Genomic DNA, 72,089 nt, shown 5'->3' with positions numbered 1-72,089 from the left:
GGATTAGGTAACACTAACGTGGGGTCTGCTCATGGTGCTCAAATTATTTATCATAAGCTGAGAGTTATTTTCCATGGAACAATAAATTTTGAGCCTTTCTGTCTTGATAATTTTGAATCCATTGTTTTCAGTATGACATCATAGCCAAGAAACTCATCCTTTGTTTTTTGGTTAAAGAGATGAGAATGGATTGTTTGCTTATTAGCTATGGTCACATGACCTAAATAAGTTACTTTAGGTAAATTAGGGCAAATTATAATGTAAACAGATTGATTTTATGTCAGTTTTCTGCTAAATGTTTGAGTAGGTTCACCTTATCTGACATGCACGGTTTCTCAAACAGGCTGCACATCATAAAATCATCAATGTAGTGGAGCAGAGCTGATCCTGCTGGTAAATACAATGTCTTGAGATTTCAGCTGATGGAAAACACCCGGACTTCCTAAAAACTCAATTAATAAAACAAATCTCATCCAGGTAATTCTCCTTATTTTATTTTTATTTTTTTAAAGAAGAAAACAAACAAGTAACGGCTGTCCGCATATATAAGGAATGAGGAAAATACATTATCCAATTCAGAAAACAAGAAGTTATTTGGTTGTGGAATTAATACTTCCAGAGCTCTCGGATGGATTGGCATTTCTTTAGCAATTCAAAAACTGATGTAATTCCATCAGTGGATTTTTGTCTTAGAGCTTTTTGTTTTTCATTTACAGGTTATCACAGGTTACATTGAGCTCACTGTGGCATCAGGATGTATTATTATGTGACCTACTCTATAACAAGTACAGTTTTATGCCCTTTTACTGGGAAATATTAAAATCTTAGTTGATTGACACAGGAAAGAATCACTAGCTCATCTGATCTTAACCCTCTCCTCTCTGCTTGCACCTTTTTGTTTCCACTATTGCAAAACAGAATTAAAAGACTTCCTGTAGGCAGGCAGACACTGAAAATATCACAGTTGATTCAACCTCAAGCTGCTACTAATCATGCACAGAAGAACACTTCTGACAAAATAGCCTAAATGTTCTTACCTATCTTATTCTGATTTAGCTAATGAAAATATTGGGAACAGCATTTGGAACGTCATAAAAACCGATTTGTTTCTCATTCACAGAGACCACACATAAGTGATCAGACCAATAAAACACTGTAGTCAATATCTCAAACTTCACTGAATCTAGTCTTTGTTCATAAGGTACATCAGGGCCATGTGAAACATGTGCTGTACAATGTAAATCACTTTCTGACTTGAACAAGACAAGAAAGACTGCTGCAGCTTCCATTCATACACATATAAAAGAGAATCAAGACTACAGTATAATTCATCCTGATGGGTTTGTAAATTTTTTAATTATTGAACACTTGTATTACTTCTGATGTAGTTATCAGATAGATCCACAACTTAATCATTAGATATGAAAATTTATGGGGCATAATTTTGACAACATGAATTCATGTTTAAAAGATCGATTTTGAGAATTAGCACAAGGCTGAACCAAGTACTCTTTTGTGGTTTTCCAGAAACACCAACATGAACTCTGCTCATTTTGCAACTTCAATTGCTTTTAATACTGACCTAATTTCTCCACTGCCTACCAAAAAAAAAATCACCTCTTGACCATTTACTTTTAGAGTGCATTCAGGAAATTGACTCTCTCTCCCTCAGCATTTAAACCTCAGGTGGTTTAAATTTAGCTCTGATATTGAACACATTGCTCAATCAAATCCACATTTATTCCAGCATGTGTGAGCTTTATCAAGCAGTTTTCATTGCAGATTGCAAATCAGTGTATGTGTGTGTAAGCATGTCTTCATTGCAGTGTGTGTCAGTGTGAAGTACCTCCCTCCTTTTGATCAGTCAGCAACTGTCCCCGGGACACCAGCTTTTCTCCTATCGTCAGTTTGCCACTAGCGATGACTTCTCAGGACAATCTCTGGGTCTGTCCTCCACCTTGAGGGATGGTTCTTTGCACAATGTCCCCTTTGCCCACATGTGTGGCATCCATCTGCAGCTACTGAATATCAGCCACATCCAACTTCTCTTCCTCTGCCTCTCCATCATCCAAATTATCTTTTTCCTCCACGACCTCTGTCATATGAAGACATCTTCATCCTGAATTATAGACTGTCTAGGCCACTTACTAACATGTTTTTTCCTTCTATCTTATCCCTCCTGAGGTGCTCACAAATGAGGCAGATGATGAGAATGCAGAAAGGAAGGAAGATGAGAATGAGAATGGAGATGTGGTGAAGTCAGGTGGTGGTTGTTGTTGTGGGACTGGTTGTCGTTGCACTTGTTGTTCATGGTGTCCTTGCGGTGGTGGTTGTTGGGGCACTGACGAGTAGGAGTCCAAGCCAGCGTTCAGTTTCAGTAGAGACTGAACAGTCTACTGAACCGTCATCTGTTCTGTGTGGTGCAGTTGTCATGAGTTTTCTTTCTTTTTTTTCTTCAGTCGTCTTCTTTCCCTAAACACTACTTCATTTTTTTTCACATATTTAAAATCTGTATGTCTTTTTGTGACACTCTTTTTGGCCTTCAGTTTCTTTTCTTGATTTAACTTTTTTTCCTCTAATTTTGTTAGCTTATTTTATAAAGCAAACTCCTCGAGGAAAACCAAAATACTCAATCAAAAGTTTCAAACATTTAAGACTTTTGTCACCATACTTTTTAGAATCTTAACATCTGGAGTATTCTACTGTTTTCTCTCAAGAAACTCAAGAAACTCTATTGTGAAGTTTGCTGACCAAACAACAGTTGTCAGGCTTATGACAGGGGGAGGTGAGTGTGAGAACAAGGATGGGGTTGTCAAGCTGGTCATCAACACCACAAAAACAAATGATAGTTGACTTCAGTAGGAACAGATCTGACCCTCAACCCATTTACATCAACAGGGACTGTGTGGAGAGGGTCTCTGACTTCAAATTTCTGGGATGCACCTGGATGATGACCTAACCTGGATGACCTAAAACCACCACGCTGATCAAGAAGGCACAGTATGCCAACTGCTAGTGTCCTGTTGAAAGTGTACTGGCATACTGCATCCCAGTGTGGTTTGCCAGCTGAACTTTCCAGAAAAAGACAATGCTTCATCAACATCAACAGCTGTCATCAATACAGGACATGTGTGGAGAGGAGAACACATAGGCTGTGCTCTCCTCTCCTTAGAGGAGCATTTTATGAATTATAAGTAAATCTCTTGATATGGTTGTTATATTGCTTCCTTTTCAATTAATAGAATTGCACACAATTTCGTTGTTCTTGTATAACAATAAGTATTCTGATTCTGATTACACACAACCAAACAAAGCACACTGACACAAGCATTCACCTTCACAAGTCAACATGTGATAATAAAAGTGCAAAATATTATCACACGTACGGCTGCAATGAGTGAGAGTGAGGGGAAAAGATCAACGACCAGCTTTTATTGCTCTCTCTCACATACACACACACACACCACAGACACACACACACAGGAATCAAATCATGAGTTACACCATATATGTATGTCACTGCTCAACCTAGAACATATTCCTGAACAAAGCACCACCACACGAGTGATACAATTTTTAGTGTCAAAACCAGACAATTACCAGTTTTGTAGAGTGTTGACTGTCATCCAAACTCCAGAAAAGAGCAGCTCAGCAAAAACTGGGTTTTGTGCATTGTTTATTTCCTTTGTTTTCAGGCAAGAACAATCCTTACCAGTTTGCAACACTGTTTTTTAAATTCTGACTCTAATTATTAACTTTTAGATGAGTGCCAGTGCACATCCCTGTTTAGCATTGCTACTTGAAGTGTCTGGATAACACCTACTCCCAGATCATTTGAATGAGAAGCATCACAAACCAATCTTTCAGATTTATTTTACTTTACAGTTGATTATAGTGTGCCATTTGTCATTAGTCAAGTCTGTAATTTCGAAAAACTCACTCAGATCTCTGGGCCACAACATGTCTGCATCTTCAAAGTTAGCAAAATTCAGTAGTTTTTGATGATATGATAATTTTGTTCAGTTTAGCACTTATGGGGTACTATTTTTTTCTGCAGCCACAACAGCAAATGTGACTTTGTTCCTTCACAGGGTTATCTCAGCAAATGTAAGCCGTAATTTTGGAATGAAAATTCTAGGACTAATTGAAAAAAAAAAACTTTTGGTGAGAGCATGGTTACCGAGTGTTGACTAATCTTTCTCACTGAGTTGGGTATTAGATTCCAAAGAGATTAAAAATGCAAAACTCCATTATCCCTGTAATGAGGAGTTAACGGCCCAGCAAGGGGGGATACATTTGCCAGTTCACCCATCTCCTTGAAAGGGCCAAAGGATAAGGAGTCATTAAAGCAGTGCTATCTGGTCCAGATAGCATGTCTGTAAAGATCATTATTTCTGCCCCTGAAGCTGTTTGGCAGGGCTAACTGCACACCTAGCACTCCAGGGTCAGCTGTGGCACAGGGATTAAGATGCTAACGATACGCTAGCTGGGAACTAATGTTTTTTCTAAATGCTCTTAATGACTGCATATCCTAATGTGGGAGAACATGGGCTCTTTTTTTGTGTGTGTGCTTCGTCAGCTCACTGTAGCTGATAATGACATGGAAGAGTTGTTGTCTTTTAATTCAACTTTTCTCAGGGTTCCTTATGTTGACTTTTTTCGTTGTTTTTGGCTGGTTTTGTTTTGCCTTCCTAAGCCATAACCAGTGATCATTGGATCAGTCAGCTCTAAAGAATTTTCATTAGTTATTTGATTACTTCTCTCCTTCTCTAGTTGTAACCACAGGCCTACAGCTCACCTGTGAGGTCTGCGCTGCCAGCAGTGACCTCAACAGACTACTTGTCCACTAAAGTGCAGCAACTGATCTGGGTCTGTTTCTAGCCCAGAAGAACAGCCATTCAGTGATGATAGTAAAGACTCTGACTGAGGCTCAAATGCTGTTATTTAAGGCTGTAATTTCCATCTTAAGACTGCTGCTTTTTAAAGTTTATGTATGTTGTATGTATGTATACTAAAAAGTCCCCTTTTAGATTTAGAAGATGCAGTCAATTTGTCCAGATTTATAAATTGATCGAGATCCCACAATGTGGATCTCTCTGCTCTGCCTGACACAGAGTGACTGATGTTCACCTTCATTCCTGAGGAGGCAAACATCCTTATTTCAGCAGTTAGGGACGGGGGATTTGTTGGGTTCTCGTTATATAATAAAGTCAAGACTATACACATATGTAAAGTGCCTTGAGATGACTGTTGTGAATTGCTGCTACATAATAAAAATGAATTGAATTGAAAGTTCACCACTGCTTGTATCATAAAATTTTAAAATATTGTAATACATTTTTGTATATAAAAGCTAAAGTGAGAAATGAAAATGCTGCAGTTGGGTATACTACCCCAACCAACTCCCATTGGTCTCAATGAGCTTATCATTATCAGACCAGAACACACGATCCACCTGTGTATGGGCTGAATGATGTTATCACTGTCTGTAGAATTATTAGATCAGTTGTTAGAAATTGTTTTTTGTAAGAGCGCAGAGATGCAGAATGAAAATGCCATAATTACAATTAAGTGATGCCTTAATAAGAATCCAACACCTACGGGGATCCAATAGCAAGAGCCAACATGGCTCCAAGGGAGCCAACGCTTCCTAGGAGGTAAAATAAGTACTTTAGAAAAACTAAAAATGCTCACTACAAAAGGTAGGAAAAATAGCTATAAACAGTTTAGAAACAAAAACTCTTACTGCAAAAGGTAGGAGGTAAATGAACACACAGGGCAATATACACGCAGAAAAGACACTAATGTAAAGTCACTTTAACGAGGCTAAAAACACCACAAGGCACATGAAAAAAAAAACTTACTATCCCAAACTCTGTAACTAAACCAACACTCTAATAACAATCTTGCTTACTAAACTTCACAGCTAAACTAACACACTAAGGTAGCAATAAGGTTGGTGTTCAGGAAACAAATGAGAATAGGGAAAACAGGATACATGGGGAGACACACTAGCAACAAAATCCTTAGCCCTTAGAAATCCTTATAAACAAGAATGATGTGAATCCGGTGTGATGACCGTTTCCAGCTCAGGAGCAGAAATCCAAGACGGGCTGGTGACAGACTAATGTGGAACAGAGTAGTGGGCAGCCTCAGCTGGCGAGAAAGAGAACTGCGGGGACACAAACAAACACAAGATGAAAGAACAAAAAGACAAGAAAAAAATGAAAAAATCTGACCGAAGGAACAAAAAAACTAGAATCTGACAGCCTCCTTGTTTAAAAGAGCAAAGTTCACCCATATCTGAATAAAACTGAAATTAACACAAAGTGGACTGTAAGAGTCTAAGTTTTAAAAATTCCCACATTTCACACTGTGTGTGTCTCTTTTCTCACTACCATGTTTCCTTGTCAGCTGGGATTAACTTCTTATTACCATTTCTACATAGGCTACTGTGAGTCAAGGATGTAGTTCAGTGTTGTTTAATAGGATTTATTATAAATAATCTGAAGTTGTTTATAAAGAAAGATCGCTGGTTAATAAACTACTAGCCCAATCTGCTGCCTGTGATGAACTGTTTATTGATCATGTGTTAGTAACTAACCAGACATAGGAGAGGTTGGCAAGTCCCCACCTGTCAACATCCAGAGCATTTTCCAAGTGAGATGGTTTGAAACAGAATAAAACATCAAATGCAGAAGAAACTGAGAGTCGACAAAGTATAGCCAAAACAAGAGGTCGAAGGGAGGAATTTAAAGTGATTGTCAGACTCACTTAAGATGGTGCATTGTTTGCTGAGTGGAAATCAACTATACTTAGTCAAGCTTATGTGTATGTACAGTAGTGACATGAAATTCCAACAAGATCCTAGAGACTGCCTTTCAGCATTATATCAGCCTGAACACTGTTCCATTGGGCTACTGACAAAATGCTTAGTGGATTGCCAGGTTAGCAGTGCTGTTTGGATGATTTCAATTCAATTCAATTCAACTTTATTTATATAGCGCCAATTCACAACAAAGTCATCTCAGGGCACTTTACAGAATAAAGTCAAGATTATAAAGATAAATAAAGAGAACCCAACAATTCCCCCTGGAGCAAGCCATAGGCAACAGTGGAGAGGAAAAACTCCCTTTAACGGAAGAACCCTCCAGCAGAACCAGGCTCAGGGTGGACGGCCATCTGCCTCGACCGGTTGGGGTGAGTGGAAAGGGGAGAGAGAAAAGAACAGAGCAACAAAAAGCAATAACAAAACATCGGGCAGATTGGTAGGACCAGTAGCTGCACGCTGGAAGACACACAGCTTCAAAGCCGGGGGACACCTGCAGAAAGGGACAGAGAGAGGGGGACAGAGGAGGACAAAGACAACTACGGGAGAGAACACACAGAGTTAATGACATACAGTGGTGAGAATTGCGGGGTGAGAGGAGAGGAGAGATGGTCAAGAGGAGGAAAGGAGCTCAGTGCATTGGGGGGTGGGTCCCCCAGCAGTCTAAGCCTATGGCAGCATAACTATAACTAACTATATGCTTTATTAAAGAGGAAGGTTTTAAGCTTAGACTTAAAAGTAGAGAGGGTGTCTGCTTCCCGAATCTGAACTGGGAGCTGGTTCCACAAGAGAGGAGCTTGATAGCTAAAGGCTCTACCTCCCATTCTACTTGATGCCAACCAATAAAGAGCACTGAGTGCTGATGATGATGGTCCGCAGGATCGGCTGCTCGTGCGGTAAGCGTATTGCGTCACTTCCTGTTTCTGCACACTTTTGGGTTTCTACCGAAGGACTGTTTACTGATTAATTGTAGCTGTTATTTTTACTTAAATAAGTGATTTCTTCACACAAGAATTAATACTTAGTCGTAACATACGCTTGTATTACACAAGCACCTGCTTTTGCAAAACATAACCAGCTAAAGTTTACAAATTCCACATTTCACTTATATTAGCTTCGTTAGCTTAGCAGTTATCCATTAGCAATGGCTTCTCTGTCTCCCTCTGTTTCTCCTTCTCTCACTTGCTCGGTGTGTCTCATGTTCAGTTTTTCCTCTGCCTCCTTTAGTGATAATGGTATATGTAATAAGTGTAAGGTTTTTGCAGCTTTGGAGGCGAGGCTCACGGAATTGGAAGCACGGCTCCGCACCATGGAAAACAACTCAGCTAGTCAGGCCCCGGTAGCTGGTGCAGGCCGACCTAGCGTAGCCCCTGCTAGCTGTCCCCCGGCAGTTCCCGAGCAGCCGGGAAGCCAGTCCGGCTGGTTGATGGTTCGTAAGAGATCTAATGCTAAACAGACGCTCGAGGTTCACCACCAGTCGGTTCACGTTTCTAATCGATTTTCCCCACTCAGCGACACACCCGCTGAGAAACCAACTCTGGTAATTGGCAGCTCCATAGTCAGAAACGTGAAGTTAGAGACTCCAGCGGCCGTAGTCAAATGTCTTCCTGGGGCCAGAGCGGGCGACGTTGAATCATATTTGAAACTCCTGGCTAAGGATAAACGTAAATACAGTAATATTATTATTCACGTGGGAGTTAATGATGCCCGATTACGCAAATCGGAGGTCACTAAAATGAATGTTGAATCGGTGTGTAACTTTGCCAAAACAATGTCGGACTCCGTAATTTTCTCTGGTCCCCTGCCAAATCTGACCAGTGACGACATGTACACCCCCGCATGTCATCATTCAACCGCTGGCTATCTAGGTGGTGTCCAGCAAACGATGTGGGCTACATAGACAATTGGAAACGTTTTTGGGGAAAGCCTAGGCTGATTAGGAGAGATGGCATCCATCCTACTTTAGATGGTGCAGCTTTCTTATCCAGAAATATGGCAGGTTTTATTAAACAACCAAAAGTATGACAATCCAGAGTTGAGCCTAGGATGCAGAGATCCAGTCCTACACGCCTCTCTGCAGTGTCCTTACAACCGTCACCCCCCCACAACTCCCACATACCTATAGAGACTGTGTCTGTTCCCCGACCTAAATTACATAAAGTAAATATGACAACAAGAGGAGTTAATCATAATAACCTAATAAAAGTTAAGACTACTCCTCTTACAGAACAAAACCCCAAAACTATTAAATGTGGATTATTAAATATCAGATCTCTCTCTTCTAAATCTCTGTTAGTAAATGACTTAATAAGTGATCATCAATTCGATTTATTTTGTCTCACTGAAACTTGGTTGCAGCAGGAAGAATATGTCAGTCTAAATGAGTCAACCCCCCCAAGTCATATTAATTATCATGTTCCTAGAAGCACAGGCCGAGGTGGAGGAGTTGCAGCAATCTTCCATTGTAGCTTATCAATAAACCCTAGACCTAAACATAGTTATAACTCATTTGAGAGCCTTACTCTTAGCCTTTCACACCCAAACTGGAAAACTCAAAAACCACTATTATTTGTTATCGTGTACCGTCCTCCAGTCCCTTATTCAGAGTTTTTGATTGAATTTTCTGATTTTCTAGCTGATTTAGTGCTTAGTACAGATAAAGTCATTATAGTGGGTGACTTTAACATTCATGTAGATGCTGACAGTAACTGCCTGAGCACTGCGTTTAATTCATTATTAGATTCAATTGGTTTTTCCCAAAATGTAAATAAACCCACTCACTGTTTTAGTCACACGTTAGACCTTGTCCTTACGTATGGAATTGAAACGGATAATTTAACAATATGTCCTCACAACTCTCTTCTGTCTGACCATTTTTTAATAACATTTGAATTTACAATAACGGACTATATAGCAGTTAGGGAAAAATTCCACTATAGCAGATGCTTAAGTGAAAAAGCTGTCAACAAATTTAAAGAAATTATTTCTTCATCATTTGCTTCACCATATGTTAATACAATGGGAAGTAGTCTCCTTAATGTTACTCCTGCACAAGTAGATTATCTTGTTGACAATTCTGCAGCCTCACTACGTACAATACTCGATAGTGTTGCCCCTCTAAAAAAGAAGGCAGTAAATCAGCAGAGGCGATCTCCATGGTATAGTTCACAAACACGCAACTTAAAACAGGAAACACGAAAGTTAGAAAGGAAGTGGCGTTCCAGAAAGTTAGAAGAATCTCATTTAGCCTGGAAAAATAGTTTAAAAACGTACAAAAAAGCTCTCAGTGATGCCAGAACAGCATATTATTCATCATTAATAGAAGAAAACAAGAACAACCCCCGGTTTCTGTTCAGCACTGTAGCCAGGCTGACTAAGAGCCATAGTTCTGTTGAGCCTACTATTCCCTTAACTTTGAGCAGCAATGACTTCATGACCTTCTTTATGAATAAAATTGTAGCTATTAGAGAAAGTATTCACCAGATCCTCCCCCCAAAAATTACAGATAGATCTTCATGTACAGCAGTGCTAGAATCATGGATAAGGCCCCACTCCCTGTTAGACTGCTTTTTACCCATAGATCTCTCTGAGCTAACTTCAATTATTACCTCATCTAAACCAACAACCTGTCTGCTAGACCCTATTCCAACTAAGCTGCTCAAGGAAGCTTTACCCTTAATAGATACGTTCATATTAGATATCATCAATCTATCTTTAGAAACAGGCTATGTACCACAGGCCTATAAGGTAGCTGTAATTAAACCATTACTTAAAAAACCCTGTCTTGACCCAGGTGTTTTAGCCAATTACAGACCAATATCTAATCTCCCCTTTATTTCTAAAATAATTGAAAAAGTAGTCGCAAAACAATTATGTGATCACCTCCATAGGAATAATTTGTATGAAGAGTTTCAGTCAGGATTTAGAGTTCATCATAGTACAGAAACAGCACTGGTAAAAGTCACCAACGATCTTCTCATGGCCTCAGATAATGGACTCATCTCTATACTTGTTCTGTTAGATCTTAGTGCCGCATTTGATACCATTGATCATAACATTTTATTACAGAGACTGGAACATGAAATTGGAATTACAGGAACTGCACTAGGTTGGTTTAAATCCTATCTGTCTGATAGATTTCAATTTGTTCATGTTAATGATGAATCCTCCATGCACACAAAGGTTAGCTATGGAGTTCCACAAGGCTCTGTGTTAGGACCAATACTTTTTACTTTATATATGTCTCCTTTAGGCAACATTATTAGAAAACACTCCATAAATTTCCACTGTTATGCTGATGATACCCAGCTATATTTATCTATGGAACCAGATGAAAATAATCAGTTAATAAAGCTTCAAGCATGCCTACAAGAATATAAAGGCCTGGATGTCCCACAATTTTTTACTTTTAAACTCAGACAAAACTGAAGTCATAGTATTTGGGCCCAAAAATATCAGAGATATGATGTCCAACCATATTGTTACCCTAGATGGCATAAGTCTGGCCTCCAGTACTACTGCAAGGAACCTTGGAGTTATTTTTGATCAGGATCTGTCCTTTAAGTCACATATAAAACAAATCTCTAGAACAGCCTTCTTCCACCTACGGAACATTGCCAAAATTAGGAGCATACTGTCTCAAAGTGATGCCGAAAAACTGGTCCATGCATTTGTTACTTCTAGGTTGGACTACTGTAATTCCCTACTTTCAGGATGCCCCAGTAACTCCCTAAAGAGCCTGCAATTAATCCAAAATGCTGCAGCAAGAGTGCTGACTGGAACTAGCAAGAGAGATCATATTTCACCTTCACTAGCTTCTCTCCATTGGCTTCCCATTAAATTTAGAATAGAATTTAAAACCCTGCTTCTTACATATAAAGCTCTGAATGGTCAGGCTCCATCATATATAGAAGACCTCATAGCACCATATCATCCCAGTAGACCACTTCGCTCTCAGAATGCAGGCCTACTTGTGGTTCCCAGAATTTCCAAAAGTAGAATGGGAGGTAGAGCCTTTAGCTATCAAGCTCCTCTCTTGTGGAACCAGCTCCCAGTTCAGATTCGGGAAGCAGACACCCTCTCTACTTTTAAGTCTAAGCTTAAAACCTTCCTCTTTAATAAAGCATATAGTTAGTTATAGTTATGCTGCCATAGGCTTAGACTGCTGGGGGACCCACCCCCCAATGCACTGAGCTCCTTTCCTCCTCTTGACCATCTCTCCTCTCCTCTCACCCCGCAATTCTCACCACTGTATGTCATTAACTCTGTGTGTTCTCTCCCGTAGTTGTCTTTGTCCTCCTCTGTCCCCCTCTCTCTGTCCCTTTCTGCAGGTGTCCCCCGGCTTTGAAGCTGTGTGTCTTCCAGCGTGCAGCTACTGGTCCTACCAATCTGCCCGATGTTTTGTTATTGCTTTTTGTTGCTTTGTTCTTTTCTCTCTCCCCTTTCCACTCACCCCAACCGGTCGAGGCAGATGGCCGTCCACCCTGAGCCTGGTTCTGCTGGAGGTTTCTTCCGTTAAAGGGAGTTTTTCCTCTCCACTGTTGCCTATGGCTTGCTCCAGGGGGAACTGTTGGGTTCTCTTTATATATCTTTATAATCTTGACTTTATTCTGTAAAGTGCCCTGAGATGACTTTGTTGTGAATTGGCGCTATATAAATAAAGTTGAATTGAATTGAATTGAATAGGTTGGACTACTGTAATTCCCTACTTTCAGGATGCCCCAGCAGTGTAAAGCGCTTTGAGTGCCAATAGGTAGAAAAGCGCTATATAAGTGCAGACCATTTACCAGACCATTTCCCAGTAACTCCCTAAAGAGCCTGCAATTAATCCAAAATGCTGCAGCAAGAGTGCTGACTGGAACTAGCAAGAGAGATCATATTTCACTTTCACTAGCTTCTCTCCATTGGCTTCCCATTAAATCTAGAATAGAATTTAAAACCCTCCTTCTTACATATAAAGCTCTGAATGGTCAGGCTCCATCATATATAGAAGATATCATAGCACCATATCATCCCAGTAGACCACTTCGCTCTCAGAATGCAGGCCTACTTGTGGTTCCCAGAATTTCCAAAAGTAGAATGGGAGGTAGAGCCTTTGGCTATCAAGCTCCTCTCTTGTGGAACCAGCTCTCAGTTCAGATTCGGGAAGCAGACACCCTCTCTACTTTTAAGTCTAGGCTTAAAACCTTCCTTTTTAATAAAGCATATAGTTAATTATAGTTATGCTGCCATAGGCTTAGACTGCTGGGGGACCCACCCCCCAATGCACTTAGCTCCTGTCCTCCTCTTGACCATCTCTCCTCTCCTCTCATCCCGCAATTGTCACCACTGTATGTCATTAACTCTGTGTGTTCTCTCCCGTAGTTGTCTTTGTCCTCCTCTGTCCCCCTCTCTCTGTCCCTTTCTGCAGGTGTCCCCCGGCTTTGAAGCTGTGTGTCTTCCAGCGTGAAGCTACTGTTCCTACCAATCTGCCCGATGTTTTGTTGTTGCTTTTTGTTGCTCTGTTCTTTTCTCTCTCCCCTTTCCACTCACCCCAACCGGTCAAGGCAGATGGCCGTCCAACCTGAGCCTGGTTCTGCTGGAGGTTTCTTCCGTTAAAGGGAGTTTTTCCTCTCCACTGTTGCCTATGGCTTGCTCCAGGGGGAATTGTTGGGTTCTCTTTATATATCTTTATAATCTTGACTTTATTCTGTAAAGTGCCCTGAGATGACTTTGTTGTGAATTGGCACTATATAAATAAAGTTGAATTGAATTGAATTGAATTGCCCAAGTGCAACTGTGACGCAGGAAGGAAGAGCGGCCATCCACCACTCTCGCAGTTGTTGGTTTGATCCCCGGCTTCTCCGGTCACATGTCAAAGTGAACTTGAGTAAGACACTGAACCCCTTAGTTACTCTTGGTGAGTGTTGGCCAGCTGCATAGCAGCTCCCTCATCAGTGTGGAGGTGTGAGTGACTGTAATAGTGAATGGAAGTAGAAGTAATTTAAAGGGCTTTGAGTGCCAATAGATAGTGTATGAGCCAACCAGGGTGTCCTCAGTTTTTGTATTATGTATTGTGTATTGTAAACTGTACTGTATTGTGTGTTGTTTTATGTTTATGTGTACTGATGATGTCATTAATGACATCATATAGCTTTGATAGTTGCCCTTGTAGTAACCATTGTAACAATGGTTTGTTACAGTTCAGCTCCACAAATGTACCCATTTGCACTCCCAATCACACAGACACACACACCAAAGTGGGAGCTGCTATGCAGCTGGCCAACACTTGCTGGGAGCAATTAAGCTGGGGTTCAGTGTCTTGTTCAAGGATACTTTGAGCCGGGATTTGAACCGACAACTGAGGGATTTGGTGGTTGACAGCTCTACCTCATGCACCACAGTCACCTCCTATCATTCATGTTGCTGTTCATCAAACAGCAGGTTGCCTGAAGTGGCTCTCATGAGATCCAACAATACTGAGACAATGCTGGTGCTAGGTGAAACATTGTTGCACCTGTACAGCTAGTCTCTCACAATGGACCTCAACTTGTATTACAAATGGAGAGAAATGCACAATGTCAACATTATTTCAACGAACAACAAACAGACTTGCTAAAAGGTTTCTTAAAGCTATATATGCATGAACACTACACTAGAGTATGTAAAAGATCCTATTAAAGTACTGCAACAGTCCACTTGCAACCACCATGACATCACCTGCTACATGCTACTGCTACATGCTACTGCACACTTTCTCTAGTTGCCGTTGCTAAATTCACGAACCCAAAACTAGTACTGGTCCAGACGGATACCGTGTGAGTCCTAAAGAAGTTTCTAATAAATTCTATTGAGCTCAGGTTGCTGTTCTTGGTTGAATTAATCTGATCGAATCGAGCGATTCTTAAGCACTGAGGAGGATAAGGGTGTTGATAGTTAGGTGTCATTACCTAACAAGTCCTAGTTACTTGGGGAGTGTAAGGCCAACAACCAAGTTGGATGAAAGGGGCCAACAAATAGCGCTAGTGATTGGGAACTTGGAGGACAATCACCCTCACAGAGATGTCTGTATTGTAGAGCTGTGCACGGGCTTCCCATCAGGAATGTGGGAAGTAAAGGGGGATGCGACCCTCAAAGTCTGATTGTTGAGATTATGAAAACCAATTATGGTGATTATTATTAAGGGGAGTGAATTCTTTGTCTCTCTTTGCCTTGTAAGATTGTAATTCTCAAGACCCAGTCACAGGTTATTACAGGGCAGAGCAGTTCATAGAAAAGAGTTGCTCTTCGTTTGAACAGGACAGGTCCAAAAATAGAATTAAGGTTTTGGCACAGCCTAACCGGAAGTATGGCAGGACGCGCGCACACTAGGACTAGGCCCTAAGAATTGAGTGACAGTGAGAGAATGTAGGAAAAAGAGAACAAACAGACATGATGAGACAAGAAAAGTAACTGAATGTTAAAAAGAGCGTCACAGAAAGATATACAAATTTGTGACTTGCATAAAGAATGAGTATGTGGAAAACCAAAGTAGAGAATAGAAAAGCATAAAAAAATAATAATAATAAAAAAACTAAAAACTCATGACAGCTGCACCACTCAGAAGAGACAATGCTTCTGTTGAAAAAAAAAAAACATCAACATATATTCCCACTGTATCTTCTCTCTATCCACAAATCAAAGCACTGAAACTGTATGCTGGCTTAGACTGCTTCCCATTAGTTCCACCACCAACAGTTCAAAGAGCAGAAGGAGGACAGCAGAAGACACCTCTCCCTCTTTAGTGTCCAACCTAGCATACAAGTCTTCATATGCTCTTTGTTTGGCCTTTGCCACCTCTACCTTCTCCCTTTACTCCTGTCTACTCTCTTCAGTCCTTTCTGTGTCCCACTTCTTCTAAGCTAACCCTTTTCTCTGTATACACTCCTGAACTTCCTCGTTCCACCACCCCACCACCACAGTTTTAAAAGGATAATAGAACTGAATTCCATTCTATTCTATCACTAGTAATCGCTGATGCTTTTTCTTCTCCATTTAATGGGGTTAACTGGTTAAGGGACTAGGGGTAGGTTTATTATGGAGGCTGCTAATAGACTTGCTTAATAATTTATGTGGCAAATCAGGCTAAACATGCAGCACAGCAAATGGAGAGTTTTAAGTCATACAAATTAGTATTTAGATAAACCCATTATGGTTAATATGCATTTATATTTGTTTGAAAGGTGTTTTAATTAATTACTTTTATTGGCTGTTTGAGTGAGACTTGAATTCTAGTATGACCTTACTGGGTAACACTTTATAATAACGATAAGTCATTAGGTAACAATGAACTATCATTAATAGAACATTTATAAATGTTTGTAAATTATTAGAAAATTATTTGTTAGTATTTCACAAATGAATTCTAAGACTTTTGTAAATACTTTAGTGAATAATGAAATGATCATTAACAAATCCTTAGTAAATGTATAACAAATAATTTGTTCATATTCTATTACTCACCTGTAAGTAAAAGGAAAGACATTTTCACAGCTTTCACAGGTGCAACATCAAACATAGGTGAAATGTTGCCAAGGATTGATGTCCCTTTTGATTGCTTGGTGTACACAGGAGTGATGTCTGGTGAATAAAATTTAGATGCAAGACCACCTAGTGAGGCTTCTTGCATTCAGGTGAAGAGGTTGGTGACTATGTATAATAGAAGACAGCTTCAGACTAAAAATGGGATTCATGCAATAATAAATGTTTCCTAATTGTTATAAATGATGTGCATACTAAACTGTAAACTATTCATTCCGTGTAAATGTGTTACAAATCATATGTAGATTGTGCTTGCTATTATAAATGATCTACAAATGTATATAAATCATTTACAAATCATTCTTCATCCCCTAATTTAAAGTGTAAACCATTCATCCCGTGTAAATGTGTCAGAAATCAATTACAGAGCTTTCTTTTGAATGATCTATAAATGTTTACAAGCAATTTTGAAAGTTTTTTTGCAGTTCACTATTTTAAAACATACTTTTCATTATGTACAACTAATGTTCACTGATAGTTATTATGAAAGAACCAGATTTTAAACTCAATTAGTCACACAAACTTTTAGTAGATGCTTAAATTAGAAGACATTTTTAAAATGATGTATTTTGTGACTTCAGTACGTATTAAACCTGTCTCAATATAACCAAAAGATATCCAACAGTGAAAACAGAATGAGAAACTGCATGCTTCAGGTTACTACTTAGACATTCACAATAGGTAAGGCTAAAACAGGCCATGAGAATTGGCAAGCAAAAGATAAATAAAATATTTTTAAAAGTGTAAAAAAAAATTAACATTTTTTTTGAAAACCTGAATTTATACAGGTGGGGTTGTCTTACGTCACATAACATAATATGCTGGAAGACAACGCACAAGACCATAACATTTCAAAATCACTTCTACATTAATGATATTGGAAATGTCAATGGTGTTTTTTTGCAAGCCATTCATGCCATTTAATGACTACCAGGTGAACCACCAGCAAATCCTTTGTGTGGTGACCCCTTATCCTCCTCACAGTCCCCTTTAAGTTCTCCAGGCCTTCTCAAAATGTTGAGTATAAACTCCTGTTTGTGCATCAACAAATGCTACACTATGGTTTACAGTATAATGTCTGTAACCTAGCTGGGGCAGAGCATGTCGATAGGCCTGCCCCTCATCACTGATAATAATAGTCCCTCTTTTGGCTTCATGAGCTGTGAGTGAAATTAATTCTCTTTTTGTCCACTGTTGAGAGTGGAGAAGCGGAGAACAGGTATTACAGATGTGTTTCCTTGGTATTTCACCCCCAGCATACCAAACACCCACTTCCTCCTTTTCCATATGCCATTCATTCTGACAATACATGAAAACAAAATGCATTGACAAGAGCATAGTGACAAGACCTGAAAATAAGTATTAAGTATTAAGATAAAAGTAATAAATAATATAATCCGCAATACTGTAGAATGTGAATCACATGATGTGTAAGAAATAGAAATGTTTTTTTAAACTAACCTGTACACAAATCACATCCAGGTCATAATAGAGACTTTTGAGTGTAGTTACTCTGTACCTTAAGCCCACTCTTTGTCTCAGTCTGGCTCTAAAACCCACATTTATACAAGCCACAAAAGTTACTGATTTTGAATTAAACACACTGGTCTGACTGGGCGCATTAACACTTTTTCACTTGGCAGATGCTTTTAGCCAAAACAACTTACAAGTGAGGTACAAGGCAAGCAAGTCAAAGAGAAATCATTAAATGAACATACTATGAGAAGAATCTTTCTTGTTTCATGAAATGTAAGTGCAAAAATGAACAGATTAGAAATGTATAGGAAGTTGTTTAGGAATATGTACAGGAAGAGTTTTTTTTTTTAAACTTTAAATAATTGTGAGTGAGGATGGACTATGCCGATTTAGCTAACTCATTCAACCATTGTGGGACCACTGAGTTAAAGAGATTCTCTTGGGATTTCTGTGTGGTGATGAGACCACCAGACACCGTTTGTTGGCAGAACACAGTGGACAGTAGGCATTGTAGGCCTTAGTAAGGTAGTTGAAGTAGGCAGGTACTGTTGAGTTGATCACTCTGTAGGCAAGAGTCAGAGCTTTGAATCTGATGCGGGCAGTTACAAGCCAGTGCAGAGATCTAAAGAGTGGTGTTACGTGTCTTTTTTTTGCAGACTAAAAATGAGACATGCCGCCGCATTTTGAATCATCTAGAGGGCTTTGACTGTGCTTGTTACTTCCCCTGTTGACGAGGTATTGTACTATTTAAGCAGAGATATCATCAGCACCTACACAATGAGTTAGGTTGCATATTCATAAAGGTAGGGTCTGACCTCTTTGATGTTTTATAGGGCAAATGTGCACTAAAACCAAAGCTCAGTTTGTGTGATGACCCCTAGATTTCTAGTAGACTTAGTAGGAAGAATCACTGAAGACCCAATGTTGACGCTGTTGTCATGTCGTGTTGTAGGTCTAATTGGGAATACTACAACTTCTGTCTTGGAGAAGTTGAGTTAAAAATGTCTTTCTTTCATCCAAGCAGAGATGTCAGAGAGACAGGCAGAAATGTGTGATGAGACAGTGAAGTCATCTGGTGGATAGAGTCGAGATGGCTGTAGCTGAGTTGGTATAGCAGCTGTTCACGAACCACAGGGTCATTGGTTTGACTCCCAGTTTTCATTGCTTTAAGTTGAAGTGTCCTTGGGCAGAACACTAAACCCTGAACACTGTCAGGTGGGAGCCTTTTCTGACACCTCCTGCTTAAAACCCAAAAAGTCATAAGGATCATGAGGCCCTGCTTTCACGGTTTGCATTTATACTGAAATTCAAGATCAAGTGAGCTTTTGCCCTTCTGGTCCACGGGAGGTTTCTGTCATCCCTGAGCTCGCCTTAGGACACCTGCGTTAGTGTTTGACAGGTGCACCGCCCCAGTCAAACTCCCCACCTGCCACTGTCCCCGGAGCGGCTCTCGCTGGGCCTTGAAAATCTGGAGGAGAAGGTGTAAATCTCGTGCCAGAACACTGTCCCTACTGTCTGCTGCTTAGTTTGGATAAAAGGTTAAATGACTTATTGTAAATGTGTTGATGATAGGAAAAGCTGTTTGACTGGATAATAGAACTCAGGGATTTAGTATAGATGTATAAAATAAGAGGACCAAGAACTGAGCCCTGTGGGAAAGTAGGGAGGTTGTGAGAATGTTGTGTATTGTTCCTGCTCCTACATGGGAGTGAATGTGGATCAGGAGGTAGAGGTAGTCATCCACCAATTGCAGAATATGGGGTTTGATTCCTTGCTCATCCTGTCATATGTGAAAGTGTCTTCGAGCAAGACACTGAACACAAAGCTGCTCCTGGTGGATCAGCTCAGTTGTATGGCAGCTCCCCAATCAATGTGAGGGTGTGTGTGCAACTACACGAATGATAAACAATGTAGTGGTTTTGGACCAATAATATAGAAACGCTCTTTATAAGACCAGACATTTACCATTTAACATAGGTGGAGGTGGGGGCTTTTACATGTCTGTGTCAAAAATCCCATTGTCTCATTATTCATCCAGGATTTGAGAGAGGAAAGTGCAACGTCCAAGCTACCTTTCTGTCTTACTTACTATCCTACTTATTATTAATACTTTTTAGTGTGTCCTCTCAGTTTTTTGATGATTTATTATAATTATGTGACATTAGTCAGTCTGGCATGACATGGAGAAAAGGTCCCTAGCCAGAGTTGAACACTGATAAAGCTTTACTATTGATAATTATGAAAACACGTGAAGTTTTCACAGCTGAAGATGACTGAAGACTAAAAACTGGAGTAAATGTAGTTACAAATTGGTTTGCACATAATCTTCTAAAAACATGTAAGTACTCCATATTGATATATATGGTTTAAATGTTTAATATAAAAATCTTTGAACATAAAAAAATTTACACTTAATTCAAAGCAGACACGCTTTAACAGCAAAATTATTATGTTACAATCAGTTCAATTAAAACGTTTTTGTGTTATATCTTTTAATCCATCCTCTGCTGCCAAGAGTTTCCGTGCTCTCCCATGGGTTTATGGATGCTTAATAAAAAATAATGACCAATCATGACACAGTATATAACATTGAATAAAATTCAACAATTTTAAGTCTAAACTCAAAGTTGAGTGCTTTCAACTGATAATTTTAGCAGCCATCAACAAGCTTCTGATAGAACTCAGGTAAGATTTTTTACCATTTCAAAACCAGATTTGATGTTCGTTTGGTGTTGTCATTGTCCTGTTGGAATAGCCAAGTGTTTCTTCAATTTCCCATCCACTATGTGCAATGCAGCAGGTCCAGTGGCAACTTTAGTTGAATTTGAAGATATAGATTTTGGAAAAATGGTAAATGGTAAATGGTCTGCACTTCTATAGCCCTTTTCTTCCTATTGGTACTGAGAGCGCTTTACACTGGTTCACCCATTCGCACTTACAATCACACATACTCACACACTGATGGGGGAGCTGCTATGCAGCTGGCCAACACTCACTGGGAGCAACTAAGTTGGGGTTCAGTGTTGTCTTGATGAAGGACACTTTGACATTTGAGCAGAGTATGGAACCAACAACATCTTTATTGGATAGCACCCTTTTAGTCCATGGACAAAGTAAAAATTCTCTTGTAACTCCGAGGCAGAACCAAAGACTAGGCTAAAAGTCCAAAAATTATTGCTTAGTTACAGCAGATAGCCTAAACATGTCCCTGAGACTTCTGGAGAGTCATAAAACAAAGCTCAATGATATGGGTGAGTGGTGAATTAGTGTCCTTAAAGAGAAGACGCACAGCAGGTGAGTGAATGGAATGAGGAAACCTTCCGTTCTAGATGCCTCAGGAATGCTGCTGATCTGGCTATTCATCAAATTTGCAGCAGTTCATAGCTGGAAAAGAGTGCTCCACTATGTACTGAAGGTGCTTGACATGAAGGTGTTGAATAATTCTCAGACTGGAGTAGACATTCAAAATTAAATTTTTTCTTGAGTTTGGAGGAATTAATTGTTTTATTTATTCACTGCAAACAGCTTAAAGTTTGTACATTTTGCCAGTCCACCTAATTTTCCAAGATGGTCTGATTAATTTTGAGTGCAACTGTGTATATCCCTAAACTCATTATTTTTCATCTTAAACAATGTATGAGATTGGCTGGCTGCTCATTAAAAAAAGTTGACATGTTGATTGTATCATTGGCTATGCAACAATGATCCACTAAGAGTGACAAAAAAAATCCTATGAATGCTGGATTTGCTCAGATGGCAGAGATCAGTGTGCTGGGTAAGTGAATAGAAATTATGCCTGTAGGGGATAAATGAACCTAACCCAAAACCAACCACAATGCAAATCATAGTGGTTATATGAACTCTTCTTGAGGAAAGCACATAGTTGGACTAAAAGCTTGGGTGTTTTTTTGTTCTTAATCAAAATATGAATGAACAGGTAAGGACAGAAAACAATGCATATGTATGTATGCCTCCAAGACAATAATACAAAACTGATGTGGCTGTGCTTTCAATATCTTAATGTGGTTTATACCATATGAATCTGGTTCTAAGCTGTGGCCCATGTGTTAGAACTCCCATTAACCCCAGGGTTTGTGGTTTAGTTCTTGGTTCCTCCTGGGCATATGTTGAAGGTCTTTGGACAAGAAACTGAAACCCCTGTAGTAGCACCACCATCTATGTGTAGCTGTCCAACAACAATTTCCCTATGGGGACTAATACAATTATTATAATGACATTACATTATGAAGAGCTGGACTCAGGCATTAACGTTTGACTCCAGAGAAACTCAATCATAATCAAACTCAGTCACAATATACACAAGCATATTGTGTTTTCTATTAGTAAGAATTCTCCCTATGGGTGCCACATCTTTTTAATTTCATTTGGATTTAATCTCAATCTGGACAGAACAGTGGTGGCAAGCACTGCCACCTCACAGCTAGAAAGTCCCCAGTTCAATCCCTGGTCAGCTTTGGTCTTCCTGTGGGGACTTTGCATGTTCTCTCCGTGCTTGCGTGGGTTTCCTCTAGGTATTCCAGTTTCCTCAGTGCAAACACATGCATGTTAGGTTGATTGGTGACTAAATTGTTCATAGTTGTGGATATGAGATGAATGGTTGTCTGTGTATGTCTCTGTATGTGCTGGGCCTAAAATAGACTGGAGATCTTATCAGGGTGCACCCAGCCTCTCTCCCAATGACAGCTGGGATAGGCTTTCAGCCCCCATGACCCTGAGCAGGAGACGTGGTTACAGAAAATGGATGAAAGGATAATCTCCGCATACTCAGAGTTCTTATCTAGTTTTAGTTCCTTGGAATAAGTAAATTCAATCAGTGTAATTGGCCTGGATTTTATGCTATGGAATGTAATGTTAGAATTGCTTTAAACAAACTATAAACAAGTTGCTAATTAGAGAAATACACATTAATCCAAATGCTTTACCTTGACATTCCATATGATGCTAAATTGAAATCAAGGTAATTAGCTGAAACAACTTATAACTGTTTTTTCTTTTCCATATTACACTAGATATTTCAACAGAAAATATATTTTTGAATGATACAGCGCAGGCCTATTAGTGTGATGAACTAAGGACTAAATTTGAATGAGAAGATTCATCCATGCAACTAAAAGTCTTCATTCAGATTTTGTGAGCTCCCTTTCATTGGAACAAAACAGTTTTACATTTTTCAAGCCGCAGAGACAACAAACTGTTGATGATCTTGTGCTGTGGCTCAGGAGACAGAATCTGTTCACCAATCATGGGATCTGTGGTTGGATATGTTTCCATATGTTGAAGTGTTCTTGGGCAAAATACAGACCCCATATATTGATAATGATGGTTAGGCTTATGCCTTGCATGGCAGCTGCCCTCACTGGTCTGTGTGTGTAAATGAGAAGCAGCATTGTAAAGTGCTTTGGGTACAAAAGAAAAAAAGTGCCTTAGATGTGCCGACCATTTACTTTAGATGAATCAAATATCATAGGCTGCAACATGCTCTGCTGGTTACGTTAATTGGCAGGAAAGAGGTTCTTTCTGCTTCACTGGTTTAAATCCAAGTACGTGTTCTTGAGATTCGTAACCTTTGTTTCTTCAGTAATCATAGTTATATATAGATGTCCAAATTCCAAAAGTGTAAATATTTCACCAGGTACATTTGTCAGCTTGACACTTTAGAAATAATTAATAATGACAGAAAAAAGCACCACACTCACAGGTAACACAATTAAAGTGTATTACATTTGTGCTTAAAATTATTACAATTACATTATTTACAAGTGTTGTCCTAAAAATAAACATCTCATGCTGGGTGACACATAAAAAGAAATCTTTGCACAATAGCAAGCAAAACGAATGTTGTCTCTTATTTTTTATTTTTTTTTACTAAAAATGGTGCTGAGTGCTGTTGCACACCACACACCCTTAGATGCTGATGAGCATTTCTTAAGATGACTGACCTGATGAAGAGGGTAGTTTACTAAACCCAAAGTTGTATTGATAATTGCAAAGCCATCCTAAACATAATCCAAATCACTGGATTAGATTCAAGTATTTGCATGTCAACCAAAGTCAAATTAGAAACAAGAGATGCACTGAATGCTTATCAAATAAATAGTGTACAAAAATTAACCAACCCCCCACCATCCCATTCTAGTCCCAACACCCAGCATTCATTGGAATCTGAACATATCTATGTTTGACCAATGTGAAAGCAAGGTTTCATAAATAGAAAGACTGTTTTGGGGAAAAATACAGAACCTTTACAAGAACAGAGCCTGGAGTCACAGTCCAAACCCAGATTGCCTAAATACTGCTAAAAATAGATCGGACAAAATACAGTTTAGGAATGGAACAGACCCTTTGACCCCTGGAAACACAGTCTCACAAGGTGTTTGTATACGGGTTATAATTCTGGGCCATAATGTTTAGTTTTAAGTACTGTTTGGCATCTCTTGGCTGAAATCTAATATACTGTACTATCACCATACAAATGTGTTCACCAACTAGGTGTTAATTTAAGTGTTGCTATCTGGTTGTAAGCAGGCGGGAGAGATGGATTAAGATCATCGGTGGCCTTATTATAGCCAGACTTTATTTTATTTTAATTTACCTAGAAAATGTATTTTCATTTTTCTTCCAATTACATGCTCTCTTACTAGTGGTCCTAAGCATAAAGTGAGATTTCATTAATCCAGAGAAAAGCAGTGACTGTTTCACAAACTGCCTTTCAGCCCATGTAGTTGTTTAAACTGGAAGCATGTTGATTCCTCCAATGATCAGTTTGGGAATATTAAGGTTCTGAAAGAAATATACAGACCAGACAAAGTTTTGCAAGACTGCATGACAGGTAAGTCCCCAACCGCACCTTTCTGTCTCATGCACGCACGCACGCAAACACACACACACGAACACGCACGCACACAAGCTATCCAAAATTGTAATTTTTGCTGATTCAGTTTACATTACATTCATTGTTGTTGATCAGATACCCTACAGTAAAAAGGTCTTTATCTGAAAATTACATTGATTGACAACACCTTAGTGTATTTTTGATTCAAGTAGAAATTACTGGACTCTGCAGTCAAGTGGGATGCTCCATCTTTGTCAAATGAAATAAGTCTGCTTTTCGGCTTTTTAAAACAACTTGGATCACCTGGTTGTAAGAAATCGTTCAGAAGCCAGTGTTTGTTATTGGAAATGCAGCAGCATCTGTCAGTGACAAAGAAATTAAAAACCTTTTTTTTTCCCATACTTGTAGGCTTCCAGGGCCTCTCTCTGCCACACTGGCATTTCTATGGCTATTCTGTACAGCAGAGTGTGTCCCTTCCCAGGGACGTTTGCTTGGTTATGTACATGTGGGGTACAGGAACTGGAAAGAAGGAGCCTAGTGCTTTTTGTCGTGTGATTGCAACCTCTTCTTCGGTATCGCTCTTTCTCCCACTCATCCAATTCCTTGTCCTCATCCTCCTGTGTCTTTGAGGGTCAGCGAACCTGGGGAGCATAGCCCTCCTTCATCAGCCCTTCCTCATAGTCTGTCTGGCACAGGATCATGTTGTTCTTCAGGAAAAACTTGTCTCCCACACAAAATCTACACCACACAAAGAGACAGAAAGGGAAGAAGTTTACAAAATCATTAAAGTGAGAATCTCCTCAAGCTCTAGGTCACCGTTCTGACAGTTTTAACTTAAAATCTGGGAAATTTTAATCTTTTCAAATTAGATTTCATGAATTTCTTTGATTGTACAGGTATAGCTAATGAAGTGAACAGTGAGTGTGTATTCCAGGCCAGGGTGGTTCTATGTGCAGCTGTTACAGACACCTCCACCTAACATGGCAGCCCCATCCTGCTTGAGCCAGGCAGACCCACATTTACACATGACCTTTTAGCACAGCGCCAAGTGGAAATTAAAAGCTAAACATTTAAGAGCTGTAACTCTTAAACTGAATTCAATGCTGGAGTTTGCACACAGCAATAGCAGCTCAAGTACCCAACAAGCTCAGGCTGTTATTCAGGGCTGCAGGGAAGACTGAGAGCATGATTTATGCATGTAGATTGGCACTATATACAAAATATTATTAGAGAGATGTAAAATAAAATCATAGTGTGTGTTCTCAGGAAGAGACTCATTTATTCTGAAAGAAATGTAGTGTGAATCTGCACACTTATAACCTTAATTTATGAATGTTTCAGTAATTACATTCTATACATTCTAGTCCTTCAGTATGTGACCAATCCCAGGGCTGTTAGTTTAACTCCTGGTTCCTACTGTCACATGTTAACGTGTCCTTGAGCAAGACACTGAAATTTATTAGCTGGTACCTGTGAGTGCAGGCAAGCTGCAAAACAGCTCCCCCATCAGTGGGTAAAGGTGTGTGATTGTGAATGAAAAACAGTGTAAAGAGCTTTTGGCCACCGATAGTTAGTACTGTGCTATACAAGTGCTGACCATTTACCATTCACCTACAGTATACAGCAGAGTACATACACCAGAGCCTATACCAGCTGTCATTAAGTGAGAGCCAGGGTCCACCCTGGACAGGTTTCCAGTCTGTCTCAGGGCCAACACAGGGAGACATTCACAGACAGAGAACCATTCACACTCACATTCACACGTATGGGAAATTGAAGTACCCAGAGGAAACTCACACCAGTGTGTTGCCCAAGTTTGCCTCCACCCCTGAAATGAATGAAAATGAAATAAAGATTTACTTTAATTTTATCTGACAAAAGAACATTTGTACTAGTGAAATGTGCATTGTACATTATGAAATATCCTCTTTTTGCTTCAAAATAAGGGGATGCAAACATTTGGACCTAACTCTAAAACCTTAGACTAGCCAATAAATTTGGGGAGAATTAGAGACCACAGACATAGATGCAGAATGAGAACAGTCTATAGCCAAACTTCCTGGTCACTGAAATTAATTAATTTAACTACACAGAAGTAGGACAAAAGGTAGCATCTCCTTATTTTGAAAAGGCAAAATAGTAAAGCAAAGAAACAGTACAAAAGGTTCCTTTATCAGACATTAATTGAAGGTAATTTTTAATTTATCTAAAAAGAAAGCAGTTTTGCACTGATACAATTGCTATTATTTTCCTATACCTTTATTTTAACCCTCGTTACTAGCTGAATATGCGTTATTAGGATGTTAGGCATATAAAGGCAAATAATGTCTCCCTGATTATATGATATTCCAAATGTGGTTCAGGATTGGATTAAGATGTGTGCAAGATTTCTATCAAGACAATCATATATGTGGATATGCTGAGTTAGATGCTTTACACTGAACCCAAACTTAGTTGCTCCCGCTGAGCCCGGGCCAGCTGCAAAGCATCAGAGAGTGTATGACACACTGGTGTGAAAATGGTAAGCCAACACTGCTTTGGTTACAGTTTGTACACAAAGCAGTTGGTTTGGCTCCTTTTTATGCTTTGTTCTAGTGCCAGCTGAAGGGACTGTGAGCCGAAGCAGCAGTTAGTCTTTGAATGATCTCAGGGAACATTCGGCTAAAGATGTTGTGATTGAAATAGCAGATGAGGTACAGTCTGTAACTGTAACAGTCTACAGTTTCAATAATTCCTTCAACAGCCACATGCATTAGACCTGTTTTACTGCAGTTTAAGGTAATATAAAGACTAGACGATTCGCTCCCACTGAGGAAGAAGCCATTTTGTACAATCAGTTTTGTTGCTGCTCGAATCTCATACCATTTTGGTCATCCATCTTTAAAACCCTCATTTGCCCCAGCATTTGCAAAAAGTCAGGTATGGCATTATTTGGAATAGCCCCAGCAGTCTGATGCATTAGCCTTTATGTCATTATCAACAGGTGAATGTTGAATCACTTGAAATCACTTAAGGCACTATAACACTGTTTGGAAGTAGAAATCACATATCTTAAAAAACAAACTTAAATACAAAAGGGGATTAAATATCTTTTTTAAAGTCTGGCAACCTTTCAACTGTAATTTTTGTAAGTATATATTTTAGATATTTATGATATCAAGTATATATGTCTACTAAGAAAACTTTGTTTAGCTGTGATGTTCGGTGTTGTGATGGAAAATGAATATTATGGAAAAGTAAAAAACATAAATAAGTTTAAATGATTGACTGTAGCTTTTTTATGCATCAATGTAAAAAGGGCTTGTTAGACCGCACTTATTTGATTGACCAAGACAGTAAAATACAAAAGTTCAAGGAGGTCAGAGAAGATCTGAGAAAGATGATGGTAGTTTTATACTAGTCAGGACTCTAGTCAGACAGAATGGAGGCTGTTGACTTTTTAATACTTTTTAGTGCTCATAATTTTTTCTCAATAAATTTATTACCTATTGAAACTTTGTAAGACCCCATGGACAATGCAATGTCATAATAAAAATCGTAAAATCAACATATTCCTTCATATGTGTCTGACTTAAAATCTTCAATTTTTAGAAGGCCACTATTCTACTTTGTCCTCACTGCTTTCAGAATGCAGAACTTTTTTCTGTCCCCAGAGCTAAAAAGAAGTCAGCTGGCTGAAAGGCCTTTCCCCTACTGTCCTGGAGACATCAGGCAGTCTGACTCCACAGAGATTTTAAAATGCAAACCTAACAATAATCAGTATGTGGTAACCTTCATTTATTGGCTTATCCTTTGATTATTTCAGGGCCTGTACCTTGGTTTCAGTTTTACTAAAACTGGATCTACAATATGAAATTAAGTGAAAATTAATTAATCTTCAATGAGCTTCAAGGCGATGGGATTTTTTTCACTCTCTCCACTTTATTCTAAAGAACACTTCTTAAACCATAAACCTGACTTACTTATGTTGAGTTCTGCCATAAAGATTGTTCCAAATTTCAGTGGAAATGTTCCTATGTCAAGTATTTGATTAAAACTTATTCAATTTGAAGGCAGTACTACAAAATACTGTAATAGCATAGTGTATTAACACTTTTGACTATCTGAGAAGGTGATGTATAAAAATTGACATTAAAGATTGTCTTTAAACACAAAGAGTTACTATAAAACTATTTGTCTGTCTCCGTAATTCTTCTATGTCCTGTTGTTGGCGGCCTTGTCTTCCCAATTTATCTTTGAGTACATTACAAGTAAAACTGCACCCCTGTGTGGTGAATAGTTATATTACACTCCTACTGTGGACAATACCATGTCCACTAGAAGGCTGAGGAGGCCACACCAACGTGGACATCCCTTAAAAAACTAAACAAAATGAATGTAAAAAATGCAAGGATTAACCAATCAGAAGAGGTTATTCTCATATCACCGCCAAACTGTGATTACTCATAATTATGCCAAGGTAAGCCAGTCACCCTTTGGCTTCCGACCAATCAAATTAAACCAGTATGGCATAGCTAGATATTATTCAGTGGCTATTTTGCTGCTCGTATCTTGCCCTGAACTTTATACTCCATAATTGCTTTATCAACCTTTCACAGATAAATTACATTTCATGAACAGTTAATGCAGGAAGTAGGAAATAGCAATCTTGTGACTGTATTTGTTTTTCATTTAAGTTAAATTTATTCTCCCTCAGTACTGGACTTTATGTACAGTAGTTATGTGAGGACACATCTTTGAAGACAGCAATGTATAAGTTCTGGCCAGATGACAGATGAGCTTTATCCTATCTACATAAAAAGACCACCTTTTAAAAGACGACATGGTCTAGGAAACCACTTCTCAAACATTTACATCACGGTCCTGACATCAGTTCACAGTCATCACACCGAGTGGAACAATAACCCTCTGGCTCCAGAGCCGTCAAATTGCTGGGACTTCCAACCAGTGAAGTTAGAATTGATGAAATGTTTCAAATGAGATGAAATGTCTTCAGAAGCTTCAAGCAAAACCAGCTGCCAATGAATAGTATCTTGGATGGTAGTTGTGTGTTCACTAGTAGACTGGTTATTATATCACTGTTAAGCAGTCAGAGCCTTTGAATGCATAGTAACAACTGTGTGTTTTATTCCATGTTATGCCCAAGTCTACTAATCCTAGCCTTATTAACAGCACCTAATCCTAAAACCAGTTTCTGCCTCATTTCATACTGAAAATATCTAGGAGCTCCTCTGGAGTCACTGTGTTCAGAAAGCAGCATCAGTCCATGCAAATTAGTCCATGCGACATTGTGTTCTGTCAAATTAAAACACATTTACAAGAGTCCACCTCTAACCAATTGGTCCCTGTGTAATTCCACTACTGCATTGTTATGCAGTAGTGTTATGTGATGTTATGTGATTCTGCAGAGTAAACAATAATTTTACTGTTGGAAATAAAAACATAGTGAACAGCTTTAATTGTACTGGACTAACACACTAGATGTTACAGGTGCACTCTGGCACTGTGGACAGGATTGATGAAATGCACCTAATGATGTATAGTTACAGGAGTAATGAGAACAGATGATGCCCACTGAATGTTCAAACTCTCAAAAACTCTTTTGTGTCCTAGGTAACTACCTACGCCATGGAGCAGTCCTGTATATAAAATAACAATGTTATTTGTTGAAAAGTCTCCCTGTTGGTCAAAGAGGATAATGACTGAGTGTTGAGCATAAGCACAAAGTGCAGTGCACAAAATCATATACAACTCTGCTTCCAATAATTTTTACTTTAACATTTTGGGAAGGTTAAACCCAAAATCCATCCCCATGGCTACACCTTCGTGTCCAGCCTACCGGGGGTAATGGGTCAGCACTGTGTAGATGATGACGCTGGATGAACAGCCCAATCGATGAGCTGTTCCACAGAGCTGATCTGGGTGCAAACTCATATCACCTTCCTTGTTCTCATCACTCTCACTTCCTCTTTCCACCACTCACTCCTTCAAGCTCTATAACCACAGAAAAGCTTCCTTTACCCTGCAGATATTATAATAACAGGTGTGACTTTCAGAAAGGTTATACTTATAGTTTTATGTACAGTTTAGCACCGCAAGGCTACATTGTGTCCAGACAGAACTTATATGTTCACTTATAAACCACAGAGAGGAGCTATTCACTCTCCTCAGCTTAACACCACTTTAAATGCATGCAGAAAGAAAAAAGGAAGAGACGGGCCTCTGTTCATGGGCAGAAAAAAATATAAGATAAACGATTGAACAAAAGGCATTTATTTTAATTTTAGTTGAAACAGCTTCATCTTTCAATGCTTCTTTCTTGGCAAGCAAATGACAGACAAGAAGGAAGTGGTTCTCAGTCCTGGTATGTCACTTGAGGAATCTTCCTTAATAAAAGTTGTGCATAGCAGTGACCATTAGGGGCCCTGATGAAAATTGCATAAACCAGGCTTTGAGCTCCCTGTTCTTATATACCCACAAAGCTTTTGATGGTGTCAATTTATGCATGAGTGAGCACATGTGTAGTGGGGATGGTTGTAGGTTCATTTTTTATTTTTGCAGCCACAGCCCATATTGTCTATTGTCTATTAATTTAAACACAGTTCAAACACAAAAATGGAGTGTGGCTGGCCTGCTAATGGCCAAATAATTACTCTGCTGACCTCTTGGTTGCCAGGTCTCTTTGTCAGATTTCACAAATGTTCTTAAAAGATATCTCTGAGCCCTTGGTGATACTGCTATATCAGCCTCATGGGGAAGTTTCATGTTTGTTTGGCTGAGAAACAAGAAGGGACAGAGGTGAAGGAGGTCACACTAAGATGTCGAGAAACTATTTAGGGAATAGTAAGTGAGATCTCCTGGTAGATTTTGGGCTGTGGGTCAGAAAATCTGTAAAGGTCATTATCATAAAAAAGATAAAAATGTTGGGAAACCTAGACATATGTCTAGATTGTATGAGATTACATTAACCTTGATCTATATCTTCTAAAACAAAGACATCTTATTATTTCAAAAAAAGTCTTTTTCAAAGTTTATGTTGAGTGGTCGTCCACCAATCTCGAAGTTGTTGGTTCAATCCCCGGTTCCTCCGGTCACGTTGTGAAGTGTAATTGAGCAAGACACTGAACCCCTACTTGGTTGCTCCCGGTGAGTGTTGGCCAGCTGCATAGCTGCTCCCTCACCGGTGTATGAGTGTGTGTGATTGTTAGTGTGAATGGGTGAATAAGAAGCAGTGTAAAGCGTTTTGAGTGCCAAAAAGCACTATAAGTGCAGACCAGTTACCATTTAGATGCCTTAATGTTGTGAAGTCAACTAAACAGTGATCTTCCTACACAGGTTTTTCTCCCCACACGGGCAAAACGTATAGGTGAAGTACAGTTTCAGTTAAAGCTAAGAAAAAAGCCAGCCAAGATGAAATTCCGACCATTTAATGGTGATGGCCATCTAAACAGTATTTGCAAAGCCACAGTGGACCTTGTTAAAAAACACATTAATGTCAAATGTATTCACCACTTATAAACTAATAAGAGATTTACAAAAAACCTTTAATAATAATACATTGTTTTCATTAGCTTCAGGAATGTTGCCAGAAAGTTTTCCATCCATTATATTAATATGACCATTGCCTGAAACAGATGTGAGAGAGTTCTGTGAATGTTTTCAAAACGTTCCTGTAACATTCCTATAACTCTGCAAGGGAATGTTTTAAATAAAGTACATCAAGTATGGTGTTTAGCATGTTTACAACAATCTGAAATAATCACCTTTCCTGTGTGCAATTTATTGCATTACTATGAATACTCAGAAAATGTTCTGTCATCTGCATTTCTAAAATTATTTACAGTGGCAAGGTTTTCTCTCTTCTATTTATTAAGGTTTTCAATTTCTAGTTTTCTGCATACATTTGTCATGAAATGTGATCTCAAAGTTATGGCAGAAAGGTAAATAAAGTACAAATTATCTGATATCAGTAAATGTCAAATGAAGTGTTTTGCAGAATGTAGGTAGAATGCATGTCATGAAAAGCATATGTGAGTTTACATTTTTTGTATTCTTTACCATATCCCTATGAGGACCTGGTTGAGGACGAGCTGCTAAGGTACTTGGGGTTCAAGGTTGAGTGTATTGTTCAGGGACACTTCAACGTGTGGCCAGGGGGAACCAGAGGTCAAACCACTGATGCTGCCACAGGTGCTGGATCCGTCAACTTGGTATGTGGTTATAGTGATAACTCTGTGATCAGTTTCTTTAATAATGAGCAGGATTTTGGAAAAACTGTGCTGGGAACACACTGATCCAATTATCTTAGACCCAGGTATGGAGAGGAGCAGGAGTGTTGAACAGTCACTCACCTCTGATTGCAGAGCTGGCATGCGAAGCAGTCCAGGTGGTAGACATTCTCCTTGGCCCTCATGACCATCTCAAAAGCCGGAATTAGCTTGCTGCAAGCTGCACAGTTCCCTGTTACACCAAACAAACTGAGCCACACACAAAAAACATAGATTATACATGTGATGATGCCTCTGTACATAGCAGTAAGTCAGGGAGATATTAGATATGTCATCAAGAACAATCCAGGACCTTGCAGTAAAGTGGACCCCTTTGTTCTATATGATTTTGTAATGTATGATAAACATCTGATGGACAAAAATTAAACTGTGATAAACTGTAAAAAAGCAGTGCAACATGTTTTAATTTTGATAGAGCTATCCTGATAATCATACTAATCTGCACCTTGTCTTTCTCAAAAAGGCAAAAAAAAAAAAAGGAAAGAGATTGTTATAAACCCTAAAACATCAGCTGCAGACAAACAAGGTCAGTGAGAAGTAGCCATGTCACATCTATGGCCATGCTAATACTACTGAAGAATTGTGAGCATTCATAGGGGATTCAAAGTGGTTACTACACAGCAACCTGAAGGATGATAGCAAAGGAAAAAATATAACAAAATAACCTATAAGGCAAACTCCCTGAGTGCCTTTTTTTTAATTGTTAAAATTATAAAACTACATGACACTGTCAGAGATCGCAATTTAATAAATGATCGCAGGTTTGAGACTTGCAGGATTGTTTTGTTTTTGTATGTTTTCCACATTTATAGATTAGTGCCCTCAATGACCTACACAGTTAAAGCCACTGTCAACACACCTGGAGACTATGAATGATATCTCTAAACATAGTAGGGGTGAAAACAGTAGTTCATTTAATAGATTACCCCTCACTTAATTAAAGGAATTATCCTTTTCCCTTTGAGCGGTCTAGATTTAGACTTAGCTGTAGAACCTATACAGTTCTGTCCTTTTTCTTTTGTGCAGAAATGTCCATAGCCAGAAGGCCTTCACATCAAACAGATATAATCATGATTTCGCTTGTTACCAAGCTTTGTAATTAATCTAATAACAGTTTTAAAAAGAACTGATTTAGTCACAGTAATTATGAGATAAATGCCATGAGTGTTTAAGTTTCAATTGAAATAACAAAAAGTAACAATGCTGCTGTCCCTCATGGTGCAACGGCCAATATCCTTGTATTTAAATAACCTCAATTATTTTTAGATAGGATGTACTCAAGATTATAAATGATGGAAGATATTTGTATAGGAGTGTGCTGTTGTAAAGGTGCACACTATGTTGGTCACACTACTTTGCTCTTTCACAGGTACATGTGTAAAGTACAGTACAACCAGATCTAAAAGACAACCAACTCTTGGTCTAGTGGAAAAAATAAAAACAAAAATTGATACACTCTTGATATTCAATGCAGACAAGATAGCATCTATATTTAAAAAGATTGCAGATAGAGCATAAAATTTAAATTGATGCTTTGCTCAATTTACATTTGTAGGCAAACAGAAGCAGTCTCATGTCCAACACTTATACTAATAAACTGCACTTGCTTTGCCGGGTATGGCTTGATGATACATATTTGATGAAAAAAAACAAACACCAATTAATTTATTTCACAAGGCTTCAGTCCAGAGGATCTTGAAACCTAATCTGTTTAGAATACGTGGTGATTAAACAACTACTTAAAAAACCCTGTCTTGACCCAGGTGTTTTAGCCAATTACAGACCAATATCTAATCTCCCCTTTATTTCTAAAATAATTGAAAACGTAGTTGCAAAACAATTATGTGATCACCTTCATAGGAATAATTTGTATGAAGACTTTCAGTCTTCTATCAGCTCTAGGACCAATACTTTTTACTTTAATATGTCTCTGTAAAATATGTCTCCTATAGGCAACATAATTAGAAAACACTCCATAAATTTCCACTGTTATGCTGATGATACCCAGCTATATTTATCTATGGAACCAGATGAAAATAATCAGTTAATAAAGCTTCAAGCATGCCTACAAGACATAAAGGCCTGGATCCCACAATTTTTTACTTTTAAACTCAGACAAAACTGAAGTCATATCATTTGGGCCCAAAAATCTCAGAGATATGATGTCCAACCATATTGTTACACTAGATGGCATAAGTCTGGCCTCCAGTACTACTGCAAGGAACCTTGGAGTTATTTTTGATCAGGATCTGTCCTTTAACTCACATATAAAACAAATCTCTTGAACAGCCTTCTTCCACCTACGGAACATTGCCAAAATTATGAGCATCCTGTCTCAAAGTGATGCCGAAAAACTGGTCCATATATTTGTTACTTCTAGGTTGGACTACTGTAATTCCCTACTTTCAGGATGCCCCAGTAACTCCCTAAAGAGCCTGCAATTAATCCAAAATGCTGCAGCAAGAGTGCTGACTGGAACTAGCAAGAGAGATCATATTTCACCTTCAGTAGCTTCTCTCCATTGGCTTCCCATTAAATTTAGAATAGAATTTAAAACCCTGCTTCTTACACATAAAGCTCTGAATGGTCAGGCTCCATCATATATAGACCTCATAGCACCATATCATCCCAGTAGACCACTTCGCTCTCAGAATGCAGGCCTACCTGTGGTTCCCAGAATTTCCAAAGGTAGAAGGGGAGGTAGAGCCTTTAGCTATCAAGCTCCTCTCTTGTGGAACCAGCTCCCAGTTCAAATTCGAGAAGCAGACACCCTCTCTACTTTTAAGTCTAGGCTTAAAACCTTCCTCTTTAATAAAGCATATAGTCAGTTATAGTTATGCTGCTATAGGCTTAGACTGCTGGGGGACCCACCCCCCGATGCACTGAGCTCCTTTCCTCCTCTTGACCATCTCTCTTCTCCTCTCACCCCACAATTGTCACCACTGTATGTCATTAACTCTGTGTGTTCTCTCCCGTAGTTGTCTTTGTCCTCCTCTGTCCCCCTCTCTCTGACCCTTTCTGCAGGTGTTGTTGTTGTGAATTGGTGCTATATAAATAAAGTTGAATTGAATTGAATAACCTCTCTGGAAAAAGCAGGATTGGTCTTATGCCAAAAGTGTTTTTCTATTTTGTCCAGCTAAATCTAAAGTAGAGTATCATGACGCTCCCCCGTGATTACTGGGCTGAAAAAAGCAAAAGGCATCATTGTAGACTATGTACATGGAGACACAAATACAGCAAAAACAAACAAACAACAACAACAACAACATATAAGTACTGAACATGATATGACACACTATGAACTTTTCTGGACACGTGAAACTATAAACCTAAATGTTTGTTTACAATTTAATTATCCTGTTTTTGTTTATTATTCAAATTGTAACACTGATTTGATGAAAGTTGTCTTTTGAAACCAACATTGCGAGATGCTGCTTTTTGAAGAAATATTTGGCGAATCAATCTCCTTCAGCTGACTGCATTTTTGAGGGGGGATGGTGGTACCAGTGCTCGTAGCAGTCAGTTGAAATTACAGTGAAGCTATGCTTCCCTCTCTTAACCCCCATCTTTTCCATCTCTCCCACTACTTCAATTGCTCCAGCCTCAGCAAGCATTCATCAGCTGCCGAATTAGAATTTGTTTCCTCACAAACCATTGATCATTGGCCTATTACTAGGCAAATGACAGTTAATTACCCACTACATTAACCACCAGGACCTGAGGACCGACTCTCTGTGCCATCAGTCAACATGATGAATGTGGCAAGTTCAGTAACGCACGGCCATTCCCTCCTCTGCCTGCCACATTGAAAACAACCTCTGGATCCCACTTCCAGGCACCCAGGGAAAATCTATTGCAATCTGTATAATTACAGGCTCGAGGTTAATAATAGACAACTGATTTGTTGCGTCTCAACCAGGCCTGTTTAATAGGACTGTTGTTGTCTATTTCATAATCCATCATGGCTGAAGCCATGTCACGCTTCAAGTTTCAAATTTAAATTTTCCAAAATCTGTCCATAAAAGCGACAAGAGAGGCAATAAATAAATTATATTGCCAAGGTCTTAATGCGAACTGTGGCAGTTGGGGAAAGGGTAGACAGTTAAGGGTGGCAGATGTAATAAGATGTGCAATGTTTAATTAAGACCCCCTTCTGTGTGATTGTCAGTGATTAAACAACATTAGGGGAAAAATTATTTCAATCACTGCAAGCATTACCTAGGAATTGCCCCTAAGATAAGATTTTCTCCTTGAGAGCTGTCACTTGCCTGTCTACTAGCTCTTTCAGTCATCTATATCTGGACTGATACCCTAATAATGAATTATGGATCGCTTTTTAAGAGAGTGCCAACCATAAAGCAGTGATACCTCAGTGTTGTAATTAGCTCCTATCAAAAGTAAAAAGATTGATAAACATCCTATTTCTGCACAAATATAACTAAATATAAAGGTTTGGGGGCACTTCTGTGTAGTGTTTGCTTGTCTGGTTTCTCTGGTTTTCTCCCACAAACTTAAGAAATCCATTTAGATTAACTGATGACTCAATAATCTTTCATAAACATATCAATATTTATTTACATCTTTAAGAGTTTCTAAAGACTTTAATTAGTAAATGTGATTTTAAGATATTTTAAGACTTTTTAAGAACCCCTGGCCACACATAAATAACCAGCACAAACCATCTTGTACAAATGCTCTTGGCAGTACACTGTTTACATCCATTTGAACAGGGTGCAGTGAAAGGTTTTGATCCTTGCCGGGACCAGATGTGCAGTTCTTTATGTCAACCCACCTGCAGCCCATCCATTTAAACTGCATACCAGGCTAAAGCTCACTAGCTCTGCGATTATGTGCACTAAATATGTACAGTCACTGCATAAACTGCCAGTGCAGAAACTCATGTTCATGCGTAAGATGTACTGAATGTAATTTCAAATAAAATACTGTATGCACTAGAAACAAGTCTAAAACATGCACTTGGAAAATCATTTCCTACAAATCTTTATTTTTGCAAATTAACCTTTGCATGAGTCAGATCTAATTTACCAATATGTATTTTATATTACGGACACATACAAAGTCCAGGACAACACAAACAACAAAACAATAATACCTACAAACACACACACACACGCACACAAAAAACTGCATAAAAAGACATTTTATAATGTTTCATAATATAGGCTAAAACACCAAACACCACCACATTTCAGAGGAAAAGCCTAAACGTTCCTTAAATATTAAATATTTAAGTTGATTAAACTTTATTTTAAACTTTAAGCCCCTTACATATACATGTACAGGTATATGTTTGTTCCGACTCAGAGTGAGGAGCAGAGCTTGTTTTTTTTCTGAGGAGGCCGCTGCACTTCAGCATTATGTGTGTCAAACATCTAACTAGGCCAGAAGATAAACTAAACAAATAAGTGCTGTTTGAAATTAGTTTGTTTCAGATGTAGCTGATTTTCTTTCTTTACTTCGTTTTTTTGTTGTGCTTTTCTCAAATTCTCTTTTCCTTTCTCTTCTAAAGCAAAACAATAAAACAAGCAAACAACAAAGCCTGTATAATTTCACTATAGAAAAAAGAAGATAACACCTCCACCATCTGTGCACCCTCACCAAGAGCACTTCCACCCCTTCCTCTTTGTCTCCCTTCCCTTTGTCTATAAAACTGTCAATCTGAAGTCAACAGGACTTATTTCATTCCAGCTTTCTCTACTCAGTCAACTGTTCAATTACTGGCACTAACAAAAATCTGGATTACTCTATAGAACAACCACCCTGTACCCTCCATGTTTACATTCTCTCACACTCTTCGCCCATCAAGACAGGTAAGTCGACTGTGGCGCAGGAAGGTAGAGTGGTTGTCCACCAATCTCACAATTGTTGGTTCAATCCCCGGCTCCTCCGGTCACATGTCGAAGTGTCCTTGAGCAAGACACTGAACCCCAACTTAGTTGCTCCCGGTGAGTGTTGGCCAGCTTCATAGCAGCTCCCCCATCGGTGTATGAGTGTATGTGTGATTGTGAGTGTGAATGGGTAAATAAGAAGCAGTGTAAAGCGCTTTTGAGAAAAGCACTATATAAGTGCAGACCATAAGTGAGGCTGGACTTCTTATTAACGACATATGGAAATTTTGCCCTACTATTAATTTTACACTGTTGGATTATTAAGACATCAGGATTACTGCACTGGTTACAATCCATGTGATTGTGATCTATAAAACACTGACCAGCTGGTTAACTGCTGCTGTTCCCAGAAGATGGCACTCCTCTAAATATCCTGGGAGATATGAACACCCATCTAAACAAACCTTAGGCTGCTGACATCCTTTGGAATCTGTGTCGATGCTGGTAAGCCTAACTGCAGACCGCACATTTAAAAAAAATCAACAAACCAATCAACAAAAAACAACAACAATTTTAAAACAATCACTACTTTGGGGTTGTGACATCTACTCCCCCTGCAGAGGGTCAAAGTCAGGAGGGTCAACATCAGAGTAACCTGCTCTCCTGCAGCAAATTTCTGTTGCACCAGGTTCCTCTTAGCTCAGTCCACACAAGTCCCAAGGAGTCTGGGATACTTGTAGGAAGGGCAGCACATCAACGTCCTAGAATTAGGGTCTGTATTCTGTATATACGGAGGCATCTCTTTCCCTTTCACGAGGGCAATCATGGGCTTATTTGGAAATACAAATCACCTCTGGGGTGATTCTTATCACACACCTGGGTGGGAGTAGATTGCTGGGGTCCCTGAGACAGGCCATGATTGAGAGTGTCAGGATCTCTCTGCACTTCCTGTCTGTGGACTTTTATTTTGTGGCCCTTCTCCCTACTTCCTTGGTTGCCTTGGTTCTTTTCTGATGGTTTGCACCTGTTCCCTCCTCTATTTAAGTTCAGTCTTCCCCTCACTCCCCTGCCAGATCCTTGTTGCTGTCATAGCCATTGTTGTTACCCTCGCCCACCCTGAAGTAAACTCTGGAATTTTGGAAAGAAATACCTGGCTTTGTGTTTCTTGGACCTTCATGGGTGCATGGACCCTCTAATTCTGGACTCTGCTTCTGTGTCATTTTTGGTCTGAGGTTTGCCTTCTGTTTCTTTCTGTGATTTGCTCTTGCCTCTTTTTAATTTCCACTTGTTTGGTCTTGGTTATTTCAGGTATTAGTTATGCTTCTGTGTTTTTTCTATTTGCCAGTGCTTTCCGTTCTCTTTGTTCATGTCTGCCTCCCCTGAGTTCCTGTATTAGTTTCTGTGCTCCCGTTTATAAGTTTTTTTTTTGTCATATCCATGTGTTCTTTCTATTTTAGTGGTGTATGTTTTCTCATCAGTGTAATTTATTTGGCGTTTACCTGTTTGTTAGTTTCTTTAAGTTTTCCCTGTCTATCCGTTCAGATTTATTGTAGGCTTCAGATCCCTGTCCGAGGTTTTGGTTCGCTCAGTTCATGATTCAGTTTAGTTATCCTCGTGTTTCATGTTTGATACCTGGCTTGTTTTCCTTTGTGTTCTCCTCTCAGGAGCGAGTTTAAGTTAATTCCCCTCATGTTCTGGTCCCTTTGGTTAGTCTGAGTCTTCTTTGTTCTGTATCCGTTTCCTAGTACCCTCCTGTTAGGAGCGACTTCTGTTAACAATTTACATCTGTCAATAAAGCCCCTCATTATTTGCAATCCCTCACACTGTCTCCTCTCTTGGGTCCACCCCTTAACCAAAATCGTGACAGAGAGAGATGCAACTGCTGGGCTCAGAGAATTCAGTTGCATATTATCTGTCACACTAGAAGCAGATGATATGAAGCTGATTTGGGGTCGGTATAGGAAAGCCCATGTCGACCTGTAGCACAACCTATTGTCCTATTGCAGAGGCCAGCACCCCACTGGGGATGGATGACCTCTCCCAGGCATGCAGCCAAGGGGTCTCTACCTTTATTTTTTCCTCCAATCGCCTGATGGTACTCACACAGAGGGTGAGAGGGCACTATCACAGAATCCTGCTGGTGGACATCCAGGACATGGTTATTCAAACTGCCCAGTCTGTTGGACTTCTCTAGTGTTCACCAAGAACACTACTTGTGTGAACAAAACCACACACATACACACAGCTGTGAGTTTTGGTATTAACGGTAAAGTAATTGCAATATGTGCAAAGAGAATTGCCATGTTGTTTAATAGCAGACGCGATCCCTTTCAAAACATAATAATTTTAGAATGTGTTTAGGTGCCATCTCATTAAAAGTTAAACTGGAATGCAAGCTTAAGCAGTTGACACACATTGACGCACTCATGTAACCAGGTTACTTGGAGAAACTAAATTTCTTAGGTAATCTGGAAATTGAGCTTAATAAACTTGGAAAAGCTACGTATTCATGCAGCACAGGTAATCGAATTTCTCTTCTAACTCTGACTTACTATTTACCTGTATAGTGCATATAAATACCCCGATTTCTTTCTACTACGATTCCTTCAATTTTACCTTTTACACAGAAAATAACATTGCTTGAATGATTAGTTTAGAAACACTCCACAAAAAATATAACATGCAACATTCTAAATAATATTTTCTAAAAAGAAAAATAATTTAATCTAGCAATGTTTTAGAATTTGGACAGAAAGACTAAACACAGCCTTTAAGTCACCAACAGAAAGGCAGAGGTAATCATTATGGCATGTACGGCTAAACAGATCAGATCAGTCATAAGATGGCGCCCAGGTCCCCCAACAGCTAATACAGCCTGACTTCAACTTCATCTTCTCTCTAAGGGTTAATTGTATGAGTTTTATTAATGGGTTAACTCAGTTTTTTTTTTGTCATTGAATAACATTTATTCATAAAAATATATTTAAAAAGGGACCATTAGCAATACTGAACATAAAACTATTATTTGTTATCGTGTACCGTCCTCCAGTCCCTTATTCAGAGTTTTTGATTGAATTTTCTGATTTTCTAGCTGATTTAGTGCTTAGTACAGATAAAGTCATTATAGTGGGTGACTTTAACATTCATGTAGATGCTGACAGTAACTTCGATTCAATTGGTTTTTCCCAAAATGTAAATAAACCCACTCACTGTTTTAGTCACACGTTAGACCTTGTCCTTACGTATGGAATTGAAACGGATAATTTAACCATATTTCCTCACAACTCTCTTCTGTCTTACCATTTTATAATAACATTTGAATTTACAATAACGGACTATATAGCAGTTGGGGAAAAATTCCACTATAGCAGATGCTTAAGTGAAAAAGCTGTCAACAAATTTAAAGAAATTATTTCTTCATCATTTGCTTCACCATATGTTAATACAATGGAAAGTAGTCTCCTTAATGTTACTCCTGCACAAGTAGATTATCTTGTTGACAATTCTGCAGCCTCACTACATACAATACTCGATAGTGTTGCCCCTCTAAAAAAGAAGGCAGTAAACCAACAGAGGCGATCTCCATGGTATAGTTCACAAACACGCAACTTAAAACAGGAAACACGAAAGTTAGAAAGGAAGTGGCGTTCCAGAAAGTTAGAAGAATCTCATTTAGCCTGGAAAAATAGTTTAAAAATGTACAAAAAAGCTCTCAGTGATGCCAGAACAGCATATTATTCATCATTAATAGAAGAAAACAAGAAAAACCACCGGTTTCTGTTCAGCACTGTAGCCAGGCTGACTAAGAGCCACAGTTCTGTTGAGCCTACTATTCCATTAACTTTGAGCAGCAATGACTTCATGACCTTCTTTATGAATAAAATTGTAGCTATTAGAGAACGAATTCACCAGATCCTCCCCCCAAAAATTACAGATAGATCTTCATGTACAGCAGTGCTAGAGTCATCAATAAGGCCCCACTCCCTGTTAGACTGCTTTTTACCCATAGATCTCTCTGAGCTAGCTTCAATTATTACTTCATCTAAACCAACAACCTGTCTGCTAGACCCTATTCCAACTAAGCTGCTCAAAGAAGCTTTACCCTTAATAGATACATTTATATTAGATATCATAAATCAGATAATGGACTCATCTCTATACTTGCTCTGTTGGATCTTAGTGCTGCATTTGATACCATTGATCATAACACTTTATTACAGAGACTGGAACATGAAATTGGAATTACAGGAGCTGCACTAGGTTGGTTTAAATCTTATCTATCTCATAGATTTCAATTTGTTCATGTTAATGATGAATCCTCCATGCACACAAAGGTTAGCTATGGAGTTCCACAAGGCTCTGTGTTAGGACCAATACTTTTTACTTTATATATGTCTCCTTTAGGCAACATTATTAGAAAACACTCCATAAATTTCCACTGCTATGCTGATGATACCCAGCTATATTTATCTATGGAACCAGATGAAAATAATCAGTTAATAAAGCTTCAAGCAAGCCTACAAGACATTAAGGCCTGGATGTCCCACAATTTTTTACTTCTAAACTCAGACAAAACTGAAGTCATAGTATTTGGGGCCCAAAAATCTGAGACATAATGTCCAACCATATTGTTACTCTAGATGGCATAAGTCTGGCCTCCAGTACTACTGCAATGAACCTTGGAGTTATTTTTGACCAGGATTTGTCCTTTAACTCACATATAAAACAAATCTCTAGAACAGCCTTCTTCCACCTACGGAACACTGCCAAAATTAGGAGCATCCTGTCTCAAAGTGATGCCGAAAAACTGGTCCATGCATTTGTTACCTCTAGGTTGGACTACTGTAATTCCCTACTTTCAGGATGCCCCAGTAATTCCCTAAAGAGCCTGCAATTAATCAAAAATGCTGCACCAAGACCTTCACTAGTTTGTCTCCATTGGCTTCCCATTAAATCTAGAATAGAATTTTAAACCCTGCTTCTTACATATAAAGCTCTGAATGGTCAAGCTCCATCATATATAGAAGATCTCATAGCACCATATCCCAGTAGACCACTTCGCTCTCAGAATGCAGGCCTGCTTGTGGTTCCCAGAATTTCCAAAGGTAGAATGGGAGGTAGAGCCTTTAGCTATCAAGCTCCTCTCTTGTGGAACCAGCTCCCAGTTCAGATTCGGGAAGCAGACACCCTCTCTACTTTTAAGTCTAGGCATAAAACCTTCCTCTTTAATAAAGCATATAGTTAGTTATAGTCATGCTGCCATAGACTTAGACTGCTGGGGGACCCACCCCCCGATGCACTGAGATCCTTTCCTCTTCTTAACCATCTCTCCTCTCCTCTCACTCCGCAATTGTCACCACTGTATGTCATTAACTCTGTGTGTTTTCTACCATAGTTGTCTTTGTCCTTCTCTGTCCCCCTCTCTCTGTCCCTTTCTGCAGATGTCCCTGGCTTTGAAGCTGTGTGTCTTCCAGTGTGCAGCTACTGGTCCTACCAATCTGCCCAATGTTTTGTTGTTGCTTTTTGTTGCTCTGTTCTTTTCTCTCTTCACTTTCCACTCACCCCAACCGGTCGAGGCAGATGGCTGTCCACCCTGAGCCTGGTTCTGTTGGAGGTTTCTTCCGTTAAAGGGAGTTTTTCATCTCCACTGTTGCCTATGGCTTTCTCCAGGGGGGATTGTAGGGTTCTCTTTATACATCTTTATAATCTTGACTTTATTCTGTAAAGTGCCCTGAGATGACTTTGTTGTGAATTGGCGCTATATAAATAAAGTTGAATTGAATTGAACAAGATAATCAAAAGGAAAGACAGCAGCATTCATGTTTAGTTTTGAATTCACTTTAATGCCAAGTCATCAACTCATTTGTTATAAACCATATTGTGTTTAATTGTCAAAGAACTGGGTCAACCCCAGCTATTTACTGGTAAAAAGGTGAGGTACCCTCTGGACTGGCACACACAGTCAGTTTAATTGGTGACTCTAAGTTATTCATAGATGGGGATGTGACTGTGAATGGTTGTCTAACATTCATTTGTTTGGACTGTGGGAGGAAACCAGAATACCCGGAGGAAACCAACGCAAGGAAAGGGAGAACATGCAAACTCAACACGATAAGACAAAAGGGACTGTATTTTAGAATACAATTATTTTTATTAGTCATATTCCATGTGAATCTGTGTGGCACAGAAGCTAAAATCTTGTGATTAATTTGTGTTTAAATTTTTAAGTACGGGAAGTGTGATTATTTGTGGTTAGAAAGGTTATTCGATTGACAGCCTCAATAGTCAGAAACAGTCTGTAAATTAAATCTACTAAAATAGTGTCAGGAGTTGCTGGCCTAATTGCAAATGAGCCATGTGCTGCATTTGTTATGGTAATTAATCATGTAGAGTTGATCTGAGAGAGAGAGAGAAAAGGAGAGATATCTATATTTAAAACTATATTGTATTTAAACAACAGAATACTGCTTTATGAACAACTTGGTCCTTGCATGTCTTGACAGGGTTGTAGTTGAAAGGAGGTTGTACAGCTAGTGTAGGAAAACCTGCTCACAGATTTTAATTAAACTTTAATTATACTTTAGGGGCCAGAGTCTGTGTTGTTGCAGTGGTACACTTGCTTTTCTATAAAATAGCTTACTCTGTAACATTTCTATTTTGTAGGGCCTAAAATTCCTCTTTTGATGTGCTGTGAAAATAAAGCATTTTTTTAAGAGAAGTGCACAAAATTACTAATTTTTAGGGTATATCCTGCACAGACAATTTAATTTACCAATTGGGTGATTCCAAATGGGAGACTCTTTTTATATAAAACACAGTTTCCTAACTATTGCTATCATTCTACAGTGAAAGCGTCCATGTCAGACGATCTTAATTATTTGTCATTTAAATTTAGTACATTTCCTAAAGATTGTAAGCATGCCATTTTTAAGCCTAGAAAATTGCATAAAGCTAGTAGGCTAGTAGGCCCATTAGTATATAGCCAGTTGTTTCCAAGGTGAACAATTTGTAACTCAATTAATTTGGTTTAATTTGGTTTACATCATTTACAGTTTGGTTTTAGATCAAATCATACCTGAATCAGCAACCCTACATCTAATTAATCAAATACAATCTAAGCTTGATAAAGGAGGAGTGATCAGGTTCGTGCAAAGCATTTGATACGGTCCATCATAATGTTCTTCTTTCAAATATAAATTAATTTTTCAACTAGTAGGCTGGAACCAATGTCTTCATATGTCATGTTTATTAAAGAGGGTATTGAATGAAACGATGTACTGTCTACTAACAAAGTGCACAATGGTAGTTCCTCGAGGATGTTAGGCTGTTTGAAAATTAACAAATTTAACAAGAAAAAAATATGGTATAATGTTATATACTAAAAGTCAATAAACAGCACCTTATTAGGGTTTTGGAGATTGGATCCACATCTGAACTTTAGAAAACATGTTTAAAAATCTGCATAATTGTACAATACAATTTGGCAAATTTTAGACAAATAAGAAACTAACCTTGGATGCAGCTAGGAGATGTATGCGAACCATTATCCTGTTCCACATCTTACTGAATTACATGTTGGGGTCAAGCAGGAGGAAAATTCATTACATCTTTAGTCTTTGTACAATCACTCTTTGGATAAAAAAATGCAATACCTTCACTGTAGAATACAGGAGAAAAATCATCGTCTAAGTTTTGAGAATTATAGATTATATTCAAATTTGTGCATTGTTCATAAAACTTTAAATTGCTTGGTCCCTCCCCCTTTATTTAATTTTTGCTCATAGGGCTGTGTAAAATCATTGAGAATATCTTATGTAAGAGACTGTATTGTCCCTTTTGGTCATACGCACTCAGGATTCACTATGAAAGCTTGAAATCAGTGGAATGCCCCATCAGATGACCTGAACCGCTGCAGTTCTTTTAATATTTTTAAACCAAATCAAAATATGTTAAATGATGCACAAATCTGTAGACTGGGGTTATCATTATTCAGTGTACCAGTGTCATTCTTTTTGATTAAGTATCATGTCTCTGGTTTTATTCATTGCTAGTCAGTTTTAAGCTGTGTTATTGTTGTGTTTTTTTGATGTGACCAGCCAGAGGACTGCAGATAATATTTAGCTTTAAGCTAAGTCTGGTGCAATGTATCAAATGGAAATATTAGTGTTCACAGTCCTTTTAAATTAGTTTTAATGAGATAAATACATTTAGGCATTGTCACACAATAGCTGAATGTGAGTGGTAAAAGAAGGAAATTGTTCACTCAATGTGCATCCACACAATTTCTTCCTACTTCTCTACCCTGGTTAACTTGATGTGTCTGTGATGTGTTTAGGGACTGTACAGAACATAGGTCAGTCCATTTTGAAAGTGCTAAGAGCTGAATGACCTTGCAAAAGTCTGTCAGTAAAGCGATCATCCCACTGAAATAAATTTACTATCAATTAATTTCAGAAAATACATAAATGGGAATTAGTTTGATTCAAACTTTAAGAGAACTCTTGTGAGGTGTACATTTATATCTCATTATACACAAACATAACACAGGTACAGCAGGTTCGCAGTCTGAGCACTTTGGTTACCATAAAAAACAGAATAAAATGTGTGATAAAAACAACAAAAATGCAAGTGCTTTTTAGTCCTCTCCTACTTGATGGTTTACCAACCCTTTTAGACTTTAATCAAAGTATGTTCTCAACGAGTCCACACAGACTAATTTGACCGATCGCTGGAGAGATCTGCCCAGTGTGCAGCCTGGGAGGCAGCATCTGGATTTAGGTTGGGAGGGGATGTAGGGGGTTGGGGGCTGAACAATAGTGTCTGGCAGTTCCGCTAGGCCGCCCACTAATTGAGTATTCGCTCAGGGGCTCAGCATTGGCCTCAAAGCTCTGCCTATACATCCAAATAATGCCTGTAAAGGAGGCTGACATCAACCAATCAGCATTTTGAAATCCTGTTTTCCACAGTACTGCCCCGGCCCTGCCCCCTACTTCTCACTGCTCTAAAAGCTGCAGGCAGCTTTCGTCTCCCTGCCTAGCACTCATCTCCAGGTCCTCCACTCCTGCACCCCCACTTTATCTCCATAAAGGCCTCATTAACCAGCAGTGGCACAGAAAGCCTGGCTGAAGCCCACAACATACACGCACAACACTTACACACACTAATTGCTGGTGAGCTGAGCAGACTCGGTGTAAGGCATGCAGACTTGCTGCTTTGAGACCTGGGAATACAGTTTAACAGGTAAAAAGGGTTGGCTGCCTTGTCCAGAATGCCCTTGAAAAAGGTTCTTAAACCTAATGGGTATTTGACAGTTGACTACTGACAACCACACTTTTAATGATGAAAAGGTTCAGCACTTTCAGGTGTATCCACAATGCTGGGGACATGTTCTGGCATGCACTCTTTTTTTCCTGTCTCTGGACATATTCAGAATTCAAAATAATCCAGATCCTGTCGAGGATCCATCACCAGAACAGTAAGAGTACCTGCTGAGCCCTGTGCACACAGGAGAGCGATGGAGTTCCCAGGTCACAGTTAGTGGCTCTCTATGAAGCAGTGCTTACTCTGACCCACATCAGCCTCAACTGACCCAGAGCCCTGATTTCTGAGAAGCCCTAAAACTATGTTTGCACATACACCTGCACACAGAGGTTAAAGGTCACACTAGTATCTGACTAACAAGTGCTCAGTTTAAATTTTTTTTTCATCTCTCTGTATCACAGTTTCTCTGCTACTGCTCTTTCCCTCCTGTCACTGACAGACAAAAAAACAGTCCCTCATTTGTCTTCATCTGCACTGGCAGACCACATTAATTATGCATGGTTGCATTTGATCCTGAGTGCCACAACACATCTGCTTTTGTGACTTGGAGCTATTTAGTATTAATAGTTAAATAGTGAAGACGGTTGTCTTCTCTCTTTGGCATCTTGGTTCAACCTCAGTCTGCAACATTTTCTGTGCAGAGGTGAGGGGGAGTTTTTGATGAATTGTGAATATATACAGGCTAAAAACTGTATGATTCCTAAACCCATACAAGAAAAACAAAACCAACATGTGCCAAAGCTTCGGGGCTGAGTAGAGGATGCTGCATATCACTGTGTGCCAGAAAACAGGGATGTTCTTATGCTCACTGCCTGCAGTAGAGAGCTAGCAGCAAAATATGTGTTGCTGTGCTGCAGCCAGTGGTTTCAGGTGAGGCCTTTTACCCACACATAACATTAAAGTGACAACAAATCAAAACATGTGGGGACTGGCATTGATACTGCAAACTGAACAGCAGTGACTTCTAAATGAGCTCTATGTCAATATAAGCATTAGGCCAAATGCAGTTTTTCCTTAAGCCAAAATTATTATTTATTAGTTTGCACCTGTTTGCATTTTTTGCACCTAACAACCTTGTTTGATCCAGTGTAGGAGAAGATCTGCAGCTTTAGCTGCGCTTATGCAGATTTGGCGGTACAGTGCAATTTTGCTCCTGAATTTATTTCAAACTTGCATTTGCGATAAAACGTACTCAGAAACCCTCTTATCACAAAGCAAGATGCAGTGCAATTTTCATGGCTTTACTTTACAGGTGCACACACACACACACACACACATCTCTAAGTTAAGAAATAGCCTTTCAGCAGTGTCTGCTGCGGCCTCTTTCCTTTTGCAGTACAGAGACAGTTTTTTTGTGGTATGGTGGTGCTGTGCAACAACACAGCGAAACTGAACTCTTCAACCACGGTTCTAATTGTAATACAGCCATGTGTTGAGGTTCTGTCAGTCTGAAAGACACCGCAACTCCTACTCGTTTGTTCAGCCTGGCCTGTCTCGATGCTATAAAACAACTTTGCTTCACTTTTTACACTCTGCAACATTCTGCGCAGCCCTTTAGATATTAGAGGTTATCAGATTATCGTAAATAAACAAATGCAAACCTTACTAATGAAAAAAAAAACATTGAATTTTGTCAAAAGGGCTATCCTCACAAAAACATGCTTGGAAAAATATTAATAACACTGTTTTTTTAGCAATATTTTGTAAATAAATTTTAAGGGAATTTTGTGGCCTGATAGCGTTTTTTAAAAGTGCAGAAATTATGTGTGCGTTTCATCTACAGTCTACAGCCAATTTTAAATCTAAAAATCATAGAGTCACCCAGCTGTCCTGTGGGTGAGTCTTGAGCTCCATGTGAGGTTTAAGGTCATTTTACATTTACATTGTAATCATTTGGCAGAAACTAGAAGGGGAACCTTTGAAAATAGTGAGTTAAAAAAAAGTCACATAAAAAATATTACTATGGTGTGCCTTCCATTTTGCCCAATGCAACCACATTTAAAAATACTTACAGTTGTTGTAAGAGAACATATCATTTAACTGAACTATCCAAGTTCAATGTGACAAAAATTAGTTTTCTTAGTTTACAGGTAACAACCCTAAAAGCTCAATTTCCCTTCTGAAATTATGTTATTATTATTAACAATAATAACAACATCTTACTTGTAAATTTTAAAATGTTTAAAATAATCTATGTTTTGGTGACAAAGATCTTTAAAGTCTCTTAGAAGCAAAGGTCAAAGTTATTACATGATATTGTTAGTGTCACACATTCTCTTAGGAAGATGATTGGGTAAACATTAGAACATCCAACATGTCTGATTTTTAAAACCAGAGACAACAGTCTACATTTTGTCCCCTAACAACTGTTAATTTGGGAAGGTTTAAGCATCCAAAAAAATACTGTTCATAATATTTTCAACATATTTTGGAAGTCAGATGCTACCCTAAAATAAGCAGATACAAAGTACAGTTGAGATTTTGTCATAACATAGGGATTTTAGCTGAAGAATTAAACCAAAATGTTACTAGAAACTCAAACCTCTCCTTAATTGGTAAAACCTTGTGAATTATAGCCCGAGAGGAAAAGGACCATAAATATATACATGAAATGACCCACAGCACCCCTCATAGAGAGGGAGCAAAAAAAGTCAAAGTGTCCAAACTGCAGCTAAGTTTAATTAAAAACAAAGGAGGGCATACTTTCAAGGTGGAAAGGCCCAATGGCCACTAGGTGAGAAGGGGAACCAAGCACAGGTTCTTTGAGCACGCCGTGCTCCTTTTCCCATAACGCATAATGTCAGTCTTCACACCCCCTCGATGTCAATAAAGGTTAATCCTAATACAGACAGAATGTTAAATAATTGGGATGAGGAAACAAACGAGCAAGGGCTATGCAGTGGATGATAAATTTAGCCTTAGTCCCAGTCAGCAGCAAAATTTCCCATCTACACAGTATGAAAATTAAATGAAAATGTTTATAGAAATTTAATCCTGACACTTTGGCACCCATAACAGTATTAGCAGTTTTAGATTGTATTTATGAGTTTTAGATGTTTAAAAGGCATGAATGAATTTAATGTAATGTACAAAGTAGCCTGTCTGGTAAGAGTGGTCCCATGTGATTGTGACAATATTACAAAGTATCAAGAGACTATGGATGTGCTCAATTTTCGATTAGCTTGGTTGATATGTTTGGGACGCTGCAATAGATATCCCCACTAAGGCCTTAAGGGCCATGCAAAACATAACAAATTTATAGGATCCTGCTGTGTACGTGACTGCATAGCTAAAGACCAGTCTGACTGCCCATGTTTACACTAAACAAGTCAGTGTCTTCTATGGGCAACATTCAGATTTGTTAGAATAACTGCCAAGCTTAAAAAAATTACATCACTTCTCCTTTCAGACTATATACAGTCTATATACATTTACAGGCAGAAGTTCATTAGTCAAATAACAAAAAAATTCAATCGACAATCTGCAAGTGTTGCCTACTTTTAAATCTTTTCAGACTTTAAATTCAGTCATTTTTAGCTACCGTCAGTGAATCACATAAAATGACTAATGTACGTCTTTATTGGCATCCAGAGGCAACATAGGGTATTTATTCGCAGTAAGAAGAAACAGCATTGTAGAGATATTTTATAAATGTGTATAGTTAACCTTATTTCATTTTTCAGTGCTTTCAGTCATAGTTGGCCCTTTGGGCATCATATAGGGAGAAATGGTGTGTACAAAAACATTTTGAATAAATATAACAGGAAAAATATTCAAAACTGTACTTTTTACAAATAGTGCTAGTGGCCATTCCAACCTAATCCTAAGATTCATGCCATATGTGCCATGTTGTGAACCACTTTGTAGTTCTTTTAATTCTCAGTATCCTACAAATTACACCTTACATCAAATGTGAAACAAAGCATGTTTGTCACACAGGCCTGTTGATTATTTTCATGCAGTTTTTGGTGGAGTTATGCAAAGCTGTGTTATCAGCCCAAACCGGTTAGGGTTAGGGGGTTAGCCTAACCCTAGGGTTAAAAGGACCTTCTATTTGGGATCCCTAGAACAGCATATAACAGTCAGACAATCTTTGAGGTTACCCCTGTCATTGTAAAAACCTAAACCATCAGACTCTTCTTTCACTGACTGAAGGAATCACTGCAGCAGGAAACTCTCACCTCATAAAAAAACAACAAACACAAAGGCTTTTACATCAATGTTAAATGGTCTGCACTTATATAGGCATTAACATATCATATTTTTACATAAGTCACTCTGTGATTCATGACGCTACCAAAACCGGTTAAAAGGAGACTGGAGGGGGAAATGTGATGGAGGGTAGATGACAAAGTTGTGTTTTATACATAGGAACTCATAAAAACACTTTCCCAGTTATTATTTTAATAATTTTATATCTTAGTTGTATGTTAGTATCTCAGTTATTGGTAACTAAAGACATGTAAATCATGTGTACAGACCTTAGTCACATCTACTGTAGTTTTACTAAAACACTAGAATGCTGCACACTGCTAAAATGCCCCTCATAAAACCCCCCTAAGAATTTAACTAACTAGAGATGTCACATAACATGGCTGGTGATTACTATTTCTCTCATTTTCACGGTTATTCCTCCCAGCGGCTCTGCACTCTCTAGCCATCTGAATTTAATGCTGCAATCAGATGTTTAATGACAATGCAGTGGTAAAGAAAAAGGGCGTTGAAAGTTATAGCTCTAACCTATTCATATTCCAATGCCATCAGTTCAGCGGTAAAGGTATGCTTCAAAGCTCCAGATAGTGACATCTTAATTTTTCACATACAAAAATTCACTGTGCAGCTCCCCCTTTTCTCCCATATGCATTATTCTTGCATTAAGGGCATTGTTTTACAACACAGCCAGCTGGAGCTGACTTGCCTTGCCTGGGGTTCTTTTCAAGGAGTTTATCTTGGGTGACTCCTCCTTCGGGCAGTTATTAATAATAACTTGTGCCAGGGAATAGTTCACCTTGTAAAGCTGTGGCCGTCATGCCGCTGTGTGTATATCTAGCCTCATACAGAGGAGTCTCCAGGGGGGGCAAGGAGGAGGGAGGAGTTGTGTAGGGGAGAATAATGTGTGTTAGGAGGAATGAAAGCAATAGGAAGCCAGAGAGTAAAAGGACGTCAAACAAAGTTTCACCCTTATATGTAATGAGAAACAAGTAATCATCTATGTATGTCTCAAGTGTTGGAGAGGCTGATTAGCAGCATCAAAGAAGGCCAAGAGGACTAAGATGAGTGTGTGTGTGCATTTAGGAAAGATGAAGGAATAAGAAGGCAAAGTGGCAGCTCTGACAGACTGAGTGCTGCATTCGCCACCTCATATTCCCATTAAAAGCTTGAGCAGGAGAGGACCTTTGTGCATGCTGAGTGCTCTATTATAATAACAAGCAGCAGAGACAGGATTCAATCTGGTGCTTGAATGGACAGACACATTCCAGGCACATTCACTCCTTCGAGTGCTCAAGGCATTGAAAAAAGCTGCATCTTTTTGATGTTGCAGAAAATCATTTTGTCTTTGGAATCTTTGAGGTACAAACCACAATGTCTGCAAACCAACTCAACCATAGTGTGCATTTACGCCATTTAACATAAATATTCTATTGATTGAACTAACTGCACATAATCAGAGAAATCAAAGCCTGTTATTCTGTCAGCATGGGACTGACTTGACATTTAGTTTTAAACTTGATTTTGTAACAGTGCAAAGTGTTGCTGCTGTCTCTCCAATGAGAAACAAAGGACAGTAAAAGTAATGATGGTGGCATTCACCAGTGCAACAGGCACTATAACCTTTTAGAGGAACTACATCCTTCAAACGCACAAAATCCTCCACCTTATTCTACACAGGGAATAAATACTTAGTGAAAGAAAGGCATAAAAATGCAACACAAAATGCTTAAGGTCAGCAATAATGTAATGTGTTGGTTAAAATATATTCTATTCTTTAGAATTAAATAGATTAAAAACATCAGTAAACTGTCTAAGTAGACCAATTGCTGCATTTAGAGCAGCTGAAAAAAGTAAGCTGTGGTGTCATTGAACAGCAGCCTGTCTAAGGATGTCCTTGTGCCCTTCAGTGTTAGTTGCAAGAACAGGTGAACATCTGTGGTAGTCATTAGACAGAGAGAGAAGCTGCCCTGAATCTTTCAGCCTCCAAAAAAAAAAACAGAGGGGAGAGAGGTGATGACAAGCTGCACTCAGCTTTCTACAGATCTCCCAGATGCACAGCGATCTTCAATTTAGCAGTGTGTGAGTGTTGTACAGTGGCTACTGTGAAATCACAGGCTTTCAGTTTTAGTTTGCCATCCATCAATGCCTAAATAATGACTAATCAGGTGGGAGTCCTCAGTGCTGCTTAGTGAAATGAGGACATGTGTAATTTGGGTAAACCTAAACTGAATTGTGAGCCCCATATTCACAAATGGACGTTTAACTTTATCATTCTGTCTGTCACCGTTTTTCCAGTTAACAACTTCCTGCAGGCCAAACTATAACATTTTGGCTGTTTTGTCCTTCATATAGTTCAGATTCATAAAAAGTGGCTCCTTCAACCTTCACTCCATGTCAAAAGACAGAACGTAGAACATAATAAGCACATTTAGAGGCAGTGCAGTGGTGGGTTAGGGTGAGGAAGTGGTTTGCAAACTTTCTGGTGATCTTTTCACACTTGGTCCTGCATACATGTATGTACTCTGTTCTGAACACATTACAAACTGTAAATGGTCTGCACTTATAGTGCTTTTTGAGCTTATCTGTACCCAAAGACTTTATACTGCTTCTCTAATTTACATTCAGTCATGCACACACACCAGTGGGACAAGCTGGAGTACATAATTTGGGGTTCAGTGTCTTGCTTAAAGACACTTTGACATGTGACAGGAGGAGCCAAAAATCTAACGTAGAGGCCTGGGACTGGTGGACAACTGCTCTACCTTCTGAGCCACAGTTGCTTCTTGTATTGACATGACCACAACTGCTGTTCTTCAGACGAGAGTGGAAGTGCATTTGCTCTGGGTAGCAGCAATATGAGGCTTTTGGAAACAAAGTCAGAAGAGAAGCGTAAAAAGGAAAGTAGACTCCACTCACCATAAGCTCAGGTCAGAAATTTCATACTGATGTCAAAGAGCTGGTATTTTATAAAACAAGATAAAATTAGATTGGAGGCAGATTTATGTAATAGAAGTGGTATTAGTATGCTATCAAATCATTGAACCCAATCTCTGTGTTTTTTTAATTTGTTTCATCAGTTTAACCTCTCAGTTTGAGGGTGAGTGGTGTTGAAACTGCCATCGTAATGAAATGTGTGAGAAAATCACACAACAAGCCCATCCCTGCTGCACGAGGAGTGAACAGCGCAGTACGGAGCATGAATAACTTCTGTAGACAGAGTTTGCACTCCAGCTCGACGAGGAGAAGGCAGGATGTGGAAAATGTGCTTTATTTTTTTCTCTCCACAAAAGTTTTTCTGCATTTTTAGACACACATATCACATTATTGATACACTGCTATTTTAATAATAGCTGTCTAAACTGCCTGCATGCTGCTTCAGATGTCACTCGTGCTACATGTGCATTAACGCAATATGAAGCATGAATATTTTTATACATGACTTAAAAACAGAGCAAAAAATAAAACCTTTTATAATCTTGTCACGTGACATAAAACGCTCTGAAATGAGATTTTTAATTTTTAAACTTAATAAAAATGTCTATAAAGATCTGTGGGAGCTCAGCACTCATTTTGCAGACAACTTCAGTACTCCAAGTATGTGCGTAAAAGCTCATCTGTTTGTTTAGAAAGACAACTTACGGTTACATCAAAATTATTCCTGTAGCTGCACATATAGATACAAATTCAAACAAAGCCTGTTTCACATATGATTCTTAGACAATGTTAGTATAATTCAGCTTAAGCATGCAAAATGACATCAAGTGATTTTGACACTCTTCAAATTATATATTTTAACAAGAACACATGGGAGGAAAATATTAAATGTCATGATGTCATCATGTCACATTTGCTTACCGAAAAGGTATATGAATCAACATAATAGAAAATATAATTATTTGATTAACTGAGGAGTTAACAGTTGTGGCAGAGGTGCATATTGCAATAACTCCACAAAAAAAATTAAACAGATTAAAAACGTGAATGAATCATATTAACAATCATATTAACAATTCATTCACATCACGTCCTTCAACACTGCATTTGAATGCGTGTCTGGGTTCAGTATGCACTAAATGCTTTTTTTATTAAACCATATGACACATGTACATAAGGAGAAATACATCTAAATGAGATTTCAGAGAAGAAAACATGACTTTCTGACAGCCTAAGCCTTCTCTCTTTACTCCCTGCTGGTCCCTGAAGATAAAGCTTGACTTGATGTCACATTCATGCCTGATGCCAACATACCAAATGACAATGTGTCAGAACCCCAATATGAGATGAAAAAAAGATACATTTTTCATTTAGATTTACATGTATAGTTATACGAGGTGGCTCTGGACTACAAAGTTGATTCTGAAAAAGAAGAAAAATGTAAGTTATTAAATTGAACTATGCTTTACATGTTGGTTATCTTTCACTTATAGCCAGCTTTCCAAAACGTTAATAAATCCAGCCATGTTGACAGCTCTGTGAGTTTGCTTGCATTTAGAATCTTAGTAAAACCACTGTAGAGGAAAATTGAAGTTGGATTAAAAAATGAATGAATAGATAGATAAATAAATAAGTGTTCTCCTGGAGCTGTCTTTAAAATGGATGTCTGGAATTTACAGTTTTCCATTAACTGATGCCCAACAGCTTTTTCACATCTGCACCCGGCCTTGGACCCAGCACTGGTGTTGTGTGTGTGCAGTGGAACTCAGCAGACCACTGTGCTGCCGACTTCATTTTTTCAGTGTTTTTACATTAAATGTGTTAGCCTGTTTGCTCTCCACCCTCCTCTGGGCTTTCAAACATTACTCTGTACTGTAGATATCGCACAGCAGCATAAACAGTCGTGTCATGCCATTAGCAATATCATCAGTGGAAGCTTTGGTTTCAAAGGGATCATCTGTTGATAAAATGTTTGTGCTGCATTTCTCTATATTCAAAGATATAGATGCACAAATTAAGCTCTAAGAGATAATACCTGTAATTATATTTGCAGTCACAGGTTTATGAAGGGGTAACTTGTTTATGCACTGGGATTAAAAGCTTGTTGTGCAGGTAGTTCAAGGATTATTATTTGGTGCAGTTTGCTATATTTATAATTTATTACTGCCATTTAAGAATTGTCAGGACACATTCACAAGCCTTTCCAGAAATGGTAAATGGTCTGCACTTATATGGCACTTTTCTACCTATTGGCACTCAAAGCGCTTTAAACTGCTTCGTATTCACCCATTCACACTCACACTCACAATCACACACACATCGGTGGGGGAGCTGCTATGCAGCTGGCCGACACTCACCAGAAGCAACTAACTTGGGGTTCAGTGTCTTGCTCAAGGACACTTCGACATGTGACCAGAGGAGCCAACTGCGAGATTGGTGGACAACCGCTCTACCTTCCTGCGCCACAGTCGACCACAAATGCTCACCTTGTCTTACTGCTCCATTTAAATTTAGATTTAGGCAGATGCTTTTATGAAAAACAGAAAACAGGAGCCACTTGCAGCGTCTAGCCGGAGAACTCGTGTGGACAGGAGGAAAGGACAACTGAACCGCCAACTTTGCAGTTAATGGACACTGTTCTACCCCCTGAGCCATAGCTACCAGCTGCCTATAGCCTGCTACTGTATCCATATCAACACTGATGCTGTTTACAGTTTTTGGATTTAAGCTCTGCTACACAGCACTCACTGGACCAAGCGCTGTGGACACTGCTATACTACTATGAGGACAGCCACTTTTAATGGTCCTGCTACTCTGGTTTAGTTGTGGATATATACACACCCACTGATAAACTGTATATTCATATCCAGAGTCTAGTGCTATTCTTTATGTCCTTGGTGTCAACAAGTCGTGTAAAAAGACCCAAACCAACAATATGCTCACTCCTTCCTAATGCCATGCAGTGCTTTGCAAATGTATTCATACTGCCACATACTGCTACATTTTGCCACGTTACAGCCACAAACGTAAATGTATTTTATTGAGATTTTATGTGATAGACCATAGTCCTCTTGACCACAAAGTGACACATAATTGTGAAGTGAAAGGAAAATGGTAAATGGTTTTCAAAAGTTTTTACAAATAGCTGAAAAGTTTTAAGTGCATTTGTATTCAGCCCCCTTTACTCTTATACCTATAACTAAAATCCAGTGGAACCAATTCTCTTCAGAAGTCACCTAATGTTCTCTGAAGTCCTTAGAGGTTTGTTAGAGAACATTAGTGAACAAACAGCATCATGTCCAAGGAACACACCAGTCAGCTCAGGGATAAAGTTGTGGAGATGTTTAAAGCAGGGTTGGGTTATAATAAAATATCCCAATCTTTGAATATCTCACGGAATACTGTGAAATATATCATCCAAAGATAGAAAGTGTTGCACAACTGCAATCCTACCAAGACGTGGTAATCCACCTACAATGACAGGCCGGGCAAGGAGAGCATTAATCAGAGAAGTGAGGTCTACAGCTCAGGTGGGAGAATCTGACCGCAGGACAACTGTTAGTCATGCACTCCACAAATCTGGCATGATGGAAGAGTGGCAAGAAGAAAGTCATTGTTGAAAGGAAGACATAAGAAGTCCCCACACGCCATGTGGGGGACACAGCAAATGAAGAAGAAGAAGGCGCTCTGGTCAGATGAGACTTTTTGGCCCAAATGCAAAACACTATGAGTGGTGGAAACCTAACACTGCACATCGCCCTGAACACACCATTTCCACTGATAAACATGGTGGTGGCAGCATCATGTTGTGGGGATGCCTTTCTTCAGCAGGGAAAGGGAATCTGGCCAGAGTTAATGGGAAGATGGACGGAGCCAAACACACGGCAATCTTAGAAGAACCTGTTAGATTCTGCAAAAGACTTGAGACTGGGGAGGAGGTTCACCCTCCAGCAGTACAATGAAAATAAATATACAGCCAGAGCTACAATGGAATGGTTTAGATCAAAGCATATTTATGTGTTAGAATGGCCCAGTCAAAGTATAGACCTAAATCCAATTGAGGAGCTGTGGACTTGAAAACTGCTGTTCAGTCACTCTCCATCCAATTTGACTGAGCTTGAGCTATTTTGCAAAGAAGAATGGGCAGAAATTTCAATATCTAGATGTGAAAATCTGTTAGAGCTATACCCCAAAACACTTGCAGCTGTAACTGCAGGAAAAGGAGGTCTACAAAGTATTGACTCAGGGGGCTGAATACAAATGCACACCACACTATTCAGATATTTATTTGTAAAAATATTTTAAAACCACTTATCATTTTCCTGTCACTTCACAATTATGTGGCACTTTCTGTTGGTCTATCACATAAAATCCCAAAATACATTTACATTTGTTGTTGTAAAGTGACAAAATGTGGAAAAGTTTAAAGGGGTGTGAATACTTTTGCAAGGCACTGTAAATATTGTCTGATACATGAATATTTTAGGCTTTTAAAAAAGATTATAATTTCCTAAAACAGCTGTAGTTATGTTATGGCGTGAACTATTTCCAATGATTTAACTGTAGTCTACAGTGCTCTTTGGGCAGCACAGTAGTGCTGGAAGGACTAACTCAAAATAAAACCTAGTATGTTTGCTTGTGTGTACATGTATAATTCTGTGTAAAAGACAATAGAGTGAGAGATAAGGAGTATCCACATAAATACACTGACAAATAGCTGTATGTAGGCCAAATTATTGCAGGCCATATGCTATATCCTGCCAAAAACCAGTGATGAAGACTACTTGTTTTTAAGGATTAAATTCTGAATGTGTCAAACTTTTCTCAATCTATATAAAGGTAAAACATTGAATATTGTAGGGGATGTACCCATGTCAGAAGAAATGGTTTAGGCTTCCATAAACTAATCTATTTCTCATGTTAACAACCTTAAATCCAGTGGCTGTTTGTCTCTCAGCATGCCTCCGTACAACCACAAAACACTGATATCTCTGAGGAGAACATATATACATACACACTTAAAGAAACCTCTGTCTTGTTTACAAAATTACTGACTGGATTTGCATTAAAACAATATATGAAGAGTTTGTAGAATAAGATTAAACGTTTGTTTGTTTTTTTGATTAGTTGAATAGTAATAGTTTGTTTTTCAGTACTAAAAATCTCAATGTGTTTTAGTTTAATGTTGGAATTAAATGATCTTTTTAGTAAAACCAAGATCACTTCCTTTGGTCTTTCACCATAGTTAGGATCACAGATTGTACCTTTTCCTACAGTGCTCACTAACTGATAATGACACTGATAAACTACAAAGCTTCACTACTAAACACATTGTGCTCACACTAAGAAAGATGATTCTAATCTCAAGATGTACAAACTGTGAAGAAACCAGTGAATGAACTTTCTTCTGGGAAATGAATTCAGTGTGGTGCAGGTCAACTTCACTTCCACAAAGTGTAAAAAGAAGGTAAACTCTATTCAATCCATTCATTATCTTTGACTGCTTATCCCGCCTGTGCCAGAGGCAGTAAACTCTTTTCCTCCAAGTAAAAAGGTGTAAAAGCAGAGTTTGTCATGCGTACAATTTTTAAGTCAGACAGGTTAGTGACATGGCTTGGATGAAGTGAAAGCCGCATTAAACTTACTCGGACTAAATATTGCTTCACTGAACTCTCTTTTCTTTCACCAGTATAGTAGGTTCACTGGTTATTCTGCAGTGGGCACTCATATTGGTAGGATTTTTAAAGAATCATTGTAGCTATTTCAACCTGTTATATTTCTTTTTATAAATGTGACCACTGTGAATCTGTGAATCCTGGTAACCATGCACTGGTAGAGACTTAAAGACATAAGGAATTCTAGCTTTAATTAGGACAACGGGAGCATTTCTACTGCAGCTTTTTAAACATAAATGATTAATAAATAAATAATTTTAAGCACTTATATATCTAAGTTTGAACAAAAGTAAACACACACCTTAACATCCTCTGAATTAATCTGCAAATACTGATTTGCTTAAATGTATGAAGTTGATATGGGTTATAATTATGGTTTTAAAGGGAACCTCATAATGCTAAATGCAACTGTGGATTATCCCATTGAATATAAATACAAATATTTTCACTTTGACAGCTGATGGGATTTATCCAAACTGATTTAAACAGCTAAATCAAATGGAGGAGGGGAATACAGGACCATACCAAAGACAACAAATTGGTGGTGTTCTTGAAGTTACAGCCTTTAATAGTTGACTGATAACGAAATCTTTACTTGCAGAGAGTGGGACTTGTTGATTATAAATCTGGAATCGACAGGCCCATAGATGAGAATAATTAACTACAAGACAATGAAAAAAAAGGCTTTGTGGGGATTACAATTTGTGTTTTTTTTCTGGCCCAATAGGGATCAAAATTAAAATGGTAACTTGTATATTGTATTTAAAAATGTTATGCCCAACAATTAGTCAGTATAAGGACTGTTTCATTAGTTCATATGCTGGCTTCTGTCTGTGCTCAATTCCAATTAGTCTGAGAGACAAGAGTTTTAAATGAATTATGTTAACTGTGGCAGGAGGCTTGCGCTGGCTCTCCTAAAATTGAAAAAAAAAAAACTGTCTTACAAACAGGGGGGGCACAACAACTACAAATAAATTAAAAAAAAACCCTTTAAAATACAATTGCGAAATAATACAAAATAACGTGATTGGAAATGGGGTCACACACATACTGTTTGACTCCTACAAGAGACATTTTTTTTACTAATAGAAAGATAAAAGAAAATAGAAAACATTTTTTTAAATTCCAGATGATAATTTAAATTTGCCATGTTTGATTCTGGAGTTTTTGCACAATAAAGCCTAAAACTACTTCAAGGGCCAAAACTCAAAGAAGGCAAAAAAATAAAATCTTCCTGTGCTCAATTCAATCAAATAAAAAAAAAAATAGCACAACTTGAACTTTACATACGCATAAAGTGGATTTCAGTCTATTAACCCTCTGACACCAAGTACCCACTGTGGCCAGATTGTGTATTATCTGGATGGTACACATTTGTTGAACTGCACACGAATACTGTAAAGATGTTCGCCGTCTTCCTTACCGTAGGTAGTCTCTTCGGCACAGGATGAGGTTGGCTTTGGTGTAGAGTGTGGAGCCCACTTCGCCCAGCCTGCAGTCACAGCAGGCACACTTAAGGCAGTCCTCGTGCCAGTACTTATCGAGGGCCTTCAGCAGGTAGCGGTCCTTGATCTTCCGGTTGCAGCCGGCACAGCCTTTTGGCTTGGTGTCCGGCTGGACGGAGAGCATTTGTATACCTTGAAAAGACACAGAGAGAAAGAGACTTTAAACACTGAACATCAGTACAATGAATTAGGAAAAGAAACATTTTCTTAATGGTGATGCTCTTTTTGTAAAAGAAAAAAACAACAACACAGTTTTATATTTAACATGTATAACATGTTTTACTGTTTGGTCGACAATAAAAATGAAATGAAGACACACCTACCTATGCTTAAATTTTAAGCAGCAGCAGGGGTATCAGTACGAAACATATTTTATTATACATTTTTTAATATTAATCAGAAAATAAATGTTGCCACTCATACATCAAAAAAGTGATTCAAATATTCAGTTATGGGTTTTAAACCATGTTACATGAGGGGCAGGAGTATCACTATGCAATTCCCAGAACATTAGAAATAAATGAAGAAAGCGGTGACTAGGCAGCTCCACAAACACATGAATGTCACTTGTTATTTCCTGATGGCAAAATATGTTGGTTTGTTGTACACTAACTGCAACATCAGTGTCCTATAGCAGTTAGCATCCAGAGTATACAGTTAGTACTTATGGATTTGGAACACAGACCAGACCTGTGGAAAACACAATATTTCCAGGCCCAGTTTTGGATGCAATCCAAGTCAAAGGTAATATTAAAATATATTTTGAAATCATGGAAATAGAAAACAGGTATATTCAGTGATTAGTACAATCCTCAGATTGGAGAGTGTGATACTCAGTATGTGAAGGAATAACAACTCTTTGAACCCCTCTTTGTGAATAAAACATTTGGAGAAAAATTGATCTGGTAGTAGCCAAAAATTTCTTAACCTACTGTATATTCTGAATTTAATGATTTAAAAATGGGTGCAAATATTCATAGTTAGTTGAATAAAATAGGCATTCACACAACTGTTATGGAAAATTATTGTAAAATATAAATGTAACATAGTTTAAAGTGTTGAAACACGAAAAACTGAAATTAGATTCAGTGCCTGTGACATTCTTTACTTTCTGTAAAATAACAGCAATGTGCTGACATGACAAAGACCGTCAGACGATGAAGTGAGTGCAGACCATTTACTGGGAAGCAGATACTGACTAGTGACATAACTACCAATGCAAATTAACAACACCACTTTGTTGTGAGACCAACAAATAGCCCACACAGACACAAAGCCACAATTTTACACTTCCTGGACACTTTTCTTAACTTTGACCTCCTCTGTGTTTAAAGGGGCGTGGCTACAGGCCAGGAGCTTTGCAGCAACCTTATTGTTTGGCCTAAGCTGACTCTGTGAAGAGCCTTTGTTGGCCCACTAGGAAAAGGAGGGGGGGGGTTTACAATGTAGGTTCGCACCAGGCTGGAATTAGTATTCTCCTACTATTCTCTGAGGAGTGGCACACCCCCACTCCCTTTGTCCTCTATTCACCATACACACGCTTAATATTCCGTAAGTTACTTTTAGCTTTAGTCATTTGGAAATCACCCACTGAAACATTCTATTTATGAATTTAGTTTGAACATGTCAGGAGACAAATGTATTTGCTTATTCAAACATTTACTCCTAATAAAGTAAACAAAGACCATCAGTGATGAGATTCAGGAGAGTTTCTCTTTTTGTTGTCTTCTTAGAAACCTGTGGTTTACATAGAGGTACTTTAGAGTTGTTCCATCTCACTGTAAACAGTGTTTTATATTACTGTTACTGGTGTTCGAGTTTTCAAGTAGTAATTTGATCATGGAAATGAATAAACTAGTGGATGGCTTTCCCCTGGTTTGTAATCTGTGGTTCAGTGACAGCGGTTTTAGATTAAGGCTGAGTGACAGAGAAGAAAACTCTATCTGGGTTTTATTAAATAGACCTCAAACATGCAAAAGACTAGTCCTGTTTAGTCCTGTAATTGAAACACCTAAAATAATGAGTAGTTTTCACACTTGCTAAAAAATTTTTGATTTATTTCGTTTTTAGTGAGAGATACTTTTTTTAAAAAAAAATGATATCAAACAGGTTGCAGCTCAGCTCCTCTGTTCCAGTGCACTGGGGCTCTTGATTTGTTAATTGGCTGGATTTAGAGAGCTGAGTGCGACGCTGCTCTGTTGGCTGCCGCTAGTCACTGATCCCTCCAGCCTCATTAACACCCCAAAGTCCCTGCTACTCATTACCAACCCAAAGGTAGTACTAATGAAGGAAAGGAGGTATAGTTTCTGCTCCCAGTTAAGAACGTAGTCAATCCAAAGGAAAAGTGGAAACCTGGGCATGAATTTGGCCACTGCCCTCTTGAGCCTGGTGGATAGGGTGCTGAACAAAACAAAACCTTAAGATACACATTCCCAGCTGCTCAGAGCACTGATGATATCCGTTTTATTTGCTTGCTAGCTACTATCCTCCTTTCCACTCTCTCATTGTGAGCTTCCAGGCTGCAGACGCTGCTCGGCCGAATGTATCATCATCTGAACCCAGAGCAATGGTGAGTGAGGAGCCAAGAATAGCGTAAGATTACAGTCCCGCTGTTCGAAAACAACACGGTGACATTTCACCCTATTCCTTTAATTACTGTTGCCATGGTAGTGAAGCGCTAGTAAAGGCCAGTAACAGATTTAACACACACACGCACAATTTGCCATGCAGCTTTCACAGGCACCTAGCACACACTGGAGCTGGTAGAAACGCGGTCACACATTAGCTGGATGATCAGCACAGCGCGTCTATTCAATGTCGTACGAGTGGAATGACAGCTTATAATAGCAATGATGGTGGGTAATGGGCAGTTAAATCAGCGGCAGCTCATCTGCACATGAAGCCGTCCACAGTCAGAGAGATGGCTCAATGCAACTTGCCGTCGCAGAGCACACTAAACATACATGAAACGTGCCGTTAATTCAAGCCGAAGCGCCTGGATGAATGAAGAAAACATCTTACCGAAACTTTTCTCCCTTTTCTGCATTTGTTGAGCCGCTGAAGCAGCCGTGGCACCACCATGCAATGCGACCGCCGGGTCCGGAGAGCAGCTGTCTGCAGGCAGACTGGGTTCAGGCTTTGTTAGAGAGGGAACAATCCAACACAGCGACAGGAGAAGAATGAAGAGAGCAGCGTTTTACAGGCGGAGGAGCAGCAGCGACTTGTTCGTTTCTCACCGTCCTGAGCTGAATGTCCGCTAAGATGCAGCCAGCAAATGACAAAATGACAACGAGAAAGATGATTCTCCTCCGCGGCGCAGCCACCATCTAATCCTAGTGGCCACCTAATCAGAGCCGCTCCTGCTGCACGCTGCCTCACTAATCAGCGCTTTGACGTGCGCACGGGCACCTCACACACAGCGAATGGAGCATCAGCATCACCACTGGAACATATGATCTGCCTGAGCTCTCGTTTTCATTCAAAATTAGGCAAGATTAACACCTCTTTACTCATGAAACTTTAACTTGGTTCATTTCAGCCTTGTTGGGATGATAATCAGGCCTTAAGTAGGAACAAGCAACGACAATTTCAAGCTGCATTTATACCAACACCCTATCCGCTCACCTTTTTAAAAAAGTTCAAAAGAATCCTCAACCCCCCAAAACACGAATTCCAGCTACAGAGCTCTATAAACAGAATATGTTCACCAAACTGACATCGCATGTTTGTGCCTGATCTTCAACATTTCAATATTGAACAAAGTAGCCACTTTGTAGGATCCAAACAGCTGCCCGTCTTGAAGCATTCACGGGGCTTAGGCCGCCTTGCGCACGCATCAACGACTAACTGCTGAGAAATGGGAAAAGTCTTATTGTCGTCAAACTCAGTCTCTGAGCGGAGGGGGACTGCACCACCACCACCAGGTCACTATGTTATAGAAGCCACTGCCACTCAGAGCGTGGATCGAGCGCAAGCCTTTCCAACGTCCTTCATATATCACCAGCGCAGATGACATTATAGACAGGAACTATGACTTTGTTGAATCATCAGGAATTTACTTAATTTAAGATGGATTTATTGCTCTTATGGGCACATAGTTATAGGGGAAAGGCTTTTCTTATTCCTACACAAATTCAACCAGAGATCACTTAGACAAACATCGGCAAGTCCCAACGTTATATCCCCCTAAGAGGATTTAATTTGGGTTTGGACAGGGGTCAGCACTGAGAAAGTCTAGTTCTGGTCATGAGGGACAGGTGTCAGAACACACAGGTGCCCACCAGAGAGCGCGTGCTGACCCTGTCCGTTGTGCATCAAGTGTGAAGCCCAGATAAACAGAGGTGCAGCAAAAGTAGAAACTATGCTGATCGATTTTATTAGGAGCCCCTTTAAACTAATCTGATTGCAAATCAGTAGGCTACAGAGCTTTATTGGACCTATTACGTCTTCTATGTGGTGTGTTTTTATTCACTTCAGTGACATTCAAGTGTGAGAAAATGTTAATGTTATCGGGATGAATGGGCAGATCCATTAAGGCTAATTAAGTCAGCCTTAGCAAAAGTCATGTGCGCGTAGTCAGTGTGCACACGGCACAATAATTCCATTTCCATCTAGATTAATTTTGTAACTGCGTTCATCACAATGTAATTTCCTTAGCATCTACTAGCGGAGGCCCACGTGAAAGAGCACGGTTCGGCACAACTACCCGCACACGTAGTGTACAGCACGGCACGTTTTCCCTTAAATATAATCGAGGGATACAAGTCAATAGATGTCATTCCAGCCCAGAAATGCAGGGACAATGAGATGGATCATAAAATGTTCTGTAGGCCATTATGAGTGATGGTATGCATTAAAGCTGACAGGGTGTTACCTGTAAGTTATTAGGTTTTATCCTGAATTGCATTATTTCACGGCTACCTATCTTGGTAATCACGCAATTTTCTGCAGAGTGTGTGCTGTGTGTGAGGCAGCCAGCTCACCCCATGCCCTTCCAAACACTGCGTTCTGCCAAATACTCATCCTGCTTGTTATTCTCCATGTGAATGGAAGATGGAGGCAGTGAAGGTGGAGGTTGGAGGAGATCATCACGTGGATCAAGACTCAAATATAAGAAAACGGAGAGAAACTTGCCTTTGTACCACAAAACACCGCCGCTTCTGTCTTTATTGGACAAATAAAAGACATCGGGACCTACACATCCTCAGTACCAGCGTCGGTTCTGATTTGATGCTGGATGTGGTTTTGTCTCCTTGCGAGCTGGCCCCACACGTTGCTTTCACCCTCTTGTCTGCCATTAAACTCACATTAGAAACACACAGGGGAATTAACACTTACCTTGAAGCCAGGGATGCTCAAAACAAACGCTGCCTTAAAACGCTGGTTTAAAGCTTCCGTGTTTTCGTGATTTTGAATGTCCACAAGGCAACTTTTTTACAGCTCGTTGTGCGCCAGATTGTTCAAAAAAAAAAACAAGCGAACTTGAAGCCAGGAATTAGAAAACAGTTACTTCTCTGTTCAAGGTGTTGGGATATCAGGTGAGGGAGTCCCCCCCAAGGCTGTGCGCGCTACAGACCCGACTCAACGAGCGTCTCTTTCCCACTTGCTGGCTTCTCACTTTCTCCCACACTTATTTGTCTGTGTGTCTCTCTGGTTCTCTGGCAGGGAAACGCGGTGGAGAGTCGAGCCTCCTCTCCTATTTAAGCACATCCACCAGGTCCCCAGTCAGCAGCACACTCCAACTCATCCAAGAAGCTGACAAGCACCGTTAGGGAAGGCAGCGCATGTTGCTCTAATGGACCTCATTAAGCTCTACTTACAGATGTTCTCTTAACATAATTGATCTGCAGTGAGTTGAGAGGACGGCAACCTATTCCCCAGCCCCCAATTATGGCCCGGTAATTAGATCCCCAACCTCCAGTTCTCCACATTCACCCTTCTAACATTCCAAAATATCAAAGTATCTCTTTCTCTCAAAGCGACCCCCCTCCCCCAACCCTAACACCACCTCACCTCCTCCCCCTCCCGCCCACAAGACACTATTGACAGTCAGATCTGCTAACCTTTGTAGTGTAGCCAGACTTAGCAGTGCTTTCCAACTGACAGAGCTCACTCACTCTTCTATTCCTTGTTTCTCTCTCCTTGTCTTTTCTCTGCCAGTTGGGAGACAGAGTGAGTGACACAGATGGAGAAAGAAAGAGTAAAACAAAAAAGTAAGTTAGCACTTCCCATAAAAGGTTGTAATGATAATTTCTGTCAGGGGAGAACTTTTTTCTTAGTGTCTTTTATCTTGAATAATTCCTCTGATGGTAACTTTGAACAATACTGTGGGGGCTGAAGATTGAGGTGAGTAGTGATAGTGCAGCTTTTATGAGTGGCAATCAGTGCTACTCCTATCACTAATATAATTAGCCAGAGGGCTAAAACAAAATGCACTTAAGAACATGGTTATGTCACACTTTTGCAACACTTTGCACATTTCTTATTGGCACGTATAAAATGAGTTGCAATGGGGTGAAACAAGTATAGTCTAAGTAAACTGTGCTGGGTAAATGTTTTCACAGGATTTCTTGTCATAGATGAACATCATTACCCAGATAAAAATAATTATGTTTCCAAACAGCAGACTCGAGAATCCATCTGTTCATTATTTTTAGTCACTTATCTTGTTCAGTGCTGTGGGGGGCTGGAGCCTATCCCAGCTGTCACTGGGTGAGAGGCGAGGTCCACCCTGGAAAGGTCTCCAGTCTATCTCAGGGCCAACACATAGAGACATACTCAGACAAACAAGTGTTCACACTCCTATTCACATCTATGGGTAATTAGGAGTCAACAATTAATATAATATGCATGTCTTTGGACTGTGGAGGAAACCAGAGTAGCTGGAGGAAACCACACGAGCACGGGGAGAACATGCAAAGTCCACACAACCTGTAGCCAGCAGGTAGAGATCTGCTAGCTGTGAGGCGGCAGTGTCAGCCAGTCCACCACCGTACTACCTGCATAAGCATTTGAAACAAATTGGCCTGTAGCTGAGGACAGATATCTTCAAGGTTAATGTTCACAATACAGTATGCTTACATTCTTTTAGCAATAATGTCTATGGATTCTTATTTAGGCTGTTTTATTCTGTCATTGAGGTAGAGTGTAATGCACTCTATGTCAAGCTATAGTTTTAGCTATAGCTATAGTTTTTGTGTAAAACAAAAAAACATCTATTTACCAAGAAAGAAATAAGGAATGACCTAATATTAAACAGCTAACGAAGAAGAATACGTAGAAAAAAGACTTAGATACAGTAGTTAGTGCTTAATTAGTACCTTCCTAGAAAAGTTGTGTTACAAAATAACATAAAAATGTGCTGCTATAGTTGTGAATATTGCAACATAAGATATGTAACAAAATTTCAATCTGCAAACAATGTGCAAAAAGCTTGACACAGTTCATGTTAAACAATTTAACACAGTGTTTTATTTCAAGGAACAAAATAGATAAGGCCATAGCAAGTGTCCTAGTGTTATAGCCTAGCCATAATATGTTTTCATTAGGTTACTTCTTAGTCAGAATAAAATTCCATCAATATGTAAATATGTTTGTTTTGTGTGTTGTTTTTGTTATAACAAATGTGCTCTATATTATGAGATATTAAATTATTGATTTTTTGTATTAAAATGACACATAATTTGTATTTAATTTTCTTTTAATCCAACATGGGTTTATGCATGCATAGGCCCCTTTTTTCACGCTGGTAGGTACAGAGGCAGACATGGAGGCTTCCTTACCTGATTTTGTGTTGAATCCTTCAGTTTACATAACTAGTTTTTATACAATGAAAATAAGAAGTTAAAACATATAAGACATTTGAAGGGTTATGTTAGGGATTTTTGTGTTCATTTCAAGAATACGCTATATCGCACACATTTAATTTTGTAGGTTAAAGTTAGGGTAAGTTAAATGTTAACAGCTAATGTTAGTTAGCTAAGTTAATGTTAATGTTAGTGTTACACTGTTAAAGTCTGGTGAGTTTTGGAAATTTCTAGATGGTTGTATTTGTGAGTTATAAATATGTTTATTATTCAGTAAATCTTTGAAGTAAAGCATTACTATTAGTGTGGTTAACGTTAGCTAACTTGTTAATTATTTGCTTTATTCCCACAAAAAATGTAAACATCATTAATATGGCAGTGCCACAACAATTTTTCACATTTACATATTTTATGTGTCAGTATGTAGTATGCTGACAATTAGGGTAGTTTGTCATAGTTTCATGTTTGGTGAAAAGGGCAATGAGCAAATAATCAACATAGCTAACTAGTTTAACTAAAACCAGTAACAGGCAGCATCGGGGTTAAGTGGTTTGCACTGCTGCCTCACAGCTAGAGGTTTGGGGGTTAGCGTCCCTGACTGTTTGCATGTTCTCCCTGTGCTTGTGTGGGTTTACTCCCACAGTCCAAAGACATGCATGTTCGGTTAATTTGTGACTCTAAATTACCCCTTGAATGTGAGTATGAATGGTTGTTTGTCTGTGTATGTCTCTCTGTGTTGGCCTGGAGACCTGTCCAGGGTGTAGCCTTTAAGCTGTTAAGTTAAGCGGTTACAGATAATGGATGGAAGAACCAATAAATTAATCAGTTCTACATCTAAAAGGCAATGCTTAGCATCCTGGTGGCTTAATGGGCAGGGTATCAGGCTGGGAGAGGGTAGATCAAATCCAACCAACACATGTTAAATAAGACACTCAGCTCTCTCTTCAGGTGCCCCCTATGGCTGGCCATTGCTGCATTTGGAGCGAATGAAGTGTAACATGTTGTATTCAACAGTTGTCACAGTACATGTTTGAGTTGTGTTTTTTAAAATGTTTGGTGTCACCTCTATAATGAGAATTAGCTGATGTTAGCCAAGCTACAGGTGTCCCAAACTCTGGTGGGACAATTGACAGTGCTATCTGTGTGCACTGCAGGCCTCCTCCAACCTGCATTCAGCTTTGCTGCACTTTTGGCTAGCTTCACGCTCAAGGACACTTCGACATGTGACCCGGGGAGCCTCGGATTGACATGTGTCACATGTCCCACGTGTGTCGACGGTGTCCACCAATCTTGCAGTTGTTGGTTCAATCCCCGGCTCCTCCGGTCAATTGTAGAAGTGTCCTTGAGGAAGACACTGAACCCCAACTTAATTGCTCCCGGTGAGCATTGGCCAGCTGCATAGCAGCTCACCCATCGGTGTGTGAGTGTGTGTGTGATTGTGAGTGCGAACGGGTGAATGAGAACCAGTCTAAAGCGCTTTGAGTGCCAATAGGTAGAAAAGTGCTACATAAGTGCATAATTCAAAATGAGACACTCGTTCAATTCATGTTGCTGTAATCAAACCGCTAATTAAAAAACCTTGTCTTGATCCAGGTGATTTAGCCAATTATGGACTGATATCCATATCTTTATTTCAAAAACCTTTGAAAAAGTGGTTGCAAAGCAATTATGTGGCCGCCTGTACAGGAATAACCTGTCTGAAGATTTCCAGTCAGGATTTAGAGTTCATCATAGTACAGAAACAGCACTAGTGAAAAACACTAACCTTCTCTTGGCTTCAGATA

General features: G+C 39.1%; 1 protein-coding gene and 1 pseudogene across 2 annotated transcripts; one reads left to right on the top strand and one right to left on the bottom strand.

Annotated features, from left to right (window-relative positions):
* The first annotated feature begins 7,718 nt into the window (after positions 1–7,718).
* Positions 7,719–9,386, top strand: LOC137106996 (uncharacterized; annotated as a pseudogene).
* Positions 9,387–23,583: 14,197 nt separating this feature from the next.
* Positions 23,584–68,509, bottom strand: lmo3 (LIM domain only 3). Of its 2 annotated transcripts, none has more exons than XM_067490890.1 (4): positions 67,838–68,509; positions 62,419–62,632; positions 33,068–33,193; positions 23,584–25,454 (listed from the first exon to the last, which is right to left on the bottom strand). In XM_067490890.1, the coding sequence occupies exons 2-4, from the start codon at positions 62,622–62,624 to the stop codon at positions 25,349–25,351; spliced, it is 438 nt and encodes a 145-aa protein (XP_067346991.1). In that variant the 5' UTR covers positions 62,625–62,632; positions 67,838–68,509; the 3' UTR covers positions 23,584–25,348. The 2 variants fall into 2 exon arrangements, with proteins under 2 accessions (XP_067346991.1, XP_067346990.1); XM_067490889.1 differs by lacking the exon at positions 67,838–68,509 and adding an exon at positions 65,522–66,805.
* Positions 68,510–72,089: the final 3,580 nt, after the last annotated feature.

This window comes from Channa argus, chromosome 21 (genome assembly GCF_033026475.1).
Source record: "Channa argus isolate prfri chromosome 21, Channa argus male v1.0, whole genome shotgun sequence".
In the NCBI taxonomy this organism is placed as follows: domain Eukaryota; kingdom Metazoa; phylum Chordata; class Actinopteri; order Anabantiformes; family Channidae; genus Channa; species Channa argus.
The sequence above is the reverse complement of the archived record's forward strand: the minus strand, read 5'-3'. Positions and strand labels throughout refer to the sequence as shown.

Bases quoted from the DNA above. Each gene is read 5' to 3' on its own strand.
- lmo3 (XM_067490889.1), bottom strand. From the start codon at position 65,546: ATGCAGAAAAGGGAGAAAAGTTTCG. The intron at 33,194-62,418 runs GTAAGGAAGACG...TGTGTGGCTCAG, and splicing joins TGCCGAAGAGACTACCTACG to TTTGTTTGGTGTAACAGGGA. The intron at 25,455-33,067 runs GTGAGTGACTGT...TGTGTGGTGTAG, and splicing joins TGCCAGCTCTGCAATCAGAG to ATTTTGTGTGGGAGACAAGT.